Source organism: Crotalus tigris, unplaced genomic scaffold (assembly GCF_016545835.1).
Source record: "Crotalus tigris isolate CLP2741 ecotype Arizona unplaced genomic scaffold, ASM1654583v1 scf7180000024339.11422700, whole genome shotgun sequence".
NCBI classification, from domain to species: Eukaryota; Metazoa; Chordata; class Lepidosauria; order Squamata; family Viperidae; genus Crotalus; species Crotalus tigris.
In genome coordinates, this window is record NW_024100509.1 from 7,227,803 (window position 1) to 7,282,139 (window position 54,337).

A 54,337-nucleotide genomic window follows, 5' to 3' on the forward strand; every position below is an offset into this window, starting at 1 on the left:
GGACAGATAGCTGCCAGCCAATCAGGTGGGTGGCAGGCAGCAGCCATGGTGCTGCAGGGGGGCAGTGTGCAAAGGGCGATCACAGGGACTGTTGTGGGGCAGCAGGCCAACGGCAGAGCTGGCGCAGCTCCTGCCATTGTGGGGCAGGGGGAAGCCTGGTGTGGGGTAGGAAGGAGACAAACTGTGCTGATGTGGCTTCTGCCATTATGAGGGAGGGAAACTGGTGTGTGGCAGCAAGCCAACTCCCTGTTCAGTGTGAGGCCAGAGTCCAGGAGTAGAGGCAACAGAAGGGAGGGTGGAAGAAAAAAAGATGAGACACCCCAACCAGTAGGCCAAGGAGAAATGCTGCAAACAGCCAACCTTGACCTGTACACAGAGGCTAATGCTCAAGTCTCAGTGAGGCCCAAGATGTCCCAGGCTCCCTATGACCTGAGGCAACAAAGAAAGCCTACAGAAGCCATGCATTCACATCTGATGGAAAGATGGGAGTCAAACTACAAGCACCATGAAAGACACTGGGAGAAATTACACAAACTCTACCAAGGGCCTAAGGAGGAGCTCTCCCCTGAACGTGTGCGCTTAGTGGAAGAAGATAAGAAAGACACTCTTGCGCAATGGATGGACTCCGAACAGTACCTCAAAGAGTGTCATGCCTCCTTCTGAGCCTGACTCTGAGGACGACATGGAGTTTCCTGTTGAGGCCCAGGAGGGGGTGTCTGTGGCTTTGGAGGACTGTGGGGAGGAACAGGCTGAAGCAGGTCAGGGCCCTTCAAGTTTAGAACAGGGAAGGCAGAGCTCAGGCAAGGAGCAAGGCCCCTCCCCTCCTGATCCCAGAGCAAGGAGAGCAGAGAGGAAAAGGGAACAATGGAGGCAGGCTCACTTGCTTGGGAGGAGAGCATCACGCCCCACTTCACAAGGCACACCTGGGGAGTAGGGATTTAAGGAGACGCTGTGGGGTGGGGCATTTGCTGGGAACAGACATGAACTCTTGTGATGTGAGCTCTTGTACCTGGACTCTTTGTATTTTGGATCAAGTTTGTTTCCTGCTAAGTTTTCCTTGCTGTCTTCAGTTTTGCAGTTTGCAGGTTACAGGCAAGCTGGGCGTTGAAAAGATCATACTTTGTTATCTGTTTTATCTTAAAGAACTGTTTAACTCCGGTGACTGTTTTATTGAACTTGTGCCAGCAAATGTGGGGGCTGTTGGGTGAACGTTGGCAGTGCTTACAAAGACAATTATTCTGACCAGCTAAATGCTTTGCTTCCATTCGGGGCCCTGGGTCATCACAAAGAGATTCAGGCGCAATTAGGAGACCCAACAGTCTATAGCAAGATGCAAAGCCTCAAACTAAAAAACAAGGAATGCAATAAGTAAAGTCCCTACTGCTTCAACAGGAGGCAGCATCCCAAGAAACTGCTACCAGACCTGAACACAGAAGAGGATCTCAATCATCAGCTGTGCCAGCCTACTAGAAAGCCAGCAACGCACCACCTGAAAGACGAGAAACCCTCCAACAAGTAAGCACACAAGAAGTCAGGTACACTCAGCTCAACATAAGGGCAGAGGAGTTCAGACCAATCCCACAAGTTCTGTCGCACGTGCCATGGCAAAACACCCTCAGTGTCAACACACTGAAGAAAGTAACCAGCCAGACATGGCACATGCCCCCGCTCTCGGAAGCAATGCACCACCTTTGCCTGGCTACAGCCCACACACAGGACTGATGTATCCTCCAATATTCGGTGGAAGAAGTTGGACATGGCAGCCAGAGGTGTGCGAAAATTCTCCGACAAACCAGGGAGGGAGTACTTATTGTGGAAGTACATCTTCAAGTGTGCCATCCTCATTGTCTGCATAGAAAGTGGTAGACAATACAACAAGGCCACACTGTACCAAGGTTAGAACTATGTGGTACCATATTGGCTGTAAAGCTCACCAGCTTGACAGCGAAAACGTTGTGCCTTGAACTACAGTCTATCACCTTCTACGCAGACAGCAAGATGATGTCAAGATACATCTGCAAGCAAAGCAGACACTTCTACGTATATGTAGGCAATAGTGTAGAAATGATTTAAACATCTCTAAGCACTGAACAATGGCAACACGTGCCAACAGATAAGAACCTTGTGAACCAAGTTAAGTGTCCCAACCTCACCACACAGTTAACAGAATTGATCTGGCTAAAGCGTGGGAGGGCATGATTGGCGTACCCGCACAATCATGGACTCTATGTCGTCAAAGACACCCACGCCCACACATGAAGTCTTCACCAACCTCATGACAACAGTAGCAGCCATCTTCAATGCTCCACCGGTGGTTCCAGACCCTTCGGTTCCTGAATGTCCTGAGTCTTCTGCTCCTGTTGTTCCTGTTTTTCCAGCTCCTGCTGTTTCTGAGTTTCCTGTGGTTCCAGCTTCTTCAGTTCCTGAGCATCCTGTGAATCCAGGTTCCTTTGTTCCTGAGAAATTTTGGGTTCCAGCTTTTCTGTTCCAGGTTTGGTTCCAGTTTCTTCTACAGGAAGAAGACCTTGTCTTTCTGAGAGACAAGAATGCATACCAGAACTATTAGCCCATGGGATTTGTGCACCAGGCCCCACCCAGTTTGATGGACTAGTTCGCCAACTTGAGGTCCAGATCGTGAAGCCACGTGAGTCAGATCATGACTCAAAGACTCTTGTACCAGGCTGATCACCGATTTGGTCCCGTTGCTGACGAAGATCAAACTAGAAGATTGAACCTCAAACTATGTATTTGTGTTTATGCATTGTTTGATGTAACACTTGTTTATCTATGTTATAATTGTGCATGTTTTCTATTTATCTTATAGTTATGCATGTTTTGATACTATGTTTTACCTATTTTAGTCACTAGTTAGTTAGCAATGAGAATTGCATGCTTAATGCTACGGTTTTTTTTGCTTATTTCAGTTCGTTAGTAGTGGAAATTTATATTTCTAAGCGGGGAGTGTTCTGAACCCATAGATAGATCTGTATGCTAGAATGTTTGGAATTTATTGGGTTAAGTGCTGTCTCCTTAAGAGATGGCTTATGGGTAATATAGTTTAGTTATTCAGTGTATCCCATTGTTAACAAGTCTGTAGGAGGAGCCACTAAAGTTCATCACAGGATATCCTGGCTACGTGCCAGCTTGTGTTTAATTGTCTTTGTGCAAGCCAACCATGCAACACGCATGGACATCAAATGTAACCAGGCAAAAGTGAATATGAAGGAATTATTGATTTTACCAACATAATGGACAAATGGTCACTACTGGATACATCTTCAGGAATGTAAGTTTCTGTTAAGGATTCCCGGATTAAATATTTGTTTAAATCAATTTTGTTGCGTTATCTATCTGGGTCTGAATTGGAAGACAACTCAGTTCAGTGTTCCAGAATAAGGGGTCTTGGAGTCCTAGTGGATAATCACTTAAATATGAGTCAGCAGTGTGTGGCAGTAGCCCAAAAAGCCAATACAATCAGAGGTTGCATTAAGATAGAGATAGAATCATGATCACATGAAGTTACTAACTTACTAACTAGCCTTAGTAAGGCCAAACGTAGAATACTACATCCAGTTTTGGTCACCATATAAAAAAGATGTAGAAAAGAGTGCAGAAAAGAGCAACAAAGATGGTTAGGGGGCTGAAGGCTAAAACAAAGAATGGTTGCAGGAACTGGGTTTGATATAGGGTCTCCTGCTTGAGCAGGTGGTTGGACTAGAAGTCCTCCTAGGTTCCTTCCAACTCTGTAATTCTGTTGTGTTCTTTTCATCTGCAAATTCAATGAGTTTCCCTTTTATCGCTTCATCTAAATCAGCGGCCCCCAACCTTTTGGGCATCAGGGACTGGTTATGTGGAGAGAGGTTTTTCCATGGATTATAGGGATCTTTCGTGTGCTGCCTGCATCCTGCAGATGGAGCTTCGCTTGTTTGTGCAGTCTGATTTCTGGCATGCTGCAGATAGGTGCTGGTCCATGGACCGGGAGTTGGGGACCCTTGATCTAAATAATTTATGAAGATGTTGAAGAGTACTGAGCCTGATAGAATCTTGGAGTACCAAACTACATATTTCCCTCCAGGTAGATATAGTTCCATTAAAGACTACATGTTGAGTGCGGTTTGTCAGCCAGTTACAAATCCATTTTGTGGTGATGCTCTCTATACCAGGAAGTAGGTTGTGGTCTACTTTGTCAAATGCCTTAATCCAAGTATACATACAGTATATCTACAGAATTTCACTGGTCCACTAATTTAGTCATTTTGTCAAAGAATGAAATAAGATTTGTTTGGCACGATCTGTTTCAACAAACCCGTGTTAACTTCTTCGTTATAACTTTCTTTGCTTCTAGGTGTTTGTAGATCTATTGCTTGATTATTTTTTCCAGGATCTTCCCAGGTATCGATGTCAGTCTGATTGGTCTGTGGTTTCCTTGAGTTGGTTTTTTTTTTTGGAGGATGGGAAGTTCATCAGCTCTTCTGGTAGTTCCTGGGTGCTCCAGAATCTTTGAAAGATATGGTTCAATTGTTCTGAGATAACATCTGCCAGCTCCTTCAGAACTTGGATATAATCCATCAGATCCCGGTAATATGAACTTGTCTAGAGGGACAGGTGTTCTCTTACTATTTTTTTTCTTTTTTAAATTTGTATTCCTAGTCTGTCTTTTAGGGCAGGGGTTCCCAACCAGGAGTGCGAGATGATATTCCAGGGGATGCAAAAACTTGGCTTTTCAAAATTATAGTGTATATGCATAATTTGTTGCCATTATTTCAAACTTTTTTAAGGGGTGCGAGAATATATCAGAAGCATTCTAGGGGTGCGGGATATAGAAAAGGTTGGGAACCACTGTTTTAGGGTTATATTTTTTGTAGGTTGAGCTGTATTGTCTTTTTGAAGACAGATGCAAAGAATGAATTAAGTAGCTTTGCTTTCTATCTACTGTCTGTTACTTCCTTGCCATCTTCTTTCATTAGTGGACCAATTGTTTCCTTGACTTTTTTCTTATTTTTTATATGCTGAAAGAAACTTTTAAAAATTATATTTGACAATTGTTGCAAGTCTTAGTTCATTCTGAACCTTAGGTTTCCTGACCTCATATTTGCAAATTCAGGCTATTTATTGGTATTCTGCCTTAATTACATGTTCTTACAAAGCTGAAAAGGCTTTCACATTATTTACTTCAGAAATTTTGAGAATGAAAAAAGGAAGTTCTGTGTACAGTGGGTATCTGCTAGTCTGTTCACTGAAAGAAAAGTCAAATTCCTATTCAAGGACAAGAAATAGATTAAATTAAATAAATAAATTCCCACCATAGCAAGACCTGCTGCCAAGCAAAAACCAAACATACTGTTAAACAAAAAACTCGGTATATTGGCTGTTGCTTTTTCAGAGATTTTCCGGAAGTTCTAGTTGCTATAAACATTTAGTCATCAAAGCAAAGGAAATCTGCTCTACTGGGTGTGGATAGAAATAGAAAGATAATGAATGGAAAGAACATACAGGAAACTGGTTGCCTTCATAACAGATGTGTAGCTGTAAACCGCCTAAAACCAAAAACAAGGAGAAATAAGCCAAGACCCTGATTCAGCTTATTTCACCCAGATCACACAAGTATTGCTTTCAAGAATCCAACAGAAAAGAGTAAGTATTGTATGCTCAGCTTAGATTAGCAGAGGTATTGTGTATTAAACTGAAAATGAAAAATAATTACTAACCAAATATGACAGAAGTCTAAGACATATCTTGTTTTACTGATTATTCCTAAATCTGCTCTCTGTCCTTGACTCTGTCCTTGCAGCCTGGGGACTTTTCAAGTATCACTGCCTGCCCAGCATCTCCTTTGCCTATTGTAAAATGTATGAACTGAAATCACCTCAGTATGGGGAAATCTTTTTGAGAAGATCAAAAAGCAAATATAGCAAATAAATTAGACAGTTGTTTACATATTTTAAATACTAAACAATGCTTTATGTTTACTGTATAGCTTATGGCTATGTCTCTAGTTTTTCTTAATGAATTACCAGTATAAAGTATGTATAAAGTCAGAATCTAGAAAGGTTTGTCCCCATACAATCGCAATTCTGCAAAAGAACTGTTTTCTTTCTCACAATGGCAGGATGTAGGTCTTGTGACTGAGCAAGACATAAAAGTGATGTCCCCTCAATTTTATTAACCCCTCACCACCTCATAATATTAGCCATTGTTCACAGCCCTCAGAATTGAGGAGACATGGCAAGGCTTAAACAAGACAAGGTTCAGATGTATCACTTCTCCATGATTCAAGAAAGATCTTAGCAACTTGCAATGCACAAAATATTAGTCCAAACCCAACAAATGACTTCTTGTGACCATCTTTATTTTTCCTGTACATACATAGACAGTAGGACTGGAGGGGGAGGGAGAAGGACTTGTCAATCTGACTATTCATGAACCACATTAATGGACAGGACTATATAAATTGCTTCACATCTTAATACACTATTTTTCAATTCTTTTTTGCTTCTGCAATAGGCCTAATATTAAAAATAAAAATTTGGACACTTAACTATTTCCCACACTTGAGCTTTAAGGAATGTAAAACAGAAGTGTAATTTTTAATAAGCATGTAATAAGCATTAAGGAAAATCTGAGAAAACTGCACTGAGTAAGATTGGGAAAATTATTTAAAAATGAATCAGATTAGCAATGGATTTTCCCCAAAATAATTTATTCTTTCTATTGCTGGATATGGAAAAAATAGACTGAAGCGGCAGCTATACCACAAAGTCTATGGACACAAATGATCTTCCCCTCACCCTGAACTGAGCCAGTTGTTTTCCAAACATATTCTTCCTGATTCTTGCAAGATATAGCTCCTCCCCTGCCAGAAGCTCCTCATTTAGGTAATACAAAGTTCTCTCAATGGCACCATCTCTTGAGTCAATTAATTCTAAAGCACAAATAATTGAACAAACTCCTAAAGTCCTCCACTCCCTCACTGGATGTTGATCTTCCATTGGATACCAATGAAAATACTGCTGTCTCTTTGGCTTACATGCCTAACTACTCATAGTTCCTTGACATCGTTTTCAGGATCTTTGTTGTGTCATTTGTCCCCACATGAAAGAGGAGAAAGGAATAAACTGTAGGCTTAATTTTTTAGAAAGCCTCTCAGTCACATATCTGATTTTTGCTCATGGGAGACAGCATATCTCCCTATCTATAAAACCAACTAGTAGTACTTATGGTCACTAAACAGAGTGGAGGTGTGTCTAAGGAGATTCTCAATCATCCAAGTCATGGTTGTCCCAAAGGTGCTTTTCAAAAGGCAACTGGACTTTTTTGCTTCCCCCCCCCCCCCTTGAAAACATTTCGCTTCTCATCCAAGAAGTTTTTGCAGTTTTGACTGAATGGTGGGAAATGGAAGAATTCCAACTCTTTTTAGCACAGTAGAAAATAATATTACAGCCTCAATTTTTTTGCTTATACACAATAATACACATTAGCCATTTCTATGTAATCAGCAAAACCCAAAATCAAAGTTTAATCTTTTCAATCTCAAGCACAAAATCCAGAAGTGGTTTCCAATGGAAACAAAATTAGATGTGTTCTTTTCTTTGAGTAAAGCAGTCACTTTAGCCATCTCTTATTTTTTTCTTTGTTGTGAGAAAATATATATTTCTATTTACACTTATTTATAGACTATCATAATTTATATTAACAAAATTCACTGTATTCTTTCAATTTCTTTAACCTTAAAGGGGAAAAATTTACATCCATTTTGAAATTCTAAAATTTTCTTTAAAACAAATTCTAAAGTAAATAAATTCTAATACATATTTTTAAAACTTCCTGTCAACATACATATTTTCAAATTTACTTTCAATAATATTTTACAAATGTGAGGAATTACAAGCATTATATATATAAAAAAGAAAAAAAACATTTTCAAACCCACTTTATAAACACAAAATTATATATTGGAGCTTTCTTTCAATTACATATACCAGGTTGGTAAATCCATCCTAATTCCAGTTAACTCATTAAGTTCAAGTCCTTCCCTTGAACTTGTCCTCATAGAATAAAATCATTTTCTTCTTTAGAATATCTATCAAATACATATAAACTTCTCTTTTTCTCAAGAGATTTCAACCTTGTTAGCATCCATGTAGTCCCAAACTTGTTCTGAGGACTGTAGATTTACTTAGAACTTAGAAGGCTTGTATTTAAATCATTATTATAATAGGCATTACAGGTAGTCCTCAAATTACAAATGTAATGGAGCTTGCCCATTCCATTTGTAACTCAAAAATTTGTGGGAGTAAATCTTGTATCTTGAACACGATTCACTTCCTGTTTTCATTCACACATTCGCTAACCGAATGCATGGGTGAATGTGCGGTTTGTTAACCGCACATGAGGTACTTCAAGGTGGGGAGGGCCATGGAGAGCCTAGTGATGAAACAGGCTCCCAAGGCCTCCCAGACCAACTAAGATCCTCATGCTTCCCCCTCCCTTCCTGCTGCACCAGACTCACCTTGAAAAGACCCATCTCCTCTCTGCCGCGGTTCCTATTACTGCCTGGATCTGAGGCTGGGGGACACTTCTGTGTGCCTCCAGAGCCAGATCCGGCCTTTTCCAGGCTGCTGCCACCCGGAAATGAGATCTGGGAATGCTTTTGCGGCCTTCAGGAGGCTGGATCCAGGCATTGGAGGCCTTTTCCAAGCTTCTGCCACCCAGATCGGAGGCTGGAGGATGTTTCCTCTGCGCTTCGGAAGCCCGATCCAGGCATTGGAGACCTTTTTCAACTGCTGCCACCCAGATCGGAGGCTGGAGGATGTTTACAGAGCTTTCTGGAGGCCCATTTCTGGGTGGCAGCAGCCTGGAAAAGGCCTCCAATGTCCGGATTGGGCCTCCAGAGGGCTGTGGAAGCATTCCCGAGCCTTAGATCCAGGTGGCAGTGGCCTGAAAAAGGCCTCCAGTGCCTGGATCCAGCCTCCAGAGGCACACGGAAGCATCCTCCAGCTTCGGTTCCATTGTCTGTTGCAGAGAACAGGCCTAAAGTACCATGAGATTACATGAGTAGTGTGAGATCTTGCGCCACTGATCTCATGTGATCTTGTCTTATTTTAGGCCTCCATTCTCTGTGAATGCACCGAAGGCCTGGAGCAGCCAAGAAAGCGAAGGATCTCGATCTTCGCAGGGTGAGTATTGAAGGCTTAGTGCCTAGGGCACAGGTCGGCAACCTGCGGCTCTGGAGCCGCATGTGGCTCTTTGAGCCTTTTCCTGCAGCTGCCAGCCTCCTCTGCCATTTGCAGAGAGAGAGAGAGACAGAGAGAGGCACTTGCGCTTCCCTTCCCTTCTCTCTCTCTCTCTCTCTCTCTCAAAAAGAGAGTGTCCTCACGCTGTTCCGACGAACTGACAAGCTTATTGGGTGGGGCTCCTCCCTTTGCTGCGTCTCTGCAGGAAGCAGGAAGCAGGAGGTGCAGGAGAGAGCCAGCCCAATAATGTGTGTCAGCTTGTTGGAGAAGAGCCTAAAGCCAGCTTGCCAGGTGAGCAGATCAGAAAGAGGGAGAGAGAGAGAGAAAGAAAGAGAGAGAGAGGGAGAGAGAGAGGAAAGAGAAATAGAAGGGGGAGAGGAAAGAGAGAGGGGAAAGAGGAAAGAAAGAGGGAGAGGAAAGAGAGAAAGAGAGATGGAGAGGAAAGAGAGAAAGAGAGAGGGTAGAGAGGAAAGAGAGAGAAAGGGGAGAGAGGAAAGAGAAAGAGAGGAAAGAGGGGGGAGAGAGAAAGAGGGGGAGAGGAAAGAGAAAGAGAGAAAGGAAAGAGACAGAAAGAGAGAGAGAAAGAGGGGGAGAGGAAAGAGAGAGGGGAGAAGAGAGACAGATGAGGGAGAGGAAAGAGAAAGGGAGAGAGGGAGAGGAAAGAGAAAGAGAGAGGGGAGAGAAGAAAGAGAGGGGGAGAGAGATGGAGAGGAAAGAGAGAGGGAGAGAGACAGGGAGAGGAAAGAGGGAAAGGAGAGAGAGAGAAAGAGAGAGGGAAAGAGAAAGAGAAAGAGAGAGAGGAAAAAGAAAGAAAAAGAGAGAGGGAGAGGAAAGAGAGAGGAGGAGGGAGAGGAGAGAGAGAGAAAGAGAGAACTCATGCACAGCAGCCTCTATTTCTTTTTAATAAACTCTTCAATCAAGCTCCCAACCACAAGTTTTGCGGCTCCCAGTGTTTTCTTTTTTCTGGGAAATGGGTCCAAGTGGCTCTTTGAGTGTTTAAGGTTGCAGACCCCTGGCCTAGGGAGATCTGGGCAGGGGTGGGGAGGGAGGGAATAACCATGATGAATGTTGCAATGCCTCTGCGCTCATTCGTAAGGGTGAATGACTGCAGTGGTGCAGCAACATTCGTAATTTCGGGACTTGCTCGTAAGTACTAGGGGAAGCTTATCATGTAACTTCAGACATTCACTAAATATTCACAACTCAGGAATTATCTGTAATAATAATAACTGCTATTCGGGAGTTTTGGAAATCGGTTAACACAAGGTTCGACGGCTTGAGCTTAACTCTTTTGCCACTACGACTGCAAATATGTTTAAAAGTTCCCTGGGAAATTATGGATAATGCTGACCCTGTGTCTAATTCCATGTTGCATGGAACTCCTTGCAACTGTACTTTGAGCCGCAGCTTCTCCTTAAGTGGGTGATGGGCACCTGTTCTATGCACGCTCCTTCTACTGGCGCAATAGCCAACCCTGTGTTGCCCCGGGGCCCAGTACCTTTCCACGGTAACTCTTCTGTTGGGCTTTCCCTCAGGCAACCCTTACAGACAGCAGTGATGTGGCCTTGTTTGCCACACGCCCGGCATATTGCTGTGCGGAACTGGCATTCAGAGCATTTGTGTTGGCCTTCACACCCTGCCCATCGAGTGAAAGGAACTGCCTTGTCAATTGGTCATTGTGGCCTTCTTTCTGGTGGCTGCTGTAACCGGTCGACATCTTGGTCCGATTCAGTCTTCGACCCTCTCAGCATCCTCCTGGTGGACGGCTTCTATGCAGGGAGTGCTCTTGGAGAGCCATAAGGCCTTGACGGCTCCCCCGGCGGCTTCTTCATCTGTTATCTCCCTTAGGGCGTTTTGGAACGAAATAGTCTCTTTAGCGAACAATTTCTATTGGAGTTCCCTGCTTCTCAACCCGCACACTAAGCGGTCTCTTTGAGGTCTTTGAGTTCGCAGGGACAGGCCACTTGATGTAGGGCGGCTATGAACTCTGCAGCCAACTCGCCCGGTCGTTGGTCTCTTGGTTCGAAGGCGTGCCTCCAGGCAATGACTGATAGCTTTGGCTCAAAGTGTTCTTTGAGCATTTTTTTAAGTTCAGAGTAAGTTATGGACTCTAGCAGAGCTGGAGCGACCAAGTTCTCGGTGATTTCAAAAGTCGCTTGGCCACACACGCACAGCAGCACTGCGGCCTTCAAGCCATCTTCACAAACATGGTTGACTTTAAATAATTCTCAACTCTCGTGACGTATGAGCTCCACCTCTGGATGTGCAACGTAAAACTCCGAGAGTTTCCTGAGTTTGGCCATGGTGAGTTGTTTTTGGTATTTTTGGCCTCGCAATGCCTTGTGCTGCCAAGGCTTCTTTTAATCTCCAATGGACGGTTCCTTGGGAGAGCTCTTCCTCCAGCCTTTTCGTACTGGCAGGAATGGGGGGGAACGTGGTCCAACCAAGGCGTCTTCACTTGGCTTTACCCCTAGTGACTCAGCTCTTCAAAGTTTGACATTATATCCCATCCTCATCACCACTGTTGTGTCTGGGTGATCGGTGAGGCATTGATGAGGCAGCAGGTACAACAACAACTCTTTATTTACATTTTAAACAGAAGCCTGGTTAACTACTGCTCCACCTCTATTTATACATTCAGCAATAGGTGGCAGCCAATAGGATTTAAGTATCCTTCCCGCTTAAACATATTTCAATGAGTCTGCAGACAGCAAGTCTGGCACTTAACTGACACAGTCTTACGACCGTTTTTTCAACAATTCCAAGTAATTCACTTCAATATATTACAGATGAAGATGTTAAAGAGCACTGGGCCCAGAACAAAGCCCTGGGGCACCCCACTGCACACTTCCCTCCATGTAGATGCAGTTCCATTGAGGACCACACGCTGAGTATGGCTGGTCAGCCAGCTAAATTGTCTTTCAATTTATCAGAGTTCTTTATGCAGCCATGCTGGTTTATTTTGAGAGCTGTTATTTTTCTTCTTCATTGGTATTGTACTAGACTGGGCTTTTATAATCTCACTTTTCAAAATTTCCCAAGCTTCTTGAGTTGTTTTCCCCTTGAGGATTCTCATCCATTGAATCCTTCCCAAGCTCTCTCTAAGTTTGTTGGAATTAGCTCTCTTAAAGTCCAAGACTCTAGTTTGACTGTGTTCTATTGTTTGTGCTTGCATAATGTTGAATTCCAATATTGCATGGTTATTCCCCTGCCAAGGTTCCTGTGGTTTCAACATCTTCTATCATTTCATCTCTGTTAGTGAGAATTAAGTCCAATATGGCTGATCCCCTAGTTCCCTTCTCTATTTTTTGGTAGACAAAGTTGTCTGCTAGGTTTGTCAGGAATCTGTTTGATCTTCCACTTGGTGCAGAGTTTTTCTCACAGTTGATGTCAGGGTAATTAAAGGCCCTCATTACTATTGTGATGTGCTTCCTACCTTCCTTAGTTAACTGACTAGCAAAAAATTTATCTATTACCTCTCTTTGGTTGGGTGGCCTATAACATATACCTATGGCAATGTCATTCCCCCCCCTTTTATATTGACCCAAATGCATTCAAGACAGTTTTCATCATTGTTGTGCTCTATTTCTGTAGAGATGTAATTATTTCTTATATAGAGAGCAATTTCACATCCTCTTTTATTTGGTCTGTTTCTTTTAAATAATTTGAATCCCTCTAGCTGTGTGTTCCATTTGTGAGTTTCATCACACCAAGTTTCCATAATGGCAACAATATCATATCTGCCCTCATTTACCTGAATTTCTAATTCACCCTGTTTGTTGTTCATGCTCTGTGCGTTCGTGTATAGACATTTGAGTACTTTCTACACAATATGTGTGGTGCCTGAGTTCTCCTATTTTCTTACCACCTGTATTAGTTTCAGATTTATATTCTAAAATTTTAGTTAAGTCCTTTGCATTGTCAAACACTTGTGGAATAGCAACAGTGGTTTGGTAACTTCGGTAACATAATTGCATTTCTGGGTAATTCATCTTTCCTCCAATTACTTGAGTAATATGTTCCTCTTGTTCCTCTTTTGTAACATCTTTAGTTCATAATTAATTTGAAAAGTGAATTGTCTTATTTAAGCACTTTTCAAATATAGCTTTGGTGATCTAATGCTTTCTATAGTTCTTCATTTTCATTTTCTATTCTTTAGCTTCCTCTTGTGGTCAAAGAGCAGGCTTTTATAAATTAACTGGTATTTCCTAGCCAGTCAGAATTCATTAAAGTTGTAAGATTTCAGCAACTGACAAAAATAATTCCAAAGTTACAGATTATAACTTCCAACATCAAATAAGAATGATACATTCATAAAAATGACAAAATAAAACCACAACTGTCTAGATCCTTATGTTTCTCCATCAAAGGTAAAAGAAAAATACTCCATTTTCATTATTTTAACCCACCTCTAGCAACGATGACTTGGCAATTAAAGATGCTGAGTTTGTCAGCTGGGGAGCTGACAGCCTGGGTTTGAGACCTGAGCTTCCATGCAATGGGGTGAGCGCCCATTACTTGCCCCAGTTCCTGCCCCCCTAGCAGTTTGAAAACATACAAATGCAAGTAGATTAATAGGTACTACTTCAGTGGGAAGGTAACAGTATTCCATGTGCTTTGTCATATAGCCATGCTAGACACATGACTACAGAAATTGTCTTCAGATAATGTTGGCTCCTTCAGCCAAGAAATGGAGTTGGACCCTATGCCCTAGAGTTGGACACGATTGACCTTTAGTTTTTACCAGCAGCTCTGTTCCTTGTCATTCAGCAATAACAATATCTCCAAAATAGCACAGATCTTCAAAAAGGACTAACTCAGGAGTGACTGAAAAGAGTCTCTTTTAGTTCAACAAAGTAAATAATCCAATAAAGTGTTGAAGAAGTGAGAAACACAACATTGTCAGTTTGAAAAATAAATTCCAGAATACCTACTTTTTCAACAAAGAAGTGATTGCAGTCCCATCCTCCAGCTGAACGGCTTACCAGCTATTCTGAAAGACAGCTCCCAGGGTCTTCCTACAGATACTCCTATATGGAGGATTTTGTGGGATGATTCTAGGACTCTCCATAACCCAGGACAGTCATATAAACTAAGACAATACAGTTCCTTTGTTAGTAAATTGAAAAAAGCTTCAGTTCGAAGAAAATTCTTTCGAAGAGCTTTCTCCTGGACTGTTAGTCATTCATCTTCTAGCCTCCAGTCTATTCTTGAAAATCTCCATTAATGGAGCACCCACAACTCCAGAAGGCAAACTATTCCATTAATTGTTCTATCAGGAAATTTCTTCTTAGTTCCAAATTGGATCTCTTCCACTCTTTACTTCTTGTCCTGCACTGTCAGATCCCCAAACCATTATTGTTTTCCCTGCATATCTCTTGTTTGGGGCCTGCCATTTTTCTGGGAGGGGGGGATTTGCTTTCGCTTGGGATAACTTTTGCTTCCTACGTTTCCTCTCCCGCCTCTATACACTTGAGAGAAGAATGTGTCTCCCTGATATGGAGAAACGAAACTGGAGAATATCTTGAGATTTGCGCCAACTGTGTTAGTTACCCAAACATCACGCCACCTGTGGACTGGCTGGATTTCAAATGGACATTATGACTTTGGTGGGAGGAGGAAGCTTGTTAGTTTAATTATACCGTTTAAGCGGGATTTTCCCCAGATCTCGCCTTAGCTTCCCTATTGTCACTAACCCTAATAAAGATTCCTTTTGAGACAATGCCTAATAAAGATTCCTTTTGAGACAATGCCTGTCTCTTGGGTGGTTAGCTGAGGTGGGTCCTTACATAAGGCAAGATCTGCATAGTACTCAACCCGGAGAAGCTGCTACTCTGCCAGGCGAGTCGCAACTGAATTCCACATGGAGAAGTTCCTGGCAGAGAAATGGGCCGAAGACCTCCTCTGCATGAAACCAGATGAAACCCTCTTTAGGGACCTGGAAGATGCTGGACTCTTTGGTGAAGAAGATTGAGCCAGATGGTCACTTGGGGTCAGGAAAAAAGAAGGATGGGAAGAGAAAGCCCTGAAAGTAACCCTTACTCGAGGTGGAGGGAAGAAAAAGGCAAAGGAAAAAAAAATCCAAAACCTGCCCCTCCTGATAAAGATGGAGAAAAGGAAGAATCGAAATTGGGGACGATGGAAGTAGTGATGGAGTACATGAAAAAGTCCCTCAACGAGTTTAAGATGCAGCTGAAAGAATTCCCTGAATCAGAGAAAGAAGCAGAGAGCAAATTGGTCTGAGAGATGGCAGCAGCTGGAGCCCTAGCTTTGGAAGGTGGAACAGCTGACTGGATGGTGACCCTGTGCAATTGCAATGCACCCAAATTGAAAAATTTCAGCCGTTTTATGGCTGCTCTCCACTGACGTTTTGAAGACCAGCTGGCAGACAAGAAAGCCCAGGAGTGCATAAAGACAATGAAGCAAGGAAGAAGACCAGTCACTGAGTATACTGAATAATTCAGAGAATTAGCCAGCTGTCTTGGTAAACAGTTTACATCCTGGTAAACTGTTTCCAGGTTGGGCTCAACGAGGAGCTGTATAATGCCTGCGTAGCTTGTGGAGCCACCGGACGGCTGTACAACTGATGCCTGCTAGCTGAGAAAGTGGAGATAGATCAATGCAAGCACCTACACCTCACAGTGAGACCCAGCTTTAAATCACAATCAGAGAAGCGAGGGGAGACCGCACAAGGTTTGCCTGCCCTATCTCACACCACTGCCTGCTTCAAATATGATAAAGAGGGACATTGAGCTGTGGATTACCACAGCAAGATACCTGCCAAGAAAGGGGATCATCTACCGGCTGGAAGACCTCCAAGACCCTCAGTGCACCCCAGGGAGACTGCAATGAGATCCAAAGAAGTCGTAGAGCTCCCCCGTGGCCGTGACCAAGAGAGTTGAGCTCCGACTCCATGCTATGATGACCTGGAAGGGACGGAGAGTGACTATGAAAATGACCCATTGATGAGTAGACCAACTGACCCCATAACAGTGCCTATAGAGCTTTCCATACCGGGCACTGAGAGGACAGTAAAATTAGCAGCTTTACTGGAGTCAGGATGCACCCGATGCATGATTATCCCAGAACTAGTGGGGGAAATGGGGATACCCCTCAGGAGGCTAAAAACTCCAATTACCTTTTGCAAATTGGACGATTTGGTTGCAGGAGGGGTGCCTGCCAGTTTTGTCACCAGACCCTTATATATTGACCTGGGGGACCACGCAGAGGCTCTAGCATTTATTGTGGCCCCAGGAATAGAGTGGCCATTAGTTCTCAGACTGGCTTGGCTAAAAAAGTGGAACCCCATGATCAACTGTCTAAAGCAGTGGTGGTGAACCAATGGCACACGTGCCAGAGGTGGCACTCAGAGGCTTCTCTGTGGGCATGCGTGCCGTTCCCCAGAGATGGCAACTGTCCCTCTTCAACCAGCCACCTGCTAACTCACCGAGGTCCCACGTGGCTGGATGCATCCCAGCACCTATGCGCTCGCTGGCCTCTGTGTGCAGGGGCCGATGGTGTCAGGCAGCAGCTGCCCCAGCCCCTGCCTCACCTTGCCCTGTGACAATGGCACGCCCGCCCTGCCTCGCCTCGCCTTGCCTCACTCCGCAGGACGAGCCTCCTGTCCACCCCCCCACCTGCCAGAGATCCCCTGGATCTCCCCCAACCCTGCCCAGCCCCCACAGGTGTCCCTCCCCACAAGCAACATTGAGGTGATCATGCCCACCTTAGCCACACCCACCCAGTCTGCCATGACCACCACAGCGATGCCCACCTAGTGGGCCACGCCCACCTGGCACCTGGTGATAAATAAGTGGGTTTTGGGTTGCAGTTTGAGCACTCGGTCTCTAAAAGGTTCACCATCATTGGTCTAAAGGGAATTTTTTTTCTGAGCTAGACTGTAATGACGTCCTACTTGAGTTCCGATGAAAGCCAGAAACCAGGAACGTTAAACAACCATCAGATTTATTGTATTGTGTGGAAATAAAGTTAGCACTGGGAGTGGTTTTCTCCCAGTGTCTTATATACATCAAACAAAGCACACCCCCATCAGACCCCACCCTTACCTAGCCCAGCCCCGTTCTATTAAGCCACAATTGGTTTGGTAAAAAACACAGCAGCTGTTCAGTGTTCAGCCCCTCCCATACCTATCACCTCGCTCACGCGCCCCTCCCCATCTGCAGATGTGCTAGCAAGGAGTCAACCAACATTTCTTCCACATAACAGGATCAAGAAAGGCTGCCTGAAATATAACTCTCATGTTAACAAACCTCCTCTTCCTTGTTTGAAATCTGAACAGTAGCATCCTAGTAGAATTGCCTAGCTATATACAATAAAATCTTGCTATTAGCTTTATATTATTCAATTTATCTGTAATGGATTATGCTTAAAGAAATGAGTCTATCAACTGAAACCTATCAAATATTGTAGACCTGGCCCTTACAAGTTGACGTATAGCCACTTTCATCTAATACATATGCATTTGTGTCTAGGAGGTAATTTGAATTGGGAAGAATAAAGGGTTCATTAAGATGATATAGTTTTTTAAAAAAAATCACACTAAGTAACTTTACATGGAAATTGAGCTTTTACTTACTGGTGTCATATTTTTAGGCTTTTGTGTTATTACTATAACTTGGAAATGCATTGGGGTGACTAGTTTGATAAGGCTAACCTCTTAGTCAAAAATAGCTTTTTTTCCCCTTATGTTTTGCAGAGTTTAAAAAGGTTTATTTGGGGCATAGTAGGTTGCCATACTAGCACTTGAAAAATTCCTGCCAATTAAGCATATAAACATTTAGCTTTTGGCATGGAAAGGAAAAAACAGAACAACAGAGTTGGAAGGAATCTTTGAAGTCTTCTAGTCCAACCAGCTGCTCAAGTAAGAGATGCTATACCATTTCAGACAAGTGGCTGTCCGGTCTTTTCTTAAAAGCCTCCAGTGATGAGAGCACCCACAACTTCTGAAGGCAAGCCGTTCCACTGGTTAATTGTTCTCACCGTTAGGAAATTTATCCTTAGTTCTAGGTTGCTTCTCTCTTTGATTAGTTTCTATCCATTGCTTCTTGCCCTGCCTTCAGGTGCTTTGGAGAATAGACTGACCCCCCCATTCTTTGTGGCAGCCCCTCAAATATTGAAACACTATCATGTCAATTCCATTCACCAGATTTGACATATTCAATTCTTGAAACCGTTCTTCATATATTTTAGCTTCCAATCATCTTTGTTGCTCTTCTCTTCACTCTTTATAGAATCTCAGTATCTTTTTTAATATTGTACAATCTAAACTGGATGCAGTAGTCTAAGTGTGGTCTTACCAAAGCTTTATAAAGCGGTATTAACACTTCAGGTGATCTTGATTCTATCCCTCTGCTAATACAGTCTTAAGCTTTTTTGGGTGGCTGCAGCACATTGCTGAATCATATTTAAGTGGTTGCCATGCCTAGATTCATCTCACACTTACTGCTATTGAGCCCGGTTCCACCTATTGGAGCTAGCTTTCAGCATACCAAACTTCAACTGCAATTTCCTACTCACTGAAAATTATTCAGCATGCATAATTCAGTCAAGCAGATGCAATGAAAATGTTTATTGCCTGGATTAAATTTTGTACTTCATTGTCAGAGCTCAATTAGTGACAGGAGATTCTCAAAATAGGAAGGCAGAGAATGCAAACCCCACCACTTTCAACTAAGTTTGAGGAAGTCTGAGAAAAAATCTTTTTTGTTTTTTTTGGTAAGAAGACAGCAGAAAGGATTGAAAGAATATAAATTATAAGTATAAATTCTGCCTATGGCTGTCAAATGATTTTAATGGCTTCCATTCTCAACTTGCAAGATTTACTTCATTTAGAGGTAGAATTTCTGCCTAGGCTTCCAGTCACATAATCTTCATAAATCTACAGGTGGTAAGTCTACAGAAATAACACTTCCAAACCAAAGACATCAACCAAAATAATTAGACTTCCCTAAGATTGACACAACCGTAGGCAAGTCTAATGATTTTGGTGGCTATTTTTTGTTTGGAAGTATCATTCCTGTAGACTTATCATCTATAGATTTATGAAGATTATGAGACTGCAAGATACTTCCACCAGAATCAAAAAGTAACTGGATTTTGACAAGCAGCAGCCTGATCTTGGTCTGACCTCCTGATTCTTCTCATGTGAAGCAAATGAATTCTCCAACTCTCCTTATGGTCCATGTAGCTGTTTAAGCAAGAGATAACAGCACACAATAAAGCCAGGCAGTTGGAGATATATTTCCTTGACAAGTGGAAGTGAAGCATTCATAATTATGAATATCTTTGGACCAGCTAAATTAAAAAAAATAGCTGTCTTCCCTATAGATAAGTTTAGTGCTATTCTTCCTTTTTTGCCATAAGGAAGTTAGTTCATGCATTATAATGTAATGCTTCCTGTGTTGTGACTTTTTTAAGGCAGGCTGCCAAATTCAAAAGTGTGCAAGTGTGTGTATGTGTGTGTGTGTAGTGGCAGCCTGCAAAAAACACGCTTTCATTAGTTTCTATTTCTTACTGAACTTTTTAAAATGTTCGAAGTACATTTTTCTGAAAGCTACTTAGTTAATTTTACTGAGTTGAGTAGCAGCATTCAGGATAGATTACCAACCATTTACTGTTGTGATTTTGTATGTACCTATGGCAAAAAAAAAAAAAAGGAAAATGATTCTGACAAAATATTTCCAAAAGGGGCTATTCCATTTTAATTTTTTTTTTTCAGTTTGTGGCCAGCTCTAGCTAGCATCAACCACTTGAGAATTAACATTTCATCCTAAATCCTGACCATCTCTTCCAATAGTTTTTGATTTTTACTGATTCACTCTGGATTGACACCATGTGTAAGGACCCACCCCACTTTACATCTTACGAAGACAGAACTCTTGGAATATCTCTTCCAATAGGCATCTTTATTAAGAGAAGATGGTTCCAGCGACGATCCCAGGCATTACATTTCCAACCCTTTTTCCTCGCTGCCGGCAGAAGGGAGACTTCAGAGAGATAGTAGATGAAAGGCTGTGGCCATATTGTTATGGTCAGTCCTCTTGATAAGAATCACATTCAGTCCTTTGTAGTTTAAATGAAGGAAGTGAGAGTCATAAACCCCCATGCTCCTTCTTCCCCTTTCGTAGTATGACAGAATCCACAAAGAGTAAGAAATGGATCTTTTTTCAGAGTAGGTAGGTAGAACTTAAATGTAATTGGGTTTTGACACTATGTTTGGAATTGTGCCTTGCAGACTCTGAACTTTTCTTGCCCCCTGAGCTCTCTTTAAGAAGAATTTAAGTTTTGCCTGGTGGATTTGTCTAGTGGAGTTATTTTGTTTGAGCAACTTTCAAGTGCTTTGTGGACTATTGGTCTGCTCGTGGCTGGACCTGATTAGGACAGTCCTGGGGTTTGGATGAAGGGAATTGCTGGGGAACATTAATAAACTCATTAAACCACAATTACATGTGTGTGTGAGTGGGGAGCACAGTCTCATGTAATTTTATGCATTTAGTGCTCAGTACCAGCACATTTATTTGCTCAAACTGCATTGTATAAAAGTCTGCCTAGGAAAGGCAGTATGAATATAATCAACCTCCTTAGTTATTGTTTCTAGATAATGACAACCAAGAATAATTGACTGGGAAATATAAGTTATCTCAAGGTGTAGAGTCAGACAGCCTTATCATATGTTCTTGAGATTCTGTGCTACTATGCTTAGCTCAGAAAATTTGGCAAGAGGTGTTAAGGAATTATTTGGGACTGTTTGCAAAAAAATCTTGTGGCCAGTGACTATTCTATTTTCTCCATTATGTATTTTCAAGAGAAGAAAGGAAAAAAGAAACAATGAAATTCAAAATAGCTGTAGGGAAAAAAACAATGTAATCAAATGCTGCAAAGACCACTTCCAGCTTCTGTTGTACATAGCATCTCCATAGTATGTTAACCAGAAGAAATCAACTAGACTAGAGTCATTAGAACACTGATTCTACATTTCCCATTTCCACCACGACTGTCTTCAGCTGAGAATAGTATTCAATTGCTGCTTTGCCATTCTCTCGTCCAAACCCTGAAAAGAGAGATAAATTTATGATAAACTGTAACCATATGCTCTAAAAATGTGCAAACAATGCAACAAAGCATGAGGAATCTGTCAAAACAAACTTAATAGTCTCATTCCAGAAGTTGACTCTTTAGATTCCTAATGATAAAATATAAATGACAACTTCTTCATGTAAAAATCAAGTGTTTCCCCCCACCCACTCAGTAAGCAGTTATGAGTCAAACATACAGTTTACAAATCTAACATTGATTTAATACCAGTTTTTCTTCTCTCCATTTTAAATTAAAATGCAATGTATATATTTTTGTACTTAAGAGAAGTTTCTTTACAGCATATATGTGTATGTAGAAGTCATCCTTACTAAATGGATATTACTCATAAAACAGGTTTGCATAAGTATGTAGGTCCTCTGTCTTATTTTAAATAAATCCAACTTCTTTTTGAAATAAACAGATTTCCGAAAGAAGATGAAATTATAATGAGAGAGGAACAAATCAGTGGCTAATCTGGCTATCACTGCTACTGTAAACTGGGTAATAAAGTTCTGCTGCTTTAATTCTGTACATTGAAATTGTGAAATTTAGTTCATAATCCAATTTAGGATAATTTTTCATATTTTGTCAAGTATCATGTAAGCAGCTTCCAACAGCCAAAATATTACAGCAAGTTACTGAATGGAATACCTGACATCTTGTATCCTCCAAAGGGAAGCTCCACAGGACTGACATTATAATTGTTGATGAAACACATACCAGCCTGGAGACCAGCTGCTACTCTGTGGGCACGCTGGATATCTCTGTAAAGCAGAATGATAATTTAAATTCACTCTCATTTCGCTAGTATAAAGCCCATTATTTATTAACTCTTTCCTTGTGATACTGCTAGGGATGTCTGCCATTTTAGTGAGGAATAGGAAAGTAAGGATAATATTCAGTTTTTATCAACTAAGAACCATGCAGCAAACAGCTTTTTGCCATGCTCCAAGTTGACTGCTTCCAGCCTCACAGCTGTCATAAATGTCTTATTACTACATATGCAGCTCCACTTGCCACAGCCATCTCCCCACTCAACCTCCTGAAATATATTCCCTTTCTTGATTGTACCTGGTGAAGACACCTCCTGCCAGGCCAAAACGAGTATTGTTGGCTCTCTCTAAGACCTCTTCTTCTGTATCAAAAGGTAGAATAGACATGACTGGTCCAAAAATCTCCTCTTTTACACATGTCATGGTGTCCTTACAGTTTCCTGGAAGCAACACAGGAATGATCATACAATATTCAACTTCTAAGAACTAAGCAGAATTTCAGAACTACTTTTTAAAGATATTTTTTGTAAGATCTGAGATAAACTTTTAAATTAAATAAATGGCCAGAGCACATCCTTAAATACTTAAATTTAAGTCCCACTTTAGAGAGTTTCAGTTTTAATCATCTGATCATGAAGTCTGTTTTTAATGTCTACAACATATCAGGCACTACGTTCCTCAATGCAATTGGCTTAATTAATCTCAGATAAATCTATAAGGCAATTTTTTCCAGTATAACTGACACTGCCTCCTGGTCTGCATCTATATAACCGTGAAAATAGAATCAAAGGATGGAAGGAACCTTGGAGTTCTAATCCAAACCCCTGTTTAAGGCAAAACACCTTAGACTATCCCAGTCAAACGGTTGTCCATTTTTTTTCTTGAAGACCTCCAACGATGGAGTACCCACAACTTCAGGAAATAAGCTGTTCCATTAATTGTTTCTCTTTAGTTCCAAATTGGATCTCTCTTTAACAAGCTTCACCCTTTGCTTCTTGTCCTGCCTTCAGATGCTTTGGAGAATAATTTGACCCCCTAAAATACCAGAAGACAGCTAACAGGTCACCCTAATCAGGCTAGACCAGAGGTAGGGAACCTTGGCTCTTTTATCATTTGTGGAGAATTCCTGAACCAGCCATGCTGACTCAGGAATTCTGGGAGTTGAAGTCCACAAGTCATAAAAGAGCCAAGGTTCCCTACCCCTGCTAGACATACCTAGTTCCCTTAACCAGGCTTAGCCTCCAGACCCCTTAATATCCTTGTAATCCTAGGGACTCAGCATTTTTTTTGTAATGTGACCAGATTGGATAGCATTCCAAGTATGGACTCACTAACGCAGTATACAGCAGTACTATCACTTCTCATGATCTTGATGCTAGTTAATGCATCATAGGCTTTTTGGGCAGCTGCAGCACATTGCTGTCATACTTAAGTATAGTCCACTAAGATATCTCCCTCTCATTACTATTGTTGCAACCACCTAGCTGTGCATTTAGTTTTTCCTGCCTAAATGAACTTTTCTCTCTGAACCATCCTGTTGGCTATGGCCCTATGCTCAGTTCTATTAAGATGAATCATCTTTCCAAGATGTTAGCCCCCCCCATCTGATGTTGTCTGCAAATTTGATAAGTTCTCCTTCTAATCTAGATCATTTATGAAGAAATTGAAGAGCATGGGCCCAAGACACTTGTATGCATGCATACTTCACTCCATGTAGATGTAGTTTCATTGAGGACTACACACTAGTGTGGTTGGTCAGCCAGTTGTGAATCCATTGGTGGATATAGGCTGTAAGTCAAATGCCTTACTGAAGTCTAAGTTAACTATATCCACAGTTTCATCTTCTAATTTAGTCACTTTGTCAAAGTAGGCAATAAGGGTTGTCTGCTGATCTGTTTTTAATAACCAATGTTGATTTCTAGTAAGTGCTCATTCCTAGGTGCTCTATTATCTTCAGGATTTTCCTGGGTCTTGATGTCTGGCTGGTCTGTAGTATTCCCTTTTTTTTTTAAAGATTGAACCGTATCAGCTCTTTTTGACTCCACAGTAGTTCCCTGGTGTTCCAGCTTTGAGAGTGGTGATGACCTGCCAGCTCCTGAACCATAAACCATCTGGTCCTGGTAATCTCTTACCATGGATAGGTATTCTCTTACCATTTTCTTGCCTATTTTGATTTGTATTCCTATTCTGTCTTTTATAGATAGGACTATTTTTTTCCTTTTGCATAAAGGTGATGGCACTGTCTATCCCACAATGTTTGATCTTACCAAGAAGAGGTAAATTGGGTGGCCAATAAATTTAATACGTAAGTAAGTAAATAAATAAATAAATAAAGTAGGCTGTGGAATTTGTCAAATTCCTTGCTGTGGAATTTGTCAAGTAAACTATATCCATAGCATTTCCCTGATCCACTAATTTAGTCACTTTATCATTTTAATTTAATCACTTTTTAGCACCATGTTATTACCTTGTCTTCCCCCTACCCCTTTAGTCTAGTTTAGTAAGAGCAAAGTTTTGACTATGGTTAAAAAGTAGTGCCAATTGCATTAATAATATAGTATCCATACCTAAGACACAAGGAGACATATAAAAGCCATTTTTCAGACTGGGATCATCTGGCACAAATGCATCCCCTCCACACAGGACTTCTACACCCTAAAAAGTGTAACAGAAGATAATGGCAGAAAACCACAATGCATTTTAGGAATAATTAGCAAAACGTTGCCAACCTGTACAGGAAGGTACCAAAGCTTGAGTGGATATAATAAAACACTAGACTGGACAGAAGATTCTTTCTCTTGGTGTAATATCACTATTGGCAATAGAAATGAATCTTCTCCAATCACATAATGTCATTAAGTGTTTGAAACCCAAATGGTTTGACATTTCATCATTTTGAAATGTTAACAGCATTGGAAGAAGTATGACTGACATGTTTCATTTCCTCATTTTTGCTACAATAGAGTAAGCTACAGTACTTCAAAATATTTATGATCAGGATACTCAGCAGATTGCCTTCTGTATTAATCTAATCTAAATAAATTTATAGGGAAGAGCTAACTAAGACTTAAGTCAGTGCTTCTCAATCTTAACAACTTTAAAATAACTGGATTTCAACACCCAGAATTCCCTAGCCAGCATGCTGATTTGTACTGTGCCCAGAGCTTGCTGGCTGGGGAATTTTGGGAGTTGGAGTCCATCCATCTTAAAGTTGCTAAACCTGAGAAGCACTGACTTAAGTCTTAGTTAGCTCTTCCCTATAAATTTCTTTTAAAAAGCAGCATATATGCTAAGGAGGTAGAAATAGACAAGGAACAAAGTATGTTTTTAGTTTCTGATTAAACTAACTCTGTCTTTATTGATTTTTTTTGCAAACTATAGAATTACTTGTAGGAACTTAACACCATAAAACCCTGAAGCTCTTAACTTAGCTCAGGTAAATATAGTACAATTATAACATAATCAAGATACAAAGTCGTTAAGTATAGATTAGTAAGCAATTTCCTTATATAATATCCTGATTAAATTATTTTCTGTATTATCCCATGGAAGAAACAAACAGTAAGAGACTGTTTTTAATCAGAAGTTCGTATTATTGCATATAACCAGCAGACTATAAAAATTGCCACCAGTTAATTCAAGAATTTGCTCATTACCTGTCAGCTTTTGTATTACATTAGAAGTGAAATATGCACTCCCTTTTACTGCCAATGTTGTTTTTACTCACTATACATTCCAATTAATTTTATAAAGTGTCTGGCAAGGGGTGGTTATTACTAATAGTAGAGTGCACCCTCTTGTCAGCTGGGAGCTGACAAGATAATTGCAATTGTTGCTTGCTCTTGTTTTCTTTATTGGCTATTGATAAGAATGAACAGCACGTGGACTCTGAAGGGAAGCAATGGCTGATAGGTAAGTTGCATTGCTTACAGATTTAGAAAGGGAAATAGCAATAGAAATTGGGCTATATATGAATATGGAATGGGAATGAATGTTAAAATGAAAACAGAACTACTAAATGTTCTCTTGTATATTTATTAGAACAGAAGTAAGATCCCTAGCTAGTCTTGGTCATTTGTATCTCTCTGAGGACCCAATAAATGAGTACAAACTCCCTAGGGTTTTTTATGATTGTAAACTGCCCAGAGTTACCCTGAGGTAAGATGAGCAGCCAATAAATTTTATAAATAAATAAAGAAGCAAAAGGCCAGATCTCTTCCCTATTAAGTTTAGGTACACACACACATTCACATATTATATCTATTTATTTATACTAGAGAGGTTAGAGATGAGGCATTTATTTATTTATTTTGCATTAGTGAATGGGAATAAAAAGTGTTGAGGCATATTTTGTCCCTTAAAATCATCCAAAGCCAAAAAGGGTTCCACTGCTCACTAAGATGATACCATAACTTTACCAGCCACATGAGTTGTAGCCCTTACAGTCAAAACAGGTTAAACAAACCTGCATGTTTATTTAACATTACAGTCTGAAATTTGTTGAATATAGGTTGATGGGAGCCACATATGACCATAAAAAAAGATCTCTATGGTAAACACAGCTCAAATCTGAGTTCTCCCACAATAACAGATAGACACTAATATAAAATCTACCATTAAGCATGCCAAATTTTATTCCAGATGTGGTTTGTACTCATTGTTTTTAGTAACCCAATTATAATTTGTTAAACAGATGTGCCTAGATCAGATAGCTTTTCACTGGATAGCCATAAACTGTACAGACACAGAAAAGCACTTTTATTCTACCTTCAATACTCAGTTTTGCACATAATACATAATATAATGTAATAGTACCTCATGTGGCAGAAGAGTGAAGTGTTTTCAGTAGCCCAATTCCTCAGGATAAACCTCAGTAAAGTTTATGCTCACCTGCTCCTTTGCTTGTTTAACAAAACTCAAGACCTTCTCCAGGTGTGCCTTGTTGATAAGTGCTCCCATCCTTGTAGTTTGCAGCAGGGGGTCACCAATTTTGATCTTCTGAGTCTGTTTCACAACTTCTTTGGTGAAGGCCTCCAGGATTGCTCGTTGTACAAACACACGAGTACCATTGCAGCACACCTGAGACACAGGAACAGGCTTAAAAAAGGGCCCATTTTCAGAATTGACAGGCTCAGAACTAACCTGTAACTATCAACTCAAAGGTAGATCTCCACTTGGGTCCAGAATCTCAGTCAGTGAGTAAAGTAGTTGTTAAGTCAGAAACCATGTAATCACTTTGCTCAAGGACCTCAAGTCTGGCTCTCCACATTGCAGGTGTTAAGCAACCCACACAGGTTGTTAAGTGGAGTGCCAGGGATAAGACCTGGGCCTCTCGGGTGTAGCAGAGTAGAACGCGGGCACAGGTCTTCCATTATACACATTTGCTAGTGTTTTCACTAGATTTGAGGTCTGTTTCTCCAGTGGGCTGAGAGATTTCATTTCTGGAGGGGAAGTCCTTCAGCATGCTAGAATAGATCTCAAATCTCATGAAAATGCTAGCAAATACTATTGTTCTGAAAGGCGCAGTATGCTGATGTTCATTAGTGTTTTCATCTCTGAAGAGAGGGGGGAATGCTGGCATTCACTAGCATTTTCATCAGATTTGAGTTCTGGTGGGTTTTCTCTCACTGCATAGAGAGGAGGAGAAATCCTTTAGCATGCTGGAGGAACAGACCTCAAATTCAACATTCCCTCCACTTGCAATCTTCCCCAACTGCTTCTCCAATGATTTTCTGGGGAAGCTGCCAGAGAAGATTTCAAATGGTGATCATAGGACACTTGGCAACTGGTCATAAATGTGAACAAATTGCCTAGCACTTGAAATATGGTCAGTTAATGGCAGTGGGTGAGATGCAACATTTTAAAATGGTCAGAAGTGCTTTATGGGCAGTAAAGCACCCATTCAAAGTCTGTTGTGCTTGCAAAGTCTGTCATGCTTGCTTAAATAAGTTGAGGACTACCTGTTCTGACATTTCTACACTGATTTAATATCTCTTTGGAATAGCAATCAGTAACAAATATCAATAAGTCAAATCAAATCTAATAATTACACATAAGGTCTATGAGGAGTGAATAGAGGAACAGAGCTTCTTCTTGAACAACGAACATTACCAGATAATAACAGTCCTGAAAAGCAATGAACATTGAAAAAATTGGATCTTACAACACAGTACAAATGATAAAGCACAATTTTTTTTTCTTAGAGATTCTGATAACCATTTCTGTATTACAATATTTTATGAGATACAGCAAATTTCTTCTCCAGCTATGGAATTTAAGTAGGCTTTTTAAATGATTTAGTCAGATCCACAGTCTCTTCTCTGTTAGATAAAAACATTGCATACCTCACCCTGGGTAAGGAAATTAGCCATGAGGGCTCCTTTCACAGCATTATCCAAAACACAGTCAGAGAAGATAATGAGGGGGGACTTTCCTCCTAACTCTAAAGTAACAGGTTTGATCCCTTTGGCTGCCATTTCCATAATCTATTGGGGGGAAAAAAACAGAACAAGATGTAGCAGCTAACACAGGCAATTATAATTCTATTTTCTTGGTAAATGCAAAGAGTCTCAGCTAGAATTTGTTGAACAAGAATCCATCTCACATACAAAATTATTGCTTTCTTTCAGTGAATTGGTCAGGACATAGGTAAACATTTCCAAGCAAATATCTCACATAAATGTGATATTTTTGATATAAACATCTAACACCCAAAGTTATACTATTAAAGTAGCAATGGGCCTTTATTCAGTCATTTTTGATATGAATATTAAGAGTTTTTTTCTTAAAAGTTTTTTCTTCTTCTAACCTTAATGAATATGTTTTATTTGAACTGTTATTAATTATGTATTTTACTGTTATTTTCACTATGAAATGTTGTCAGTTACAGCACACAAAAAATAACTTATAAATACATTGAGTAAGGATTACTGGATAATTTTTCACCAACATGCAATTTAGAAGTAGAATCTGGATTAAGAAGTGATCTCCACATTTCCAAAGAAGAGCCATCCAAGCACTGAATATAAGAGCAACGAAGACACCCGTATAGATCTGGTCTTTGTGCGTCATATTCAAATGCACATCTTTAAAAAACCTGCAGACCTTGATATTACAATGGAATATCTGTAGATTTGGCAACTGGCAAATATGTAAACTGGACAACAAATAGATCTACCAGCCTCTCAAACTGGCAGTTCTGGTTAGTAGCAAAACAACTCTTCTAACTGATCTTAGCATAGTTGCATCTGCATGAATAAATTGTCAAGTCATTGGAGAAGGGACAAATTGCATTAGGACTGCTTCAGAAATCAAACCTTTTTAAACTTTATCATTCAATAGTGACAGTACTTAACACACACACACACACACACACACCACACACGTATATATACCTTAACACCTGTGGGCACACTCCCAGTGAATGAGACTTTGGCCACATCTGGGTGCTGGCACAGGAACTGGCCTGTGGCAGCTCCACCTTGCACCACATTGAAAAGTCCCTTAGGAACACCAGCCTTATTGTAGATCTCTGCCAGCAGCACAACAGAGATGGGGGTGAAGGGAGAAGGCTTGAAGACCATGGCATTACCTAGGTAGCCCAATTCACAAGAATAAAAAGAATGGATACTTATTTTCTGTTTAGAAATAGCTTCAATTACAATCAAATGAAAGAGTAATATTGAAGAACAAATGTTTCAGTCCAACTAAGACAAATTATGGCAAACATCCAGATTATTATACCCACACCACTTAAATTTTGAAGCTAAATCAATGCCAGTGCCTATAAAGTGGTCTCTTCTACTATTATTTGTTATTATTAAGTTCTAATAACTCCACTGGATCTTTCTTCCCCATTTCCACATCTCAAATGGTAATAATGAACACCTAGAAAGGCAGTCCTTGACTACTAGTTTCTGTGAATGAAATTCATTCATTTATCAAAAAGTTAATTTATTTTACCACAGGCCAAAGCAGGGGCTGATTTCCAGCAGGCAATCTGAAAAGGATAGTTCCAAGCCCCTATCCCAATACAGACTCCAAGAGGTTCTCTTCTGGTATAAGCAAAGGATCCCTCAGGGAGCTGGACATGTTGACCTAAGTAGAAAAGACAAAGAGATCTCGACATAAGAAATATAAACCAATTCTCAAAAATGAGAAGCAGAGTAATTAAAAAGGTTTTATGTCCCAAAAAGTAGTAGAGGAAGGATGGAACATAGCCTACTGATCTTCTATTCTAATTGTTGAAGAACAGATTTTTCCCTCATACAGTTAACACAAAAACTGGATGCTCCAGAAAAATGTAGATCAGTGGTTCTCAACCTGTGGGTCGGGACCCCATTTGGGGTCGAACAACCATTTCACGGGGGTCGCCAAACAACGCAGGCCGCCATTTTTTCCCCCCTTTTCCTTAGCTGTGCTACTCCCTTTTATTCTATTGGCTTTTTTTTTTTATTGAAAATTTTTTAAATTTTACAAAAACAAATCCCCTTCCCATACCCCCCCCAACCCTACCTCACCCCCCCCTTCCCAACCTCCCAAACCCTCCCCTAGACTTCCCAGAGCTGAGTACTCTTAAAACACTTGCAAATTGAATATCTATAGCTCTAATTTCTCCCTCTTTCTTTATCCTGGTTGTACCATTAAAACTAAATACTCTTAGAAAGCCAATAGAATTGTTAATTGGCTGGCTTGCCCTGCCCAGCTGAGTCCCACCAAAAGCAAACGGTGCTGCACCAGGTGTAGTCCTCAGTTGAGTACCGGTTGAGTTACTCCTCGGTTGACTTCCTCGCGGTTGGGGGTCGCGGCTTGGGGGTCGCGGGAGATACCAAAAAGGTGTAGAACCAAGCTGATGGCCCTTCTTTCTAATTCAGGCTACCCTTCTTTCTGATTCAGTAACCAGCAAATTCATCAAATCATCATAATCAAAACAGTATTAAGTCTATGACATGTCCCCAGGTAGTTCAGAAGAATTACATTTTACTAACTTTAAAACATCTCAATTTCTTGGCACAAACAGTCTTTTACCAAATGGCAGATTGAGCCCTGGGCAAAGTCAGACTAAAGACTGGACTTAAGATCCAAGAAGCCTCCTTTCCCAGGCTACCTCTTCTGTTCTGTATTGTTCTCTACATACTACTTTCTACTCTTCCTCAATGAACTAGACAACTGCAAAATTCACTAACCTGCATGGTGTTCCAGCAAATCATCAAATCAAATAATCAAAGTGGGCAGAAGCAGAATTACTTTTACTTCTTTCAACAAAACAGTCATTTCTTGCAGGTTCTCCTGCTTGAGCCAGGGACTGGACTAGAAGACCTCCAAGGTCCCTTCCAGCTCTATTCTGTTCTGTTCTGTTGTGTTCTACATACTACTTTCCTCAATGACTATGGAACAGCAAATCTGGATTCTGCCCAGCACAGACAAGGATAATAATTTCCAAATTTTATTCACTGTCATCACATATACCTTCCATCAGAATTCTACCAAACACCTTCCCAATATTGCACAGTTTTTCTAAAAGCTCTTGAAAAACATTTTTATCTCTCATTCACTAAGCAATTACTCCTACTGTTCTTTCATATGTATTGACAATTACCTAGATGATACAATCTCATACCTCTATTATATATGTTAGTCCTTTTAGCCTTTCCTTTCATAAACTACATCTTCACTTTCATGCTTGTATGCATCAACTTCACTGCATAAAATCACATTTTCAACTCTATTAATCATAGTCTTCTGTTAATCATAATCATCTCTTTATATTAGTTCACAAACAATATATTTCTTCATTTCATTAATTCATGCTTTTTACCATATAACCCTCCTACATTTAAGACCATATTTTTTCCATATTGCAGAAGTCAACAGATAGGATTGTGGTTTTCATATAATAAAAAAAGAAATTAATTCATCAACTTTAATCATACCCATAGCACTTGCAGCATTGCCTGCTAATGATAAGGACATAACACTATGCAACTTTGACAAATTTTGGAAAGTGTAACACAAGATTCATTTTGAGCAATTTCAAATTATCCTACGCAAATTAAGATGAATAATCTAAAATCTACCTTGCTAGTCTCCCATACCCTGTTAATCTGGAAGTAAGTACTAAAACATTCAAGAACAATTCTGCTATTCTACATCAACTACAGCTCAAATAAAGTAATCTTTGCTCTAAGTCTTTTCCCTTGGAAGTACCTGATATTAATTCTTAAATATTAAGTACTTATAAAATTGTATTAGTTTTATTTAAGGAAACATTAGACCAAAGAGTAATTAATGAAGAAAGAGAATTAACAAGCAGAACATGTAACAGCTACCTGCTAAGGAACCAGCTAGACCAGCGTAATACTGCAGGCATTGCCAAGATATATCAATGTCTATGAGAGCTTCAAAGATGGATTTCCCATTGTTGATCGTTTCTATGGTGGCAATTTCTTCTCTTCTTTCCTGGAATCCAATACATAGCACAGAACATGCTAAGCAGTAGCAAGACATTTTCTATTTTTTATGGATCTATTAAAATATTTAAACCATTTAATAACTGAAGCTCTCTGGACAGTTTACAATAAAGCACACTAAAAAAGTACAATTTGAATAAAAACATATATAATAAAATTACAAATAAAAAGAACAAATCCTGAACAGCCTTTGTACATATTGCACTTCAAAAGAAAATTCTAAAAAAAGCTGAGCAATAGGATATATGACATGTGATTTACCACTGCATGCATTTTTACAAGTGAAGCAGAATACAAATACAATATGTTTTGTCAAATTTGAAAACTATGATCTGCTTGATCAACCAGTAAGGTGAATAATTCTTTTTCAATGAGGCTAGATCTTGAAACATGAAAATAGCAGGTAATCAGAACACTGGCAAAATTTCAAAAAAGCCTATGCATGTGCAATTAAATATGTTAGGGTGCTATAATCACATATCAGGAGTAGACCAGATGCAGGTTTCATGAGACATTTCCCTAGCACTGCTTAAGTCTGCTGAAATGGGGCGTTGCCTTATCTGAATGCCTTTTCTCAGCATGAAGATGGAGAATCCACAAATGGGTTGTCTTAATCTTCCTGCTCCAATAAGACTAAGTCTGAAGTGTAGCTACGCCTCTGCTGTGCAAGAGCACCCCAGTTTGAGACTAAGGTGAGACACAGATGTTAATCCGACGTGTGTGCTTTCCTTACACTGGAACCAGGGCCAAAACTGATCCTAAAAGGGAGGGAGTGGATTCTCCATCATCATGCTGAGAAAAGGTGTTCAGGTAAGACAACGCCCCTTCTCCAGCATGATTGGATGGAGAATCCACAAATGGGACATACCAAAGCCCTGTTGTCCCTAAGGGGCGGAAATAGTTTGGGCCTGGGTCCCACTGGTCGATAGTACATGTTGCAACACCCTGCGACCAAACGAGGCATCCAAGGAGGCATATTTGTCAATCTTGTAGTGTCTGATAAAGGATGAAGGTGAGGACCATGTTGCTGACCTACAGATTTCCCCGATAGGTGCCTGGGTTGCCCAGGCTGCCGATGTAGTGGCACCACAGGTGGAATGGGCCGTGATGTGCCCAGGAACAGTCAATGATGACTGTATGCGAGGGCGATGCAAGCGATGCAAGCCCTAATCCATCTTCCTATCGTTGAGGAAGAGACCTTCCGACCCATGGAGGAAGGTTGAAATGACACAAACAATGCTTCGGATTTATGGAAGGCCGAAGTCCGTTTGATGTAACGTCGCAGGGCCCTGCCAACATCCAGAGTATGCCACCGTTTCTCGAGATCATGGGAAGGGTTAGGACAGAAATTTGGTAGAACCACCTCCTGGGACCTATGGCACAATGAATTGATCTTGGGAATAAAGGAAGGATCTAGTCTGAGGGTCACCTTGTCTGCATGGAATATGCACAGGTCCTCTCTGACGGAGAGAGCGGCCAGTTCTGAAATTCGCCTGGCCGACGTGACCACCATGAGAAAGGCCACATTCATGGACAACAGTTTAAGAGAACATGTGGTAATGGGTTCGAAGGGTGGCGAGATGAGGGCCTACAAAACCCAGTGTAGGTCCCAAGAAGGATATCGGTGGACCGGCGTTAGTCGCTCCCTTTAAAAAGGAACGCACCGTAGGGTGGTGTGCCAGGGGAGCGGAATTGTCACACAGGAGCACCATGGATAGAGCTGCGACTTGTCTGTGGATGGTGTTCGGGGATAGCCCCTTGTCCAACCCATCCATCAGGAATTCCAAAACAATCGGAACAGAAATGTCTGAAAGTTCCACCTAATGACCAGAGCAGATTCTATTCATTGAGGGGCGCCTGGATTGCTGAATCATGGCAATCACCCTCAACGAATATGAGTCTCAGGTCAAGTCCAAATGGTTAGTTGGAACCACTGTGGTCTGGATGCTGTAGCACTTCGAGTAAGGGCAATACAACCTACGGGGATCCTCCATGGGGGGGGGAGATGGAGAGCTTTACCAGGTCAGTGAACCACGGGCGTCTTGGCCAATGTGGTGCAATCAGAATGACCTCCGACCGTTCATGCAGGATCTTGCGGATCGTCGCGGGAAGGAGTGGCAAGGGAGGAAAGGCATAAAGCAGTTCCCTGGGCCAGAGACTGCGGAGGGCATCCGTCCCTTCTGCTGTTGGAGACGGGAACCTGGAAAAGAATCTCAGGAGTTGGGAATTGACTGGGGAGGCAAAGAGGTCTAAGGTTGGGGGACCAAATCTGTCCACAATCTCCCTGAACAATCCTGGGTCCAGACGCCATTCGGCGTGGTCCACAGTTGATCTGCTCAATGAGTCCACCTGCTGTTGGCCACTCCGGATATATGCTCCGCCCTGATGGAGGCAAGATTGTTCTCTGCCTAAGACCCCAACAATGAGAGGCCTGGACCTGGTCCCCCCTGTCTGTTCACGTGGGCCTTTGCAGCAATGTTGTCTGTAAGCACCAGGACATGTTGTCCCGCTACCCTGCTGCTGAAGTATAGTAAGGCCAGCCGTATGGCCCTGAGTTCCAGCCAGTTTATGTTGTTTTTCAACTCCTCTTGGGACTACTGACCCTGAGCCCACTGAGACTGGAGCTGTGCTCCCCAGCTGAAGAGGCTGGCGTCCGTGGTCAGAGTAATTCTGGGTGGTTCCTTGAACTCTGTTCCCCTTGACATTGCTGGGGAGGCCCACCATCGAAGGGAGTTCAACGCCGGATGCAGAACTTGAACCTTCTGATTGGAAGCACTGATACGTAGCCTCTGGAACGGAAATAGAAGCCACCGTAGCTTCCTGGCGTGAAGACGTGCCCATCTTCCCCAGGAGTTGTACAACAAGGCTAAGGTGACCACCTTGTCTCTCCGGATTCGATGACCTAGGGCCCGTATGCTGTCCCGTCGGTCCTGTGACAGATAGACCGTACCACCGATTCAGCATAAAGCGGATTGGGATCCTTAGATGTAGACGGAATTGGCTGGGCCTCCTGCTCCGGGGTGACGTTGTCTGTCGTGCAAGGCTCGAGCAGCAAGGAGCTGAAGAGGGATTGATCAAAAAGACCAGCGGGAGGAGCCGGCTCCGGAGCTGAGATGTTCTCGTCGTCCAACATGAGCAGGCCTGAAGGGTCGAATTCTACAGAATCCGATTCCGAGGAACCCTCTTGTGTGAAGTCTGGCGTTCCAGGATGAAGGAGCGACCGTGAAGGTGCTGCGGGAGCTTGTGGAGGTCGTTGGGAGACTGATGAGGCCATGAACTAGGCGAAGGCCTGAGTTATCATAGCCTGGTCAGGCCCTAGTGCCTGTGGTTCAGGGGGGCGAAGCCGTGCTGCAGTGGGCGTAAAGGTAGCCTGCGGCCCAGATAGAAACGAGCCTTGGACCACACCCCTTTGGGCTCCTAGATCTAACCCTGAGCCAACTGGTCCTACCTGTGTTGTCTCCCTTGGGGGAGACCAGGCTCCTGAGGCCAAGTTAAAAGGGCCTGATTGGGGTTCAAATAACGAATCTGTGGGTGGAGTAGCAATATGCGCTTCACCTGAAGTCAAGTTCCTTGCCCTGGAAACTTCTCCCTCTAAGGTGTGGTGACACGTGTTGCCCTCGTCAGCTATTTTAGGCCTTTTAGAGGACTGAGCCCTGGGCTTTGCTGTGACCTTCCCTGCCACCTCCAGAGAGGAGGACTTGTGTTTCCTTGAGGCGGGGGAGTCAGTAGTGCCTTTTGAGGTATGGGGAATAGAATTGTCTGCCATGTTAATTGAGCAATTCCCCGTAAGTAATATTATTGAATAAGAATCCCCCTGACTACTGCTTTGAGTGGAGTCTGAACCACAGGCCCCCTGACAGGTGCGAATTCAGTGCTGTAGCGCCCCCCCTAGTGCTATAGTGTCCCCTAAAGGAGTCACCTCCCTCTAGGAATATCCAATTTCGAGAGGTAATGAAGAATCGGATGAGGCGGGGGTTGGTGGGGGAAAAGTGGTGAGGCTATGCGTCCCTGTAAGGACGAGCTTGCCCTCCCCGAGTACTGAGCGAATGCCAAGGCAGCAATCAGCAGAAGAAGGTGATGATCCCTGATAGGCGCGGCTATCAAAATGGCGGCAACAATTCAAGTGCGCCAAAAGAAACTGTCACTGCGGCCCTGAGGCAGAGATAAGCCTAGCTGTTGAGCCTCGCCCAAAATGGCGGCTGCGCCTTGCTTGCGTCACAGTAGGCTGTCAGGGGAACCCCTGAAGCTGCCACAATCAAAATGGCAGCCGCGTGATTTTTCGTGCCTAAAATGCCACCCAAAGTGCCTGTAATCTCATCCCGATCACCGATCTGTTCTCCGCGCCGATCAGCTGGCTCCCGCGGAGTCTCCGGATCACTTCCTCCTTACTGTGTCCCAGCCGGGTCAGTAAAGTTAAAAAATTTTGGTAGGAAGATGTCTGGAGGTGTTGCGTTGAGTCCCCTCAGCCTAGCCGATTTCACCTGAACGCTCTGAAGTCTCGCGCCGGTCAGCTGAGTAAGCTACGTAATTCGGCTTTTAATGGCCCTGCAATGTTAATTGAGGGATGGCTCAAGTGAGGAGGAGCAGTCCCAATTTGAGCAGGCAGCTGCCTGCAGGGAATCCCTGCAAGTAAGACTTTCCTGGCCGGAAAGGAAAAATGCTAAATAAAAGTTTCCCTTCTTGTTTGATTCTTAACTATTACTAACTAAAGTCCAGAATGAAGGGAAAGAAATTTCACAAGTGGATTATACAACCTGCTGTAGTCTGAGTAATCAAAACGCATCTGTTGAGCAAGGGACTAAGTCTAAAACTGGGGTGCGCTTGCACAGTAGAAGCGTAGCTACACTTCAGACTTAGTCTTATTGGAGCAGGAAGATTAAGACAACCCATTTGTGGATTCTCCATCCAATCATGCTGGAGAATTAATGGAACAGTTTTCAGTCAGCATGGCAAAATACAGATAGGGAGAGGAGACCTCTGGAGATCTTTTTTCTATACAAATCTCTCAAACCCAACCAAAATTTTCATTAATGTCACCCAGACATTGGAAAACTTCCTACAGCTTGGAATCTGGTCAGGAGACAGTTATAATCCCTTTCTCAAAATTTGCCCATCCTTACAGTACACCATGAAGTACACTGTGCATTCCAAATAGACTAGATTTCTAGCATCTTGTCCAAATAAGAACACACTGATTATAGGAACAAGAATTAGTAATTATTGTATCTATTTGGTATTTTAATTTTGCAATTTATTTAAGAATGGAAATCTTTCTCAGATAGTCAAAAGACTTTTCAAATGTCTTTTTTCTTTGTAGCTAATTAAATATGCCTTATATTTAGAGTCTGGCGACTCTGATCCTGGAGATAGCATGTACTCATGGACTATTCACTGATACATAGCCACATCTTCTGGTAATGAATTCTGATCCTTACGTGAAGTATTTTATCTATCTCACACTTTCTATTATTAAAGGTAAATGGATACTCCAAGTTCATTTATTGAGAGAAAGAAAAAAATGCTTATTTCTGTGTACTCTTTTCACAACATTCATAATTCTATAAACCAGTGGTTCTCAACCTGTGGGACGGGACCCCATTTGGGGTCAAACAACCATTTCATGGGGGTCACCAAACAACGCAGTCCGCCAATTTCCCCCCCCCTTTCCTTAGCTGTGCTACTCCCTTTTATTCTATTGGCTTTTGAAAGCCAATAGAATAGACTCTCTTGAATAGAGTCTAATTCTATTGGCTTTCAAAAGCCAATAGGAATTGTCCAGGCTGTCTCGGCCCTGCTGAGCCCGCCAAAAGTCCCATTCTGCAAACGGTGCTGCACCAGTTGAGTAGTCCTCAACTTACGACCGGTTGAGTAGTCCTCGACTTACGACCAGTTGGGGGTCACGGCATTAAAAAGGTTGAGAACCACTGCTATAAACCTTTATCATGACTTCTCTTGCTTGTTTTTTTTCTAAATCAAATAGCTCCAAATACTGGAACTCCCACACACTAAATCCGTTTGTCCTTTCCTGCATCTCTTCAAGAAATATCTTGTATATAGAATAGAATAGGACTTGAAGGGACCTTGGAGACCCTATATCATGTCAGACAAATGGCTTTTCAGTCTTTTTTAAAAACCTCCAGTGATGAAGCACCCACAACTTCTGAAGACAAGCTGGGAGTCATATCCACAGACAGGCATAAAAGTCTTAAATGCTTATATACTAATGCTCAAATCTTGCATTTTTCTAGGTTACCAAGAAGTAGGCTGTGGCCTTATGGCCTTACTGAAATCCAAGTATACTATGTCCACTGCATTTCGCTGGTCCACTAATTTAGTTACATTGTGGAAGAATGAAATAAGAATTGTTTGGCATGATTTGTTTTTGACAAATCCATGTTGGCTTCTGATTATAACTTTACTTGCATCTAGTGATCGCAGTTCTGTTGCTTGATTATCTTTTCCAGAATCTTCCCAGGTATTGATGTCAGGCTGATCGGTCTGTAGTTTCCTAGATCTGTTTTTTCTCCTTTTTTGAAGATGGGAACCACATCAGCTCTTTTCCAATCATCTGATAGCTCTCCAGTGCTCCAGGATTTGCCAGGTCTTTCAGAACACTGAGATATAATCCATCTGGTCCTGGTGATTTGAACTTGTCTAGAGTGGCAGGAGTTCTCTTACTATTTTCTTGCCTGTTTTAATTTGTCTTCCTAGTCTCTCTTTTATGGTTCTGTTTTTGGTAGGTTGAGCTATTTTTTCTTTTTGTGTGAAGACAGATGCAAATAATGAGTTAAGCAGCTCTGCTTTTTCTCTACTGTCTGTTACTTCCTTGACATCTTCTTTTATTAATGGACTGATTGTTTCCTTGACTTTTTCCTTGTTTTTTGTAAGTTGAAACTTTTTTTTATTATTTTTGAAATTTTTTACAAGTCTTAGTTCATCATTATTACATGAGTGGCTTGACAACTAGTTGTAAATGTAAATGTGTTGCCAAGCACCCAGATTGTGATCATACGACCCCAAGTTTTCTGGGGCAGCTGAAGCCTGAAGGATTGTGACCACTATCTATTGAGCTGTAACTTGGAACAATAACTGACTGAATCATTGTAGGTAGAGGATTACCTATAGCAACAAAGTACCAATTTATGGTAATGTCACTGATCATCCTTTCTAACTGACTCAGCATTCACAAGATGCTTCTTACTATCAGTATTGCAGGCTAACTTTGTCCACACACACTCCAGGAGTTCAAACATGACTAGCTCAAAGTTGACTCCACTTTCCACCCTTCAGAGGTCGGTAAAATGAGGACCAAGATTATTGGGGGCAACATGCTGACACTGTAAACCAGTCAGACAGTGCTGTACTGTGGCACGGTATATAAATGCAATTGCTATTATTATCTTAACTTCTTTGAGGTTTTTATGGCTAATGGATATAGTAGTCCCCAACCTACAACCTTAATGGAGCCTGCCCATCAGTGTCATAAGTCAAGATGGTTGTAAAATGGATCATATGTGTAATCAACTCAATTTAATGCATTTTACTATGCTTATTAAGCAAATGCCTCTATGTGCCAAAGTATTTTTTGGCAGAAATTTCATAAAACATGGATCACATGATTATAGGATAGTACAAATGACTATAAATGTGATCCCAATGCTGACCAACTGATAGTCATGTGATCACTGCCCCTCCCTCGGGCTGTTGGAAATTTGGAACTGGATCATAAATATTCCCAGGGAGATCCATTGTAAGTAGAGGACTACCTGTACAGGCAATAAAATAATTCAATCATTCATTGTTTATTTTTCCACTACAAAAATGTAGGACTCATAGGCATTTTTGTAAATTAGTGTAATATTGAATTTTGATTTTTTAAAAGAAATGATAAAAGGTGAGGTGAGGAAGGGGGCTTCACAAGGTTGTAAGGGGAAATCCTTGGGCTCTCCTGAGCACAGTTGGTGGTCTTTTGTCTTTCTTTTTTAACAAAAGTAATACTTGATTATGAAAAAAGACTCAGCAATTGAATTAAGTTAGAAGAAAACTTTAGTTTTTGATTATATTTGTTAGGAAAAAATGCCTTTTGTTTGGTGAGTTAAGCTTGCAAAGAACAGGTAATCCTCGACTTACAATCATTCATTTAGTGACGGTTCCAAGTTATAATGCCACTGACAAAAATGACTCATGATTATTTTTCATACTTATGACCGTTCTCGCATCCTCATAGGATCAAAATTTGGATGCATGGCAACTGGCTCATATTTATGATAGTTGCAGTGTCGCTTGGTCATGTGATCTGTTTTGTGACCTTCTGACAAACAAAGTCAATGAGGAAGCCAAAGTACTTAATAATCATACTACTAACTTAGCAGTGATTCACTTAATAACTGTTGCAAGAAATATTGTAAAATGGGGCAAAATTCACTTAATAACTATCCTGCTTAACAACAGAATTTTTGGGCTCAATTGTGGTTTTATGTCGAGGATTACCTGTACAGCTTCAACAGAAAAGTCACTGCTTTTCAAATCAAAAGGTTTCAGGCAATCTCAAGTACTGAATAAAAATTCATTTTTAATACACTACAAATTTTAATGGATAAGATAGTAACCTGGTTAATATATAACCTGTTATCTCCATAACCAATTTAGTTCCCCCCTTTTCTTCCATCCACCTGACCCCAACTTAAATCTTACATTAGTATACATCACCATTATATTTGATGAAGTGAGCTGTAGCTGAGAGAGACTTATGCTTTTAAATTAAAATCTTGTTAGTTGGAAAAAAATCTACAAGACTTTTAGGGAATTGCTTTATGGATTCTCAGACATGCACGCATCGTTCTTTAAATTGTAGGTTCCTGAACATTACAAAACAACAGATTTTCTATTTGAACTCATTTCTTACAATGTACAGCTGCTTGGGGAAAATTAGAGTAGTAAAATTAACAGATATATTAATGTGGCGATAGGATCTGACCTGTTTCTTTAAATCACTTCAAATCAATTTATGATCTGTATACAACCTGAGGCTTACATATTTTTTCTTCCTTGTCGAAAGTGACAACACAGCAATATTGACCAGAATCATCCTGATTCCTGGGAATCAATGTGTATCCTATCCACTTGATCCTAACCAGGTTCCATAAAAGTCGGTGCACCCCCAATACTAATAAACTTGCCAACACAACTTTACAATATGGCTTTTACATCACATACCCGGATAATTCGGGCTGCCTCCAGCAGAATGCTGCTCCGTTCCATTCCTGATTTCTGACTCCATATTTTGAAAGCAGCATGTGCACTTTTTACAGCCAGATCTATCTCCTTTTCACCAGAGAAGGATAAGTTCCCAATAATTCTGCCTGGAGAAGAAAAAAGGCAGTTCAGTTTGCCAATATCGACCGGCAATGCTTACTTGGCAATGTTTATTAATACTATCTATAAAGTTACATGTTAAGAAGTGAAAATGACTTAAGTAGCAATTCAATATTACAGCACCCTTCTGCCACAGTTTCAACACATCCACAGAGGATCCATTACTTCTTAAGAACTTTGTTTCCTTTTCTGACAGACTTTAGCGTTATGATTTTTTTTTAACATCCAATTGAAATCTACTTCATAAATTAAACATCCTGTCTTGGAAGAATAATGCTGAACAATTTCACCTCATCTTCCACATTGGAATATTCTTTATTGGCTACGTATTAGACACACAAGGAATTTGTCTCCAGTGCATAAGCTCTCAGTGTACATACAAACAACAAAGTGATAAGTCATAGATTATACATTATAAAATACAATCTTAAATCATAAGAAACAAACAAGTGATAAATCATAAGATACCAATAGAAGAAGGTAGTAGGAAAGATGATGAGAAAGATAATAGCAATACAGCCCTATTACATGGGTAAATATCTTTAGGCATAAGACAATGCTATGGGAATTAGGTGTTTGACAGAGTGATGGCACGGAGGAAAAAAACTAGCATGCCAAAAAAAAAACCTCATGCCAAAATTAATTGTTTTGGCATGCAATGCCCTATAATGGCATCCCCTAAGGGGGAGAAGTTGAAACAATTTATGTCCAGCATGTGAGGGGTCTGTAGATATTTTCTCAGTCCTCTTTCTGCTTGTGCAATATACAGGTCCTCAATGGAAGGAAGGCTGATTGCAATTGTTTTTTTCTGCAGTCCTATCTGTTGAAGTCTGTATCTTTTCTGTATGGTTGCTGTGCCAAACCAGACAGTATAAAGTACAATGACAGACTTAGTATTTTCTCTGTAGAACTGTATCAGCAGATCCTTGGGCAATCTGAGCTTTCTAAGCTGATGGAGGAAAAACATTCTTTGTTGTCCCTTTTTAATGATGATTCTAATGTTAGGTGTCCATTTCAAGTCCTGGGAGATTATAGAACCCAGAAACCTGAAGGTCTCTTTGATACTGAGTTGTCCAATATTGTAAGAGGTGATAGAATACTAGGGCTTCTCCTAAAATCTACTATTATCTCTACAGTTTTAAGTATTTTCAGCTCCATATTGCTCTGCCTGCACCACAGGGCCAGTTGTTCAACCTCCCATCTATATGCAGACACAACATCATCTTGAATTGCTGTTGTATCATCTGCAAACTTTAGTGCTTTAACAGAGGGATCCCTTGAGTTGCAGTCATTGGTATAGAGCAGTGGTTCTCAACCTGTCGGTCGGGACCCCATTTGGGGTCGAACGACCATTTCACGGGGGTCGCCAAGCAATGCAGTCCACCATTTTTTCCCCTTTTCCTTAGCTGTGCTACTCCCTTTTATTCTATTGGCTTTTGAAAGCCAATAGAATAGACTCTCTTGAATAGAGTCTAATTCTATTGGCTTTCAAAAGCCAAGAGGAATTGTCCAGGCCGTCTCTGCCCTGCTGAGCCCGCCAAAAGTCCCATTCTGCAAACGGTGCTGCACCAGTTGAGTAGTCCTCGACTTACGACCGGTTGGGGGTCGCGGCATTAAAAAGGTTGAGAACCACTGGTATATAGAGAAAAGAGTAATGGAGAGAGCACACAGCCCTGAGGGCTCCTGTGCTACTTGAACAGGTATTTGATGTGATTTTACTTAGCTTCACCTGCTGCTTCCACCTTTTAGAAAGCTTATAATCCATCTGCAAGTGTGGTCAGGCACAACTGGCTGAGTCAGTTTAGAGAGAAGAATTTCTGGAATGATGGCATTGAATGCCGAGCTGAAGGCTTTGGGGATTCAAGATGTTGTAAGATGTAGTGCAGTGCCATACTGACAGCATCATCTGCCAATCTATTTGCATGGTAGGCAAATTGTTAACAGCAGATCCATGATGGTTTTCAGGTGGGCCAGCACTAATCTTTTGAAGGTTTTCGTAACTATGGATGTCAGAGTAACTGGTCTGTGGTCATTCAGCTCCTTGATGGGTTTCTTGGACACTGGAAAGATAATAAAGTGTTTGAAGCAAGAAGAGACGTAACACATCTCCAGTGATATATTAAAGATGTGGGTAAAGATGGGGGCCAGTTGATCAGCACAGATTTTCAAGCAAGAGAGAGTTACCCTGTCTGGGCCTGGTGCTTTTCCAGATTTTTGTCTATGAAATAGACATTGTACCTCTTTTTCTAGGATCACCAAAGGTGGGGGACCTAGAGGGATGGAATCAGATGTAGGAGACTTGGCTGTTGTTGGTGTATCTGAGATGGAGAGCATAGCGATAGTTGACAATGGTCTCCTCTCAAACCTACAGATCATCTGCCAGTTGCCAATTCCCTTCAGCAAGGTAGGGAGGTCTGCTATAGCCAGTGATATTTTTCAGGCTTTTCCATACAGTTGTTGGTTCATTTGTTGAGAACTGATTCCTCAGTTTTTCAGAGTAACTTTTCTTTGCTGCCCTGATCTCCATTGTTTATATTCCTGGTCTGATTATACAACATTTTATCTCGTTTTCTGTAGGTTTCCTCTTTGGCACAATATAGTTATTTGAGCTTAGCTGTGAATCAAGGTGTATTATTACTATATATGTGTAAGGTTTTGGTTGACATAAATAAGTCCTTACAAAAGCTAACATATGATGTCACAGTATCAGTGAATTCATCCGAGTCTGCTGAGGCAGCTTCAAAGTGCTCCAGTCTGTGCAGTTGAGGGAAGCCTATAGCTTTAACTTTGCCTCTTCACTCCAAGATTTTACTGTTTTAACTATTGGTTTTATGATTTTAAGTCTTTGTCTATAAACAGGTACAAGGTGAATCATACAACAGAGTGTCCCACAGCCACTCTTGGTAGAGAGAGATAGGCATCTTTTAATGTTGAGTAGAAGTGGTCTAAAACATACTTGGCTCTAGTGACACAGTTTGCTGAATGTACTGTATCTTAGCAGCTCCCGGCTTTGTTAAAGTAGGAGATTGTTAAAATCTCCTAATACAATAAGTAGGGAGTCTGGATATCTCTGTCAGCCCAGGGGATTTGGTTAGCTAAGGTTTGCAATGCCTTGTTTATGCAAGCTTGGAGTGGTATATAGACTGCAACTAATATGAAGAAAACTCTTGGGGGCAAAAAAAAGGGTATGCAATTAATGAATAATGTCTCTACATCCACATCACAAAATTTATTTAGTATAGTGATGTTTTTACCATGTCAGTTGTTAATATAAAAGTAGATACTGTACTTCCTCCTTTCTTTTTACTGGATATTTCTGCAATCCTATCTGCTCTTTGAATTTGAAATCCTGGGATCTGCAAGCAGTTATCATTAATTGATTTGCTCAGCCAAGTTTCAATGAAGCAGAGAGCTCCTAATTTGGAAAAGTCTGAATAACTTCTATTTAAAAGGAATGAGGGAAGAGATTTTCTTACTCAACCCTTTCTGAGTCTTTGTAAAATTCCCCACTTGCCCCTCCTTTTTCTTCTCTTCTTTCTCTTTTGTTCTGTGTTGCCAAAAGAGAGCCGCCATTCCTCAGTCAGAATTTTCTCCGCATTTGTAATGAATAGAGGAATAATCCCAGAAAACTGTTATTTAAAATCTGCTGTCTTATGTTCAAAATCTCATCTCTTGTGTATGAAATTCACAGCAAGTCACAGAAAATAATAAAAAAATATCAAAACTACTGGAGAGCATTTCAGCAAGGCTGCCATCAGCAGCACCATCTTGAAGTCTTTCAGACATTTGAAAACAGCTAGAACATTTCTTCATTGTCTTTTCTTCTCTAAACTAAAAATACAGAACCATTCAATTTCTTCCTACCATTCCAACTAAGCTTTTGCTTTCAGACCCTTTTCATATTTGTTGCTCTCCTCTGCCAACGTCCTTCCTAAAATGCCATGCCCAGAAGGAGATACAGTATTCCAGATGCAGTGTAACATGGATTGCTTTTGTATCACATACCTGGATAATTCTATTTTGTAGATGTGGTTTATGGGGTAATAATAATAATAATAATAATAATAGTAAAGTTGGAAAGGACCTTGGAGGTCATCTAGTCCAACCCCCTGCTCGGGCAGGAAACCCTACACCATTTCGGACAAATGGCTGTCCAGTCTCTTCTTAAAAACTTCCAGTGTTGGAGCATTTACTGCTTCTGGAGGCAAGCTGTTCCACTGATTAATTGTTCTCACTGTCAGGAAGTTTCTCCTTAGTTCTAGGTTGCTTCTCTCCTTGACCACCCGTTGCTTCTTGTCCTGCCTTCAGGTGCTTTGGAAAATTTAATTCATGGCATTCTGCTATCATGTCCCCCCTTGTCCTTCTCTTCGTTAAACTAGACATCCCAATTCTAGCAACCGTTCCTTATGGAAAATAATCATCTTTGTTGCTCTTCTCTGTACTCTTTCTAGAGTCTCAACATCTTGGATGCAGTATTCCAAGTGTGGCCTTACCAAGGCATTGAAGAGTGGTATTAATACTTCACGTGATCTTGATTCTATCCCTCTGTTAATGCAGCCTATACTGTGTTGGCCTTTTTGGCAGCTGCCGCACACTGCTGGCTCATATTTAACTGATTGTCTACTAGATGTGCCACACTATCCACATTCTTCTTATAATCCATCAGGATATCTGCATCCTTGTGCATGTAATGCTGTCCCATAATCTCCTATCCTATATTCATGCCTTTGATTTTTCCTACCCAAATATAGAACTCATCCCTGTTGAAATATATTTAGTTTTCCAGTTTAAGATTTTCCTGAATCTTTATACTGCCTTTGTGTTTATTTACTATCTCTTCTATATCTGTTATTACTAAATTTGGTAATTATATATTCTAACCTCTCATTCACATTATGTATAAATATGTTCAACAGCAGACTCAAGTATGTGTTCTGTATACCAGAACTAAAGAATTATTTGTTTCAGCTGCATACTCTACCCAGTGTTGACAGAATATAATTTCACATTTGCTATTAGTACAAAACAGAAGCTATCTATCATTATTATTTTTTTACAAAAGACCTATATTATCCAGATGCAGCTTTTATATATTAATTAAGTCAGGACTAATGTTGGTATTTGAGTAGCATACACTCAATATAGGCTTTTTGGGGAAACAAAGAAAAGACCTGAGAAAAATATTAATTTTGTTTTATTTTCATTTCAGTATACTTATAATTAAATATACTATATTACTCTTTAAATGTATATTTACTTTTCCTTTGATTACAGGAAGATAATTAGATAATAAGCAGCTAAATGGGACTGGAAACTTTGTGGTCATGGTCATAAGTAAAAAAATGTTACCACACAGCTTAGAAACAGCAGTTCTAACGGTCCCACTTGCTGAGGGCTGCACAGGTCGTTAAGCAAAGATCTCATGCAACTTGCAACTTTCCACTGCCCTCCCCCATTGATTGTGTGAAGCTGAAAGGGAACTTTGGAAAATTTGATCATGTGACCATAGCACACTGCAAAATCCTATCATGAAATGGTCACCAAATGCCCAGATCACATGACCATGAGGATGCTGCAATGGCCTTAAATATAAGGACTAGTCATAACTACCACTCAGTCAATGCTGTCATAAGTTTGAATGGTCATTGAATGAGTGGTTGCTACACGAGGACCTCCCATACATTAAAAATTCCAATTTGGAAATGAGTTTTGACAATTTCTCAGTATCAAATTTAAAATTTGGGAGGTCACATGAGGTCCTAGACATGGTAAAGAAATGAAATAAAAACATTTTAAGAATTTGGCAGGTGATTCATATTTGGGGTCATTATTACACTCTATATTAACATGAGACTGAAGCAAAGCCTTTTCAGTTTCATTGACAGCATGCTGAGTGATGGAAAAAAGTGCAAAGAGCACTGATTTCACTGTGCAATAGTACTTTCTAAAATGAAAAATCGCAACCACTTTGTAATCCAAAGCTAATTTCAAAATATATGCCTAAATAAATATTCCTGTATTATTTGTACTGGCATCAGTACTGATATATGCTAAGGCATGTACAGCAGAAGGCCCAGTTATTTTTTCTGCTTTTAGGGTAGAAAAATCTTTTTGATACAGAAATTTTTCTAAAAACAATCATAATGATCTAAAAGTATATTCCTAGATAAACATAAGTTTTGTATAAATTACTTTACTTATACATCCTGCATAAGAATCCTCAAAATTTTCTTCTACCGGTATCAGCAGATTAATAAATTGTGCCATAAAAAGCACCAATAAAAATATTTGAAAAAGAATATATTTTTTCTCTTCTATTAGTTATCTAATTATCTAATATGATGTAAATGTCAGTTATATAACTTCTAAGTTAGCTATTCCTGTGGGTGTGATAAGAGGTCAACATTATATAGCTGTAGAACATTAAGGTCCTAAAAATTCAATATCACCATTACAACAAATGATTACCAGTTGCTGGTTCATAGATCTCCTCACTATGATCCCCATCCACAGGCTGGTGACGGGCACCTTCTCGGTAGTTGAGAGGTTGCTGCAGTTGAAATGTACCAGTAATGGTGCTCATTGCAGTAGAATGGAGTAAACGAGGAAAGCCACGGAGAAGAAACAATAAACTGGAACTAAGAAGCATCCGAGGTCTGATGCAAAGCTGCAGAGGATGTAATATATGCATGCTCTGTGACAAGGTGTCTTATGTAAAGTACAGATTCTTTAGAATCAAACCCATATGGATATGGCCATTAGTTTTCTTGCAAAAATAGAATAGTTTACCACAGCCTTTTAATATTATTAGTTTTATGTCACATCTTTATTTTCTACAACTCAAGTTGGTGTACAAAATGTTCCCACCTCCTTTTCCACACAACCCTATGAGGCAAGTTGGCCTAGAGAGGGACTGGCCCAAACCTAAGTTTCATGCCCAACTTGTTAGCTCCCAGTTTCTAGTTCAGCACCTCAACTATTATGCCAAACTGGCCCCCATGGATTCCCAGTGTAGCCTGGGGTTGTCTCCCATACAAGTATAGCCTTGCATAATTTTTTCAAGTTCAGCCATTTGTGTTATATTTAATTCAACTATTAAACTGGGCACTTGGGAATGACCTAGATGGCTTCCAAGCTCCCTTCCAATTCTATAAATCGATATTATCTTTCAGAAAACCTTCCAAAATAGTTTACAAAATAAGGCAAAATATTTTTATTATCAAATTCAATACTTGTGGGCACTCATTTCTGCACCAGAGAAGCTGTATAAAGTATTATAAGTTGTATAATCCATTCTGGAGCATAATTACATTATTTAGTACCAACTAGGTTACTTACAGTTGATTTATGCATCCAATTTACACACCCACTCGATACATAAAAATGCATTTTGTGATACTTTGTGTGCGCGCGTGTAGCTAATGGATTAACACTTAAGAACCATGATCTGGTCAGTAACTTGTACAAACAGCTAGGATATGGAGAACAGAAGGATAATGTTGACAATTGGAACAAAGTATTGTATTGCAGACAGATAAGAGCACCCGCCTGGATCTACCGTCAAAAAATACTCGTTCCAAAAAGAACAATCCGAAAAACAAAGCGCGTCCCTTCCGTATCTGCTTTTCACAGCAAAGGAGCGGGAAGATTCCTTTCCTAATCAGAGTAGGAACGTCTTCCTGCGCGCGGAGCGTTTTAAATGAAAAAAAAAAAAAGTCTTATTTGGACCGAATGATCCATTAAGGGACGCGCTAGGTTTCTCTGCACCAGAATATGCGCGGGTGCAACCATAATCAGTAGAATAATCTATTGCAAAAAAAACCCCACTCCCGATTATTCCTTCACTTCGACTATGACAGCGCCCTGTCCGCGATGAACAGGAAAGCAGGAGCTCAGATCCCAATGCAAACTGAGTGGAACTATTTCTGTTCACGGATCCGTAAACCACCCTCGCCTCTTTTTGTTCACGCTCATACTCACGTTTCAGCGTCTGTACCTGCGCGCCGAGAATCACCCTTTGACGTGGAGCTTTTTGCCTCCTTTCTACAGCTCCGCCCCCTCCTCTTATAGGAAAGTCCCTCCCTATAATGAGGCAAAAAGGGCAAGAGGCGTCTGGAGTTCAGAAATTGACTCACATTTGGGATTGGACATTGAATCCGCCTCCCACGCTATTGGCTGGTTATGCGATATCCTCGGAGGAGGAGTCCAGGGGCCTGTCGTAGTCCAGGAGTATATTTGCTGAGGAAACAAGTATGCGCTGCCCGTAGTAAAAGACTTTAAGAATGCCTTCACCGTGGGCGGCGTTTCCCCCTCGGATAAGGGAGAGAATAGGGAGGGGAATTCGGGTTAAATAGAGTCAGTCACAAATTTTGCCCTGTCATTATCAACAGGCTCATAATTCTCTATAACTTCTCTCACTCTGCAAAATTATTATTTAATTCATAATTTTATATATTATAATTTAAGAAATACTGTAATCACCAGGAGATAGAGTAGCAAGGTAAGAGGAAACCTGTCAAAAGGTATTTTTGAGAAAAAAATGTCCAATACTCGATCCGAGTACTTTATTTTATATTTATATTTTGGTATGTACTATTTTTCCGAGCCTTAACTGAGAACAGGATTATCGTACTCTTATTCTTGCAGGAACAGGAAAGCAGGACACTTCCCCTCCAAACTCGTGTTTCCTCTCCAAAATGCTTATATATTCCAAATATAGCAGATCCAGAAATATCAGCACAGCTATTGAATGGAGCTAATACAATTACAAATGTCTCAAATTATTTTTGAACAGTGTGAGATACATAAGAAATGTACATGTTGTAATTTTCCATTTCTGCTAAAGGAATAGGCTAGAGGCACTTAGCTAAGGTATTTTTAGGAAAGGAAATGTAGTAAGCTGGAGGAATAGAGAAACTATATACACTGACTTAAAGTATACTTTTAGAATAGTGCACACTATTGTAGAATAGCACATAGCTTATAAATAACATATAATCCATTTATATAATGTTTATTCTTTATAAAAAACTGTCTAGAGCAGTGGTTCTCAACCTGTGGGTCGGGACCCCATTTGGGGTCAAACGACCATTTCACGGGGGTCGCCAAGCAACGCAGTCCGCCATTTTTTTCCCCTTTTCCTTAGCTGTGCTACTCCCTTTTATTCTATTGGCTTTTGAAAGCCAATAGAATAGACTCTCTTGAATAGAGTCTAATTCTATTGGCTTTCAAAAGCCAAGAGGAATTGTCCAGGCTGTCTCTGCCCTGCTGAGCCCGCCAAAAGTCCCATTCTGCAAACGGTGCTGCACCAGTTGAGTAGTTCTCGACTTACGACCGGTTGAGTAGTCCTCCACTTACGACAGGTTGGGGGTCACGGCATTAAAAAGGTTGAGAACCACTGGTCTAGAGTTAGTATTTTAAAGTATAACTATGAACCAAAGTGCAGCCATGTTTAACCGAAGCATGAACTCTGTTACACAAATAGCTTCTAGATGCAAAGCAAGCATTCTTATAGATAAACAAGAGGAGACATAAATCTTTTATCATTGCAATTATTCAGTTTGTGTAACAGTTCACCTTGTAGATAAGTCTGTACCCTAAGTTAGCAGGATGTTACAAATCACGTCACAGAAAAGAGAGTGAAGATAAGACAGGAACAAAAGGGGCATTTGATCTAATAATTGGAGGGTCTGGTAATTGTAATGATTGCTAGGCAGTCGGAAAGCATGTGACCGGGTGGGCCTATCAACTGGGCTCACTTTGGAAGGATGTGCCGTGGTAAAAACCTATGCAAAAATTGATTCAAGTATGGACTCTGGGATTTGCCATTACCAAGAGTTTCACCGCTTTTGCAAAAGCTTTAATAAAACTTGTTTTGTTTTCCAACACCCTTGGAGTTGAATTTTTATTCCTCACAACAGCTAGAATTAGTGGCATTTCAGTGTGGAACACATTCAATTTCCATCCTAATGAGGCAGATTATATTCCAAGTTGCCTTTGCCCAGAATACTAATTTAGAAGAACCTTCTGACATTTGCAACTCATTTGTAATAAGGTCAACATTTTTACTGAATCATTTATTTGATTTCTGCAATATATTAATAAATTACTCATTCCTGTGTTAGACTTCAGACTCAGTCCAAATTGCAGACCAAGCATTTTGGTCTGTGGTAATAAAAAGTCTGAGACAATATAGTGGGGGAAAAAACAGGGTAGAGATACATTTTTTTAAAGTATTTCTTCTGTCTATTTCTGTAGGCTTAAAAAACAAACACAAAAATCATAGCATACCAAGGCATCCTCCCTCCCCCCCTTTTTTTTTTTACATTTTCTTCTTGTTAAGCAGCTGAAATAGCTTTACAATGAGGGGATGGGCTCTTGGCAAGTAACTAAGAGACTAATCATTTGCTTTGTGGAATGTCTAGCATTAGCAAAATTGAAAAGAAAAAATACAAGAACAAAGCTTGTGCAACACTAGAGCTAGCTGAGAAGGCATGCTCCATTAAGCAATATAATTGAGCACAAAATCGTGTCTTCTCAGTGGCATATGCCCTATGGAACAGCATCCCCTTGATAGTCTAATCCTGCTGGCATTTCACAAGACATTGAAAACTAGCTGTTCACCCAGGCAGTTGGGTCGGGTAAATGGACACTATGGTTTCCTTGGCCCTGTAGTTATTTGGAGTTGTTTTAATTAGGTAAGCCAGAGTGACTTGTGTGTGATAGGCTGCTATATAAATTAAATAAAAATATAATAATAAAAGAAAATATTGCCAGAGGGAAAAAAATCTGAATAGTAGTCTTATGCTAAGATAACAGGTATATTATGTACACGAGGAAGATATACAGAACAGGATAAACATCTCAAGAATTTTTTGGCATCCTGGGAACTGCAGGGAAACACCAATATGTCACTAGAGTGAGTGATTTAAGGGCAACCTATAAGACAAAAAAAATAGGCAATTTGTAGCCTCTATGGCATCTCCTAACATATGTAATACGAAAGGTATTAGGAAAGATTGTCAAGTAGCCAATCTGCAAGCAACTAGAAAAGAATGCTAGTATTACTAGAGCAGGGGTTCCCAACCCCTGGTCCGTGGACCAGTACTGGGCCGCGGCATGCCAGCAACCAATCTGCACAAACAAGCAAAGCCCCATCCGCGGGATGCAGGCAGCACACAAAACCACATATCCTCCAGTCTACAGAAAAATCTCTCTCCACAGAACCAGTCCCTAATGCCCTAGTGACTTCTGTACTAGAGTCAACACAGATCAAAAAGCAGCATTAGATTAACCATATCATTTAAAAACCGAAATTAATATTTTTTTAAATTAATTTTTTATTATTTAAACCAACAAAACAAAACAAAACACACATACACACACAGTATATACTCCTCCCCTTTTTTTAACAGTGATTTCGTAATGGTAATCTTTTATTATTTACATTTCCCCCCCTTATTCTTCTGTAGAATATTTGTCCTTGTTGCCCCGTTGTTTCTTATTTGCATTTTTCTTCCTTCATACTATACTTCGTACTAAGAAGGGTACATATTATTATTACTATACATTATTATACACACATTTTCCACTTTTGACCTTTCCACATTTATTCTCCTCTATTATTTCTAGTCTCCAACCAGTCATACCACTTGTTCCATATTAGATAGTACTCTGTGTCTAAAATTAGAGCAAAAACAAATCTTATTAACGGCAGTATATGCACCAAATAATAATCAACACGAATTTTTTAAAAAGGTACATAAGAAACTAGTGGATCTGGATTACGAAAGTACTTGTATGATTGGGGATTTAAATGCAATAGCTGATGTTAAGAAAGATTATAAGAGTAGTAAAAAGAACAAAAAGAAGAAAAATATATTACCAAAATCGTTCTTTGACATGGTAACAGAGCTCAACCTTCAGGATATATGGAGAGAGACACACAGGTCAGACAAACAATATACGTTCTATTCGTATCTGCATCAATCTTGGTCTAGGATCGATATGGTCTGGGCAACAACAGAAGTACAAAACGGGATTGAGGAAATTGAAATAGGGCTTAATGATTGGGCGGATCACAACCCAATAATAATAAAATGGAAAGGCCAGAAACAGAAAAAGATGGTCAATGAATCAAAGACTGTGTAAAGATAAACAATATATACAGATACTAGAAAAGGAGTTGACATTATTTTTTCAGATAAATAAAAAGGAAGAGACATTAACACAAAATTTGTGGGATACTACAAAAGTTTACATTCGGGGATTGACAATTGCATAAAACTCTAAGAAAAACAAAGATAGGAGACTTCAACAAGGAAAATTACAAGAAGAATTAAAAAAAAAATAGAAGGTGATCTACAGAAGGACCCACAAAATAAAAAGATAG

General features: G+C 40.5%; 1 protein-coding gene across 2 annotated transcripts; it reads right to left on the minus strand.

The window, feature by feature from the left end:
• Positions 1–21,097: 21,097 nt before the first annotated feature.
• ALDH9A1 (aldehyde dehydrogenase 9 family member A1) lies at positions 21,098–50,081 on the minus strand. 2 transcript variants are annotated; one of them, XM_039325982.1, is made up of 12 exons: positions 49,927–50,081; positions 48,415–48,613; positions 41,788–41,933; positions 32,431–32,560; positions 30,065–30,199; positions 29,497–29,693; positions 28,447–28,587; positions 26,993–27,181; positions 24,670–24,757; positions 22,401–22,542; positions 21,981–22,093; positions 21,098–21,303 (listed from the first exon to the last, which is right to left on the minus strand). In XM_039325982.1, exons 2-12 carry the CDS (start codon positions 48,593–48,595, stop codon positions 21,209–21,211), a joined length of 1,557 nt encoding a protein of 518 aa, XP_039181916.1. In that variant the 5' UTR covers positions 48,596–48,613; positions 49,927–50,081; the 3' UTR covers positions 21,098–21,208. The 2 variants fall into 2 exon arrangements, with proteins under 2 accessions (XP_039181916.1, XP_039181915.1); XM_039325981.1 differs by lacking the exon at positions 49,927–50,081 and adding an exon at positions 49,285–49,517.
• Positions 50,082–54,337: the final 4,256 nt, after the last annotated feature.

Excerpts from the sequence above, each read along its gene's own strand:
- ALDH9A1 (XM_039325981.1), bottom strand. The coding sequence starts at position 49,335 with ATGCATTTTTATGTATCGAGTGGGTGTGTAAATTGGATGCATAAATCA. Across the intron at positions 32,561-41,787 it reads AGGCAGCCCGAATTATCCGG|GAAAGAAGAGAAGAAATTGC; the intron begins GTATGTGATGTA and ends ATTGGATTCCAG. Across the intron at positions 28,588-29,496 it reads GTGTGCCCACAGGTGTTAAG|ATTATGGAAATGGCAGCCAA; the intron begins GTATATATACGT and ends TCCCCCCAATAG.